Here is a 71370-nt window from a genome sequence, read left to right as displayed (position 1 = left end):
ACAATCATCATGTACAAGACAGCAAGCGTAATATTTAGCGACAGCCTGTGGCGCGGTGAGCATTCTCAAAAATATATTCCGGAGCCTATTTGCAGACTATGCTGCTGATGTTAACACAGAATACTGCAGGTACAATACATGTGTTTCTACTGTAAATAGGCCTGTAGATTTCCTTGGCATTGATCGTGACCGTCTTTCTACGATGTTTGTATTCGGAGCAGCCACTGGATCAATCGTCATTTTAGTCGCAAAGCTCGGGATTGAAGGCAGAAATGCTTGGGAAAACGGTATTTTTGAAAGCATATTTTTTATCCAATAACATGCAGCTCGATTAAAAAACTCTGTGACTAAAATTGTCGCAAATTGTTTTAACTAAAGCAGCGCCATTCTAGATAGATACCTCCTCCTGGTATAAATTTGGTAATTATTAAATCAGAGATTTAATAAGACTGTTTTAATTATTCATTTAGCATTTCTTACCGTTGGGATTGCGATTGAATGTGCTTTTATTTATTATCCCTATTTTGCCTGTTTGACCACGCATCACAAAATTATCGGAGCACTGATGGGGCTTCCGTATGCAGCAATCTTGTAAGTATGTGTATAATAGGAACATTTAAGCCTTGTTTCCATTTGGTCGTAATTGTTGTAAACAAGTCATTTTCACCGATGAAAAATAGTCCAAATTGTCTTTACTTCTGTCAAATTGGTCATTGACTGCACACATGCACATAGAAATATTCTATCACATCAGCCACCTTGACATGTTCACGACATGCACTCAAGCCTCTTTTACATTACACAGTTACACTCAATTTCGGCGCGCGCGGCACGGCACGGCATGGCTAAAATTGGTATCCGTACCCAGTTTTATTAGCATGCGATGCCGAAAGTTTAATTTTGCGCAAATCGGTTGTAAAACTCGTGCATGATATAAGCATATAATTTAAATAGTTTTAAAACCTCGTTCCATCGCATCATATCCTATCATTTATTGACAATATCAAAATTAAATAAATTAATTTTATACTTTGATTTCAGTTTAGACTCAAGCATAAATATTTTTTCTAATTGCAGTTTCGGTGTGTCCCTGACGGCTTATTATCAAAGATGTAATGTAAGTTTGTTGATGTTAGGTGATTTGAACACCGCGGTCAAAATAAATGAGATCTTTTTACTATTGCTTTACGAACAGAGATCGCTACTTCAGTCTTTTGTACTATCTTCAGTCTTTTGTTTTCATTGTTGACGCGGAGTCAGTGCGCAAACTACGGTGAGGTTACGCATGCCGCAAAAGCGTTTGAACGCGGTATTTAGCTGATGAGTTCTCGTAAAATCTTTGAAGCTTTCTCTTTGACTCTTTAAACTCGCAATGATTCGATGAATTACAAATATGTTGGAACGATGAACTCTAAACGTATTGGACAGGATGTACTGAAAACAAAGAGGGCTTCTGAAAATCTTTTAACACTATTTGACTCTTTACATTCTGTCATACTGTGCAATGATTTTTCCGCTAAGGCAAAGGTGGTGAAAAGGCTCATTTCAAATAAATGCAACCCTATCACCCTTTTTCAATTAGCCCAATAAAAATTGGAGAGGAGCTAATATGACTCTATCAAATCAAAACTAGTCAGAAAGCAGAACACACGATCAAGTTTCAGTTGATATCTTCCAGTGTTGTCAAGAAGATTCCAAAAACCCATCCAAAACGTGTCATGTTGACCTATAGTTCTTGGTCACGAACCATGCAATTCATGGAATTCCAACATCATGGAACGCTGTCTTTTATGCGCAAAATGAATTTCTAGAACTATCTTGTACATTCCCATTCGTTTTGCTATTTCGTTGATTGAGAATTCATAGCGGTCGATTAATCTCTATTTTAATATTCATGATTCATGTAACCCTGCATGGTGATATCACAATTTAACCACGCAAGTATGTATTATGAAGTATTAATTAACCTTTTTTTATCGATGGCTAGAAAGCGACGTGGCAAGTTAACATAGGCAAAACATTGTCTTCAATACCAGTAATATTATGTCAGTTATTCATTCTGGGGAAATTCATATTTGTTCTTCGTAACGAGATTCAAGAGTGTGGACTCTTCAGTGTGGTGTCATTTTCCCGGAACGTTAGTATGCAATCCCACCTTGTTTACGTTTCTATGACAACAATTCCTACTTAAGCGGTTTCTTTTTTAGCTGATCACAATTAAAATTAAAATCAAGTGTAAAATTTGTCCCATTGCAATGTTCCCTTGCTCTAGAGAAACACATTTGATATGATAAATGTTTAGGAAACAGATACTTCGTCGGCGCCTGTGAAATTAGTTAGGCCTTGGTACAGAAATTACGTAAAGGACCTTATCAAGCGAAGGTAAAAAGTATTAAAACGATTTTAAATTGATTTCGTGGTCATGCATGCACCGCCGAACAACAGTTTGAGAAATAAGTTGGGAATTAATACAGTCAGCGGCCAAGCCAGCTCGACAATACTTCCTTCATGCTAATATTTTAGTGTTTATTGATCAATGAAATCGATTTCTAAAGAAAATAGGAAATATTATAATGGCATGAAATTTGAATGGCTGGAACTAAATCGTCAGGCTGGTTATGCTACTAAATCTAGAGAAATGTATTTAAAGAGTTCTATACAACCGGCTCCTGGAGGCTGGAGGGGTTTATTGCAGTTAAATTTTTGTAGACCACACTTTTTAAAAAAAGGCATGTGAGTATGCTATCACGGTATTGGTGATATTTTAGCGCACTATGCAATATGGAGGGTACTTTCATTATACGACTTTTTGTTGTTTATCGACGAAAAGCGCCAAAATTCGATGTTTCTTTTGTTTATTAACCTAGTCAAACAACTTAATCACAGCATTCTATGATTATATCAGTTTTTACTGATTTTTCATCACTTGCAGACGTCCTCATCAGTATCCATGTGCAGAACTAGAATTCTACCTGAGAAAAATATACAACCCACAAAAAGGTAAGCGCCAGAAGCATTTCTATAGACCAGGAGGGGGGGTTTGAGTACTTCAGGCAAAGCTCTTATCTTCAAGCTCTTGGGCAGAGAGTCCGATCTCCTCCTCCACCTGAGAAAATTAACAATTTTCGAAAACGAACTCTGAAGGCTTGTTATTAGTAAACAATTTATTTTGAATTTTTATCCGGAAAAACACTGCGTATAGCTGGGTTTTCGTGTGACTTGCAACAGGCCTGTCGAAATCATGTCTACTCCTACCAACAGTATCAACGCCTATTTGCAATGAAACTGAGCTTATACGAACTTTGTAAATGATTTGTACTTTCTTTCGATTCGTAACGGTGGAATTGGTTAGGTATCATGTCAAGTAAAACGAAACAAATTTACGGTTCCATTTCTTCTAAAAATTTTGTTAGATTTCAAGTTTTCTACTCAAATTCTCTCCGTGGTCATGATCTGTTGCATTCTACTTTACGAAGTAAGTATTCCTAGTCTATCAGAAAGAAAGTATCTTGCCTTAGACAAGGCCCTAGCTCGGGGAACTGGAGACAAAGAGTCAAAGAAAGTCAAGAAGTAGTTGAAATCCTTCGACAATCCTTCCACAATGTAGAGCCTATATTGACACATATTCTCTTTATTTATAGTTATCCGTTGTAATTTTGTTTGTATTTGGTTACGAACTGGGAAAACTTATGAAAGCACCAGATTCTGAAAACTCGAGCTACGAGAATATGAATAAAATAATGCTTGCTGCTTGCGGTAAGTTTATTTAATGCCCGTAAATCTTCTGTACCATCGCAATTCCTTTGCATGGAAGATGTACTCTCAACTCAAGGAACCAAGACAAAATGATTGAAGTAAAAATTAAACCCAAGGACGTGTAACTATAAATGCTAACATAAAACACCAATTCTCACTGTTATTATTATGCTTGAATTATGGGTTGTTTCACGAGTTTTGCGTCAGATATTTGGTCTTCCTACTTGGACCTTAATTGCACTGTGTTTTGGGATGCTGAGATTATCCATGCACAACTTTTGCAAATCATATGTATTTCTTCTTTTTGTTTTCATTTCACTTCAGGTTCATCATTAGCTGGCTCAGTCCTCGCCACCACAGTGTCCATCATCTCTCTCATCCGTTTTCTGGAAAATCATAAGTATGTTGAGAATTACCTAACTAATTATTGGAAACTATTCTCTAACAATAGTTGATTGGAAAATTTTGGGGAAATTCATGGGAATTTGGGGAATTTCCATAAATGAGGGCGATTTTTCGATTTCCCTGCAGATACTTGAAAACACTTTTTCTTTTGAAAATTGGGGAATGCATGCTCCAACGCCCGTTATATAGTGTATTTAGTTGATATTCGCGTCAAAGATACATATATTAATTGGTAAAGAGCTTATAACAAAAGTTCCTCTTTTTCCCAGAAATAACATGTTAAGAATGTTCAAAGGGGACAAATCGTTCTTTCCAAGCAATATATTCAAATCTCAGTTCATGCTGGTGAGTCGAAAGGGGTACACTTTATATTGCTTATTAACGTGACACACGATTAACAGGGCGTCGCTAGAAGCTTTATTGAAGGGTGGAATATTCGTATATTTATGTTAGTAAATTATGAACGTAAAAAATCGAGATCAAAACTAATCGATCGAGGATTAGACAAGTGTAAGAACATGCAGCTTTCCTTCCATTTCAGCTTCTAGTCATCACCTTGATGATGAAAATAATCTCAATTTTCTTGAACGTGTTTGAACAAACAAGTTATGAGAATACGAAATAAATAAACAATATAAAATATTCCCCTGTGATAAGAGCCATGTTTTTTAGAACAACTTGACTTCCTATAGGGAAAGGGACTTCGATACCACAGTTTTCAGATTGGATATTTTTTGTGGGGTGAGTATCCTTCTGTCGTTAGTAGATTTAATACTAAATTTAGCACAATGTGTAATAATCAGTAAATGATTGGATGAGGTATAGATGCTTTTACATCCGTGGCCTGAATTTGCCCCCGAATATCGTTTTCATCGATGACCTCTCTAGTGCAATTCATAAAGTCCATGTAAAACTATTATATGTTTTTAAATATAGGCTATGTGCTTCTGTGGATTATATCGTCTGTTATCTGTTTTTTTCTGCTCGCCTTGTCACACCCTTTCGTTCGAGGTTGGGTTTTGGGGTGGATTAGTGGTACAGGGTAGGTGAAAAAGTATTTACGTTAAAATTAGCGCAATATTGCCTTTTTACTGAACGAATATGTTCCCTACGTGCACATACAGAGGTAGGTTGGGGGGTGCTCGCCGGAACCCTCACAGGTGCTGAAGACAAGGAAATCTTACTCGCCTGTTGGTAAGGCTTCGTTCTTTTTCCTTTTCTCGTTCGTTGGTCAACAATCAGTGAAGTGTTTTGATTAGCTTATTCAATCACACAGGAAACTGATCCATTGTTTAACCATAGGTTTAACGCATCAATAGTTATAGCTAATGTCCGGTAACAGTTGATGCAAGACTTGCTCCTTTCTACATACAAGACTACTCCTTTCCATTAACTACTTTTGTGTCATTTTATTTAGCGTTCTGTTGTGCGTGGCTTTTCTGCTTAGAGTATTTTTACTCATTGCTTCCGTGACAGTGTTCCGTGACCGTGACTTCCCCAGGAATGTAATATCAATAAACAATAGGTATGCAGTCGAGAAACTATGCTCTTCATGCACCCTTCCTTAATTCATGGTGCAGGAGAAACAATTCGTCAACGATAGGTCTTTCGGCAGGATATCGCAAAGGCGTATGAAGTCACGATCCCTATAGTTGACGAGTTCTCTCATATGTCCGGCGGCGAGCTTAAATTTCAATTTTGAAATATTTGCCATTTTCACTCGAAATTTTAATCTTAAAAGATCATTACTCCTTTAACTTCGCTCCCAGGGCCTTTTGCCTTTATTATTACTCTTTTAGAAATTAATCTGCATCAAGGGCATTAAAACAGGAAAAGGAAAAACTCCAAACACTGTTCGCCCGTGACCACGATATACAGTCATAAACACGATTCATTGCATGGGTGAAAAACTGTGGAGGAAAATTGCTGGAATCACCAACAAATTTGGAATATATCAAAATACGTTATTAGCTACATGAACCCCATACAGAAATACACCGAAACCCAAATAACTTTACAAGGTTTTACCAAGACTACCTTGAGTAATAAATGCAGAAAAAAACTTAATCATAACGCGGTAAAAACAGATTGTTGACATGACTATTGAGTAATATCAATGAAATTGGTTGTCTCTGATGCATTTATTTCCATCAAGCTCATTGAGATCCAATAAATTACAACAGCTCTAACTTGCAATCTTGGCAGAATTTTATGCAAAAGTATTTTTTAGAAATAAGTACCTAATAGTGTGTTATTAAGGTATTTTGAATTGTAAATTAGGCTGTGTAATTTATTCTGACCTACCCTGCATCCGTCACTGGTAGAAAGATACACAGTATACACTATAGACAATGCTATAGAAAGAGAGAAATATCTGTATGTCTTTGGAAATAATCAGTAATGGATCAGTAGCTATTTACCTATATTCATGGCAAAATTTGTCGCGAACCACTTTTAGAAAGTAGACATAAACTACACCATCTTCCCCCTTCTGCAGGAACGTTTTCTTAGTGTTTTCGTATTTCTGGTTTTTTGTGGGACTTCCTATGGGTTTCTTCTCCGCCATATTTCGTATCCTGAAGGCAATGGCAATCGGAGCTCTCATGCTGCCCAGAATTGACCAAAGCATTATGCCTGATGGTTTCCAAAAATGGGATCCAGGTAAGAACTGAACATGCCTTGAAATATTTCAGAGGTTAAGGCAGTTCGTATAAAAATAAGCACTTCAGTTCAAGTCAATATTTTAATAAATGGGATACGTTAACCGGGTATTTCTTGTGGCGGCCATTTTCCTGAAACTCTTCAAGTTGTGTTTCATTATTTTTTCAAGGTTTCATTTCGTATATTTGTTATCTCCACGTCCAAGCGGCGTTTAGGAACCCCGTTCTTCGTGTTTTCTGTCAAACACTGATCGATGAAAAAGACACACGTAAGTTCAGTGAACCGCATTAATTTTCAATAATATTATCGTCAAGTCCTGTTTCGGACATCGAACTGTTCATGTGCTGTATCGAATGCAAATGAACTTCAACAGAGGCTTTAGCTCATTGACATTAGGTTCGCCACATGAAACGTTCGACGTCTGGAACGGGCCCGGCTAAGTTTTAATGCAGAGAGTACGCATCAAAATAATAGCATAACCTTGAACTGAAAATGAAGAATAAGATGTGATTATTGTATTGTAACAGAGAAGGCAGGGCTGCCTTCGCTCGCCCCGTAAACAAAAGGATGCCCCGTTTGTCCCGTGGTTCCAACTCACTAGGGCTTGCAGTTATTGCTTGTTTGAAGAACTACGTTAACTTTTAATATATTACTTATTACTATATCTCATATTCCAGAGAACAAAAACGGACCAAAATGGAGGCGCTCGGCCCAGGCCCGCGCCAAATGGTTCATTGCGTTAACCCTCGCACATAACCCTCAACTAGCCTCAGAACGTAAATGTCTTAAATCAGTCGCACCGCCGCAAGTGTCGTACGTCAAAAATGGCGACGTCAAAATCGAAATTGATCAATATGGACCAGATAATGCTGGTTTAATACTAGAAAATTAAACAACTGCAAGTCTGCAACTGTCTTTGAACTATCACATTTTATGAATCTCTTGATAAAAAACAATGTCATTAACAAAAAGACACAGTGTGCTATCAGTGTTCGTTGTAAGATGTAACAAAATTGATTACAGTTGAAACAATGAACCTCAAATGGACTATCGGGGATGGAAACATGTTAAAGATGACAGAGTTGGTACGGTTTGACCAGTCTGGATTACAAGGACTCGAAACAAATTGGTTGATTGGCAATAGCTAATAAAACCATTTTAGACCATGTGATTGAAATGGGTTAATTTGAATACATGCATGCTAGCTGAATTGGTCTATTACTTAAAAAATGCTTTTCTAGCCTTTGCTTCGGAAAAAGCATCAATGACCCTCTCATAATCTAACTTTTCAATGATTTATTAAACAGTATAATTAAATTTTAAGTTAATAGAAATTCAAATTTCTGAAAAACTTTAAAATTTGAAACTTTGAAGCTGACGCCAAAATGGAAGTATGTTCGTGATTGATTATAGAGGGCGTATCGATGGGGCAGAGAGGCCTGTGCAAACTTTTGACCATGGGCCATAAATTTTTCACGGCCCTGCTGCAGGATGTTGCGACAAAATGTTGCAATGCTTTAAAGCCTAGTTCTGGCACTGATGAGCACAAAAACAAAAAATTACGCGTGAACCAGAGCGATTTTTTTCATACACGTTTATGTTTGTTCACTTTGCTTAACTTATTACATGCACCTAAGCACCTTACACCCGCGCAACGTAATGTCTACGTTTTCCAAAAAAGCGAGTTGTTACCAGTGAACTGTAATAAATAACGTTATAATAATGTTATTTTTATTTGGTTAGCTGGAAAACACAGACACTGATACTGACACTGACACACTGACACACTGACATGGAAAACACTGACATGGAAAACACTGACATGGAAAACACTGACATGGAAAACACTGACACGGAAAACACTGACATGGAATGGTTACTCGCCGTAGATTAACACATTTAAATGTGAACGCATTAATCATCTGAACAAATCTGTCCCCAACCATGCGTACGTCTAGCAATAATTGTTCAATGATATTGGATAAAATTTATCTGAAAAGATTTCCACAAGAAAACGAAAATCCTCTGTTACAAACTTACAACGTTTTGCTCAAGCTGGAGTAGATTGGATTGCGCGCGATATATTTCTTCATATTGTGAATAAAGCTGCTGATTGGGAGGAAAAAATAACTCAACTTAGCTGGCAATGAATTAGAGACAAGACTGTCCGGGCTACAGTTCCTTATCAATATGCTCCCATACAATAGCAGTAAGCCTAAAATTGCCGCGCTTGGAAACTTACTTAAGTTAAAATGGCTCGTAACAAATCAGCGCAAAGGAGGAGGAGTTAATTACAGTAGGGCTATTACTTATGGTATGCCCAAAGGGCGTGGAAGAAAACCAAACCAAGCACCCCGGAAGCGAGGTAGACGGAAACATCCTACTACAGATAATGTTTTATCTTATCCAAGGACAGGATACATAGATCTAGAAGATGGGTCATTTTGTCAACAAGCCATTGCTGAGCCTACGTCGTTTCCTGCCTCAGCAAATCAATCCAACACTGTTGGTAACAATGAAGAAGATAATCATACAAACAACTACTCAATTCGGCAGGAGCTATAGTAAGTCAGCCAATTTTGACCGCACCGAACAGCCTACAGATGCGGATTAACCAGCAGCTGATGCCAAAAAGCCAACTGATGCCCATCAGCCAGCCAATGCCGATCAGCCAGCCAGTGCCGATCGGCCAACCGATGTCAAAGAACCAACCAGTTCCAATTCCGATCAGCCTACAGCCTACAGATACGTGTTTTCCATGTCAGTGTTTTCCATGTCAGTGTTTTCCATGTCAGTGTGTCAGTGTCAGTGTGTCAGTGTTTTCCATGTCAGTGTTTTCCATGTCAGTGTTTTCCATGTCAGTGTTTTCCATGTCAGTGTTTTCCATGTCAGTGTTTTCCATGTCAGTGTTTTCCATGTCAGTGTTTTCCATGTCAGTGTGTCAGTGTCAGTGTGTCAGTGTTTTCCATGTCAGTGTTTTCCATGTCAGTGTGTCAGTGTCAGTGTGTCAGTGTTTTCCATGTCAGTGTTTTCCATGTCAGTGTTTTCCATGTCAGTGTGTCAGTGTCAGTGTCAGTGTGTCAGTGTTTTCCAGCTAACCTTTTTATTTCATTGGCTGTAATTGGCTGTGACCACTGAGCTATATAATAATTCCTGGAGGACCGGCTCCTGATCAGAAAGTGAAGCAACAAACATGGCGGATTTTGAGCTTTGTGACGTCACCTGGTCCCCTTTGCCCATGGTAATTACCACTGACATACCGCGATACAAAGTGAAAAACTATGTGTCTCCCTCCTGGTCTTTACGAAAATATTTTTGATTTTCGGTATAGATTTTTTTCGTATTTCCTCTAAAAAAATGAAATTGTTTATCTTTTTCCCTGTTCAACAAAGTAAATGGGGAAGCGGCTTCTTGCTCTACATATGACGTTGTGAATGGCTTAATTTACTTATCGGGAAAGCTATTTTTGCCTCAGGTGAGCCAGTTTTCAATTTTTTTTTTTGAACTTTTTTGCCTTCGGACTACTATAGTATAAACAACTGCAAAAGCGTCAACGATAAAAAGTTATATGCTTTTATTAGCCTTTTTGACCTTTGGTACGTGTCTACGTGACTTAATTACGATAGGATTCATAGGAAAACTTTTTTGTGTCAGGCGAAATTTATCAATAGTTAATATTTTTAATTTTGAGGTGCTGACTGCTGATACAAAATATTTCACTCTAAGATTCAACCTCTGGTAGACTTGTAGTGGCTGTTAAAGGTCTAATATGTTATCTTGTTTGCCTTGTCAAAAGTCAATTCATCATGGTTTAATGGACTTCTTGCACCTTGTTTATAATCAATCTACATTTAATTTGCTCTTAATGTTGATTAGTATTATTGTTATTCTCTCTGGGTGCAGAGTGCTGTATATATTGAGTACAGTTAATCTTAAAAAGATCTCCATTTTTCAGGATGAAGATGCTATAGAATTTAACAAGAGATGGCTTGTTATGCAAATTAGTGGAACATTGTACTGATAATTTTACTACATAGACTTGTTGGCTGTTGTTGGCTGACATTTTTTTACAATGGTTTTTCAGATTAAAAATAATAAATAAATGCATAAAAACATGCATTAATTGAGCAATGCGTCTTCAATCTGCAACAACTTTTATAATTTCCTGGACAATGCATTTCCCCCACACACCATTAAAGGGCTAAAATTATTGGGCTAATCAGGGTTTTTGGATAATAGACTGACTAATAGAGGGGTGAACAAGCACAGTTGCATTTTTGTGAATTCATTAGGCTATTATATTTGTACTACTCCTGCCATGTAAATATATGCCATGTAAATATCACTTCTGGTTATAACTATTGTATCCCCCACTCAGTACAATTGCTAATCTGCTGACCAATATCTTGCATGAGCTTAGGCCTTGTTTCTTTGGATTTAATGCACAGACATGGACACAGGACAACAGAACTGGATACTTTCTATGATATTTTAGTTCAAGGTTTAAAAAAAGTCGGATCGGTATCCATAAAAGACACTAAAAAATTATGACAATGCCAAAAAAACTCAAGCATTTTTTAAAATTTACACAGTAATGTATATTGAAATTGAAAACAAAGAAAAGAGAAAAAACCTGTTAGCTTCATATCATTGTAAAATTTTCGACTTTCGTCCACGTATTAAATATTTTTTATGTTCGCCCAATATTTGTTTGTTTCGGCATTTGCAAAAACAGTACCTATGACTTGTACATAACCGAAATAAACGCTTTATTACGGGTTAGGTAAAAAATATATCGAAAAAAACAGAACAACAAGGTTTCACGGCAGTCAGAAGAAACAAAATATTCATAAAAACCAGGGGGGAATCTACTGTAGCGGGCTCAGAATTGAGCCTGGTCAGTGGTAATTGGTAATTACCATGGGCAAAGGGGACCAGGTGACGTCAAAATGACGTCACAGAGGCCAAAATCCGCCATGTTTTTTGCTTCACTTTTTGAGCAAAAAAGGAGCCGGTCCTCCAGGAATTATTATATAGCTCAGTGGCTGTTACTCAGCAATGTCAAATTCATGAAGGATTTTCCCTAAACTGAGGAAGTTTGGCCATTGCAGAGAACTTACAAGCACACAACTTCATTTAATGCCACTGCTCGCCAGTGAACTCAAATAATTGAGTTCACCGCCCTCGCAAGTCTCTACAGATGTTCTATTACGTGAGTTACTCTGTGCTTGTTTCAAGCCGTCTTATGTAGGCTCCATACAGCCGTTTGGGTCATTTTTGGAGGGTGCACTCTTATCATACCTGCCTGACTGGGTTTAGCTATCAAAAATTTTGATCAACTTATTTAAACAGTCTTACAGTAAATAATTTACCTGTTTGAAGCAATTGAGCTAACCAAACGCTTTTATTTCAACTTAAACTCTTTTCTCAGGTAATAATTTTACTTTCTAACGTTTCCATTTAAGAAAATCGCTCTAAGTCTAAGGAAATTTAGACATACATTTCAGGGAATTCCAACTCGCTTCCGGCAACCGGAAATTGCAGAAAGAAGGGTGTTTTAATGTAATTGCCCCGGCTCAGCCGTGCCATGTCGACATTGAAAAATTATCGTTTTACTTTTGGCGTTCTGGAAAAAGTTTGTTCTCGATTTAGTTAGAATTGCTGCAAGAAACTATTGTTCATTCTTGATACTAAAAAGTTTGGCTTTTAAAAGAAAGGTAGGTTATTTTAGGCCATTCAGCTTGACGTTCTAACATGACTTATTTCATTTTGTTGTGACGTTTCGATCTATATTGTATATCATGTTACAATATCGAAAATACTTGAGCAATGATAGGCTTTTGATAGCTTCTAAGTCCTTTCGCCTATGCCACTGGATAACACCGTGTGATTTGCGCACTTTTTACACCATTTTACTGTCTCTATCACTTAAAATTTTATAGAATCTATAGAACAATCTCAGAGGGAGCGAATTCGCCATACGTAGTTAGTACACTGCACACACATCAAAATGCTGTATTAGTATTACAGCAATCTTTAATCTATATAAATGAAGTTAATATTTAATCCAGTAATTTTTAAAATGCTTCATACGGCATGATAATGTGGACTCACAATTGGTAAAATCTCAAGGATTTAAAAACTGAGTGATCTGACATTATGTTTTAGTATTATTAACATAAACTATAAAATAGTGAATGCAATCTAATGCATCACTCTTAAAAACCCAATAACATTATTAAGTCATGGTAATCTGATGCTGCATATGAGTATATAAGTAGATATATTGGCAGAGAATGTTCGGTATATACATTTATTTACCCCCATGTCAAAAGTCTTGTTAATAGAGTTATCAAATAGGGCTAATAGGACACAATATTACGGCTTATTTTGCCTAATATATAGCTTGATATATAGAAGTATTGCTTACGTACAAAAAATCGTCCACTACAGTCTGTTTCACATGCATGTATAGGAATCTTCCGAAGAACACATTTGTGTTAGTTTGTCAGGCAGATTTCAACCATTATGTAGACTATATATATAATATATATTATTAATTTAACTAATTAATAATATTTGTTTATAATGGCAATTAATTTAATTAAGAGTAAACTGAAGCTACATTCTCTACCTAATGTTTCACAGTTGGTCTAGTTTAAAATTAAAAGACAAATTATTAAAAACAGAAAACTTTTATCCACAGTAAAACCTGATGCAATATTTTAATTGCTTTTGTGTTAATTACACAAAGTGTTGTCAACAATGCAAGTTAGAATCAATTAAACACAGGCCCAAGGTAAGATTTGCCATATACTTGCACGAATATCTAATAATTATGCCTCTTTGAACACTCGATCTGGGCTTTGGGTATTTTGCCCAACCACCCCCTCTTTCCCTCTGCATTTATATTGTATATATATGACCCCCCTATATTTAGCTTAATTAATATGTAGTGTTTGGTTTAATTGAGTGGACATATTGGTAGGGTGGGGAAGGGGAGCATGAGCTAGGGGTTGAAAAACTACAGGTGTCCCAACAAAATCAATTCAGCCAGATTATGCGGTAATCGGCAAAGCTTCAACTTCTAGATGTGAAGATCTAAGCTAGACAGCTATGTTCCAAAAAATTATTACCGATGAACAATTTTAACTTCAGTTAAAAAACACCATTATTTGGCCAGACTCAGTTTGGTGTAAAGGTGGAAATATTTTAAGTTGGCATACCATATATATACTATATATCCCAGAACCATATACATGGATGTTAGGATGTATTTTGGAATTTGGAGCTGTTTGTCATTTTGAATTGCTTTGATCCTCAGGGCAATGTATTTCCTTTAACCTGACGAAGATAAAGTTTTTTTCAGAAACTGTAATACATTTGGTTATGATGCAAACTGCCCTAAAACTCTTGTTGAACTTCAAATATGTCTGTTTAAGCTGCTCTATACTGCTTTCCCCTCATTGTTCAGGTTTCATTTAGTACTTCGATCTCTAAACAACAAAACACAGAATTTACTCAATTTAGTACTTAAGTGCCTAAAACAACAAATCAGTTTAGTACTTGTCTAAAACAAGAAACATTTATAAGGACCTGTTTACATGTAGTGAGTTATCACGGCTAGGTGAGGTGAAAAGCGCATCACATCAAAGCCTTATAACCTAATAACCCTTTCATTATATGCAGTTTTCACCTAACCTAGCCAGGATAACTTGCTCTATGTAAACAGGCCCTAAGAGATTTATAGTACCTATAATCAGTGACAAACCATTCCGGAAACTCTAACTGAAATTTTTGATGCAATTCTTAAAGCTAGGCTTCAAAGCCCACTCACAAAAATATAAGTGATATATGGAATGATGTTAACATGTGATACGCACTGCATAATTTATGAATAAGTAAATAATTGGCAGAGAGAATGTTGGGTACATGTATTTAGGACTGTCCTATGAGCCCTATTTGATCATTTGGTAAGTTATAAATTAATTTTGTCAAATGGGTGTTGGACATTTTTTAATAATTATAAGAGCAAAACTACAAGCTAGGAAAAGATGCTTACAATATATCACCATAAAGGTGTTTTTAAAACAATTTGTAAATGTGAGAAACTAAATCTTAAGTAAATCTTACTTAATTTAGCAAACTTCTAAATTTTGATATATGATGAAAAAAAAATGATGGGTGGGTGTCCCATCCAGGATGGGTGGGTACCACAGACACCCAATACCATTTCTTAAAATTGATATTAATTATGAACATTATTAGGGTTGGAGTTTTTAACTCCCATTTATAACTGTATCGATATTTTTATTTATGTTGAAGAAAATGGATTTGAAAACGTCGAGCGTGCTGAAGAACTACCATCGCGTACGCGGAAATGGCAAACCCGACCTCCACAAATTAATGGATTTGATGCGCATTATTTTTGCGTTAAAAGGTCTTTTACCATATGGTCAGCTGTTTGAAGACCACCCTAAGAAACTTGCCGTGGAAGAGTCCGTAACTGGTTACACCTACGACATTTCGTGTGAAAATGACGGTTACATCGTGTTCACAACTCAAGACGATAATACAGTATCAATGTCAGTAACTGATATATACAATGCTTTTATGCACTTTGAAAAAACGTTCATGAGTGAAATAAAGGGCTGTGATTGTGCAGATAAGAAAGAATGCAAGAGATGTTTAGTCGAAAAGGAATGGCAAAGGATAATTAAAAGTCAGTCCATTTCTATGCAAGAAAGCAGTGGGAAAGATGTCTTACCGCCGTACTTGCCGCAATCGCTCGGTCTTTCAAGCACCCATGTTCCAGAAGCATCCACCAATAAATCGAAAGGTATAATGAATGTAGCTGCATTGATAAATGTGTGTTTTTACAAAAAGAACTAAAAAACCAATAACGATCGTGAAAAAATTCAAGCTATATCAATAACGGTCAATTACACATAAAAATAATTATAATCTTTTAAAGTTTATTTCTATGTGCATATCCCATGTCAACTCACATTGATTTTTATCAAATAGGGAAATCAGGCTCAGAAAGGAAAACCAAAAAAGAAACCCAGGTTTGTCGATTTTAATATCCTTTTTAAGGTGCTGCTGCACTATACTATACAATTTTCCTTGCAACCTTCCTGAGGGTGTTAATTTGTAAAGAGTGTTCGAAATGCTAAGAAAACGTTAGCAAATCGTAAGAAATGTTCGTATATTTGACAACTGGCTCAGGAGTAGACTTGCATTGCAAGTTGCAAGGGAAGTTGCATACACCGCCTTCGTACTAGTATTTGTTAGAAGTGCTGTAATGTTTGCATATACTCTAATATTATCACACAGGGTACGGCATGAATGTTCATATATAATTAGAGTAAGCTATTCTTTGCTGAAGGAAAACCATTCATACCCAGTTAAATAACTAAAGATTGCCCATAGTACACATTTAATGATTTTAATCATAATAGCTACCCTGTATTTGTACCCTTTCTTTAAAACATAATTGGGCAAAGCATATTTTATTAGTATTTAGAACACTAGCAAGTATTATTCAAAAGGATATTCGTTTGTATTGTTAATTAAAATGATATTCCTTGAGTCACTTAGCAATAAAATCAAGGCTAAATCAACACACATGCAAAAATTTTCGATCGACAGATATTGATGTCGAATTACAACAACGGCAAATGTACGTATATTATAATCAAGCTGCATTCAATACACACTTATCGTTGCACCAAACTTTAGATCGCGATTCTCAAATATGAAAGTAACGCATCTCAAACTAAATCTCAGTACACTTTCATCGGGCTTAAAATTTACCTATACCCGCCTCTTTATTTCCCGTTATTTCCTACTTTCTCTTCCACGCAATTCACTCACTGTTTGGGTATACCGTATTTATTCGATTAAGCGCCGCCCCCGAATGAGCGCCGCATTTGCGATAAATTTTTCTTAATTATCGCCGCCCCCGAATGAGCGCCGCACTAATTATTTTCAAATTCGGCGCTTAATCGACGCACCGTCAGAATTGTTGAATACGCTATTGTTAAATCGGTGTTTAGAATTTTCGTAAGGCGCAGGTCAGTCGTGAAGGCAGATTCCAGTGATTTGTGCGAAGCGGTTTTTTCTGTAAAATGTCTATTATTATTATTATTATTAAAAATTTTATTTACAGACACTAGCCCCGTCAGTTACGACTGATTTCCACGGAGGGCGTCTACTTAATTACATTATGAGCGTCTACTTAATTACACTATACAAATATAAACTATATATAATATGCAGAATTAACTACTTGAATTTATGAGCCTCTTGAAACAATGAATCGATTGAGCAGACTTAGCTTTACGCGAAAGACTATTCCATAATACAACTCCTCTATATTTAAAACTTCTTTTGAGAAACTCTTTCTTAGGTCTCGGGATTGATAGATCAGTATCGTAATGTCTCAGGTTATAACCATTTTCAATTACACTACGCTCAGAAAAGGATTCGCGAAGGCACGGAGCAGTACCGTTATTTAGGATATTATAAACGAGAACTGCTTTGTTAGTTTTATATTTACTTTCGAGATTTTTCCATCTAAGCTGCTCCAGGAGTTCAGAGGAGCTTGTATTGTAGTCTGCCCCCGTTAACACCCGAGCAGCCCTATTTTGAAATTTTTGCAACTTTTCTTTCAATAATAGACCGCAATTGTCCCAAAGAGGGGAACAATAGTCAAAGTATGGTTGAATTAAAGCTTTGTAAATGGTGTGCATGGTTTCTTCAGGAACAAAGGGTTTAACTCGTCTCATTACACCTATTCCCGCGCCTACCTTTCTGCTTATTGCATTTATATGGGCTTCCCAATTAAGTTGTTCATCAATCTCGACGCCCAAACATTTAAAAGATCTATAACGGGTTACTGGTACATTTCCAAAGATCACTGGCTTATTTCCTAGTTTATTTTGAATGTTATACGAAGAGCCTACAAACAAAAGTTTAGTTTTGGTAGTATGATGTTGCAATTTTTGTAGTATGAAGTTGCGGGTTCTTTTATTGCCATCCACAGGTCATTTTTGTCAACAGGATTTAAGTCAGGGGAGTCTAAATGCTCGCTGTCAAAATGGGGACATTTGGCTACATCTAACTTTCAATTCTTTTTGTTTAAAGTTCTTGTTACACTTCACAAATAATATTTTTTAAAGAGCGCCGTCCCCAATTGAGCGCCGCCCTCGATTGAGCGCCGCCCCCAATTGAGCGCCGCCCTCGATTGAGCGCCGCCCTTGATTAAGCGCCGCCTTTGATTAAGCGCCGCATCTGAAGTTCTAAAAATTTAAACAGCGCGCTCAAATGAGTAAAACAGTAGGTTGATTCAACATCTTACCCCAAAATGAATTCAGCTTCATACTCCTCAACTCAACGTTCGCCGACTAATAATGCGTGGGCGAATGGACGACTTGCGCTTTAGACTAATTTTTTATCGAAGTAACTAGAAGAAATTAAATTATCGCAGTCAGAAAGATCTTTCTTAAATTGGTGCAAATGCAAAGTTTGGCTGCGAAATTTTGTAAAAAACAAAAAATTTAGCAATGCGAAGATGGTAAATTTTGTATACTTTTGTATTACGTGCGGAAATGTTTAACTAAATTACTAAAATCGCCGAGGTAAGAAATTACAGTGCGAACCACGATATTAGTTCAAAAGAAATTTTCATACAATGGTATTAAATTTGCACAATTCTGGCGTGAAACTATTCAAGGTTGTATAACTTCTGAAATATCCCTTCTAAAAAATTTAATTGAGATTTAAAAAGTTCTATTGATGAAAATGTGCACCTTTATTTCGGTTTGGCAATTTTTCTACTGACACACGATATTAGTTTCATGTCGGAAAAACGGCGTTACTTCCCTCAGAAAGATATGAAAAATCGTTTATTGCCTAATATTTTATTGATATTGGTCTATTTTCACACACAAATTTTGACACACAAAATTTTAAAAATTCACAAAGTGATAGAAATGGAACACGGAGTGATTCCATTCATTGAATTGAATTATTTGTTGACAAGTCGGTTGTTCTGAATGTGTGAGTTTCTTAATGGTAGACTTAGGGATGGAAGTTGCGGGTTCTTTTATTGCCATCCACAGGTCATTTTTGTCAACAGGATTTAAGTCAGGGGAGTCAGGATACTCCTCCTCAATCGGTTCATATCTCGCTTTAATACTGATTTTAAAACCCCGCGATCTGATCGAGATTTCCTCTTAGGAGGATTTTGCAAAAAATCTTTTTACTGTCACAACATGGCGAGTTATTTTTTCAGCTATAGCTTTGGGTGTTTTACCCTTAGATATTTCTTTGGTAATAACACTTTCCTCGCTTTTTCGCCTTCTGTTAGGTCTTTACCTCGTCCCATCGTGATCACAGATTTTTGAAACTAATAGCGTGGATCACCTCTTATAAATGATGACCTGAATTTTTATACGCGTGATTAACATAAAATGTGAACATTGGGACAATGTTTCTACAATTTTCCCAAAATGATCACAAATTTTCGTGAATTATGCAGCTTATGTAAATGACTATTGCTTAAATCTATTATAAAACTAATATCGTGCTTTGCACTGTATAGTCTAAAGCGAAAATCGTCCGTTGAAAAATGTTTGAATTGAATGAAGCATTGTATTTCGTAATTCTTCGTCAAGGTATTCTATCCCTCGCGAAGAAAGCTATCAGCCGAATTCACATTAGAGACGGAAAACTCATCTTAGACGGGAACGTTGATTGTTAAAACCCGTCTAAATATGAATATAGGAATGGGTAAATTTATAAGTGTGATGGGTCGGCTAACGCTAAAAAGTGTATCGTAATTATTATAATAATCATTTTGTTTATTTTCTCTTAGCTTTGTTCCGTCCTTGACCGTGTTGATAGTCCCGAAGAATTTTCCAAGTCTCTTAAGGCAGTTTTAGCATGTTATACATGGTGGGTTTCCCCGGGAGGTGGAATTTTGATATCGAATTTTTCTTCCCAGTTTTCTTTTGAAATGTGATAACTCAATTTTAAACCAATTGAAAATTCCGACCCATCAAAACTATATTTAAATTTATACTTCAGCAACACGGTACCTGTCACAACACCATGCGTAGGAAAGACCAAGCCAAGCACCACAAGAAAGAGTGTAGGAGAGAATACGAGGAACACAATGATTTTATGCGCGATAATAAATATGAAATTTTGTTAAACTTAAGCGAAGAAAGCAAAGAAGTACACATCCTGACCTACCGTGAATCAGATCAAGGTGAAATCACCTGCCAAATATTTGATCAGAAGCAAGAGGCGCTCGAGTGGGCATATATGAACAAACATCTTATAAAAAATCATTTTGTTAAGGTGCATGACTATTACGCCGAAACACAACCGATCGCGGTGAAAGACCTTAAGCGTATTAAAATGAAGTTGATACTCCCTGGTACAGATGAGTTTAGTAGTAAAAAAATGAGCTTTTTCGACACAGGCGCAGATATCGCTAGCTTTCCGTGCAAGTCTGAATCGATGGAGCCATTTATCCACTCAGCCGCAAACGTTAATGGTAAGGTGACGCCGACCATTTATGCAGAATTAAGTATTGATGGCATACGTCTTCCAAGCATACATGAGGTTGAAATGGAACTAGATGGAGAATATGCTGCCTTTGGCCTACCTCAACTGGTTGATATGCCTGAGGGTGTAGCAAACGGCATCATTAGCAAACAACGTAATATAATAATCCCGAGTACCACGAAGCGGGAGCGCGATTTGTAATCACAAGGGACAAGTTTGATTTTGTACCAAAATTGCACGACACCTAGCGTATAATATAGCCACTCCTGTGTATGAGCTATTCTGCAATCTGATTAGTCCAGATATCACCGTATATAAGCTCGTATATGGTGAGGAGCAAAAACAAAATGGCCAACAGTTTTGCTCAAAATGGCCAACAAATTTAATGCTCGTTAAATTGTAATTACTCGTTGTAACGCATGCACTACAGATTTATCAAGGCTTAAATTAACTAGTGAAAACAGTAACAGGCGAAAACAACATACTGTAATACTAGTTAAGAATTGTCTTTTGGGTTTCGTCCCAACATATTTGCTTACTTATTTTCAACTTAAATGCAACACGTACTTATTATAGGACTAAAACTTTTTTCAAAATATCTTTGCCGAAAATACGATTAGAGGTATCCAAACGATCATTCTATTATACAGGTGCAACCGAGTACAATAGATTGCCACAGAACATAAAACTACTATATATAAGCTCATTAAAATGGGGCCTTATGGAATTATTACTCTAATGAAGTTTGCTCCTCCTTTATATGTTATAGTTACTATAGGTAAATTATTATGTACGTATTTTTAAGCTTATATTTTGTTACAGGGCCTCTATTGATAACAATGTCTTTACACTGAAGTAATTTAACCCCTGTGTTACGCAAGCCTTTATTGTGTTCAGTTATATGCATATTGAAATAGTTGTAAAATAGGAAATATCACCTGGCATGACGTAATAAATAAATAATTGTTAGCCACAAAAACGCATGAGTAAATATAATTTTCGGCCATTCACAATCATTAATCATTTCCTTTCATGCATGACATTTCGTGGGATCGAATAATGTAGTAAGGCGAAAATATCAATCACCCTGTCAGAACGTGCGCATCTGGATCAACAGTCGTATGTTTAACCGTGGCATTTAAACTGAAATACTGCATACTGTGGGCAGATGCAAGCTCTTGTGTCAATCATTCGCATGTATATTTTCCGTGCGGTGAAGCATTTTAAGGATTACGTCACAGAAAAGCTTAATTCAATGAAAATTGTAGTGTATTTAGTTGTATAATAGTAACACTATAATTATACAATGCTGTTTAGAAATAGAGAAATATCTGTATGTTTTTGAACATAATCAGTAATGGATTAGTAGCAATTTACCTATTTTCATCGCAAAATTTGTCGCAACTGCTTTTAAAAAGTAGACATAAACAATACCCTCTTCCCCCTTCTGCAGGAACGTTTTCTTAGTGTTTTCGTATTTCCGGTTTTTTGTGGGACTTCCAATGGGTTTCTTCTCCGCTATATTTCGTATCCTGAAGTCAATAGCAATCGGAGCTCTCATGCTGCCCAGAATTGACCAAAGCATTATGCCTGATTGTTTCTAAAAGTGGGATCCAGGTAAGAACTGAGCATACCTTGAAATATTTCAGAGGTTAAGGGGGCTCCGTTTAAAAATAAGCACTTCAGTTCAAGTCAATATTTTAATAAATGAGATACGTTAACCGGGTATTTTTTGTGGCGGCCATTTTTCTGAAACTCTTCAAGTTTTGTTTCATTGTTTTTTCAAGGTTTCATTTAGTGTATTTGTTATCTCCACGTCCAAGCGGCGTTTAGGAACCCCGTTCTTCGTGTTTTCTGTCACTGATCGATGAAAAAGACACGCGTAAGTTGAGCCACCATTATAATTACAAAGATTTTCGATTCTCTTTGCTAATTTAAGGTTGTAATATAAAATCTGGTTAAGCATTTGCCTGAGATACACAAGTGAAGTTCTCCACGTTGCGACCTTTATAGCCATTTTTTTAAAGGCAGTTAGTAAGAGCAAAAAAAAGATGTCCAAATTGCTGAAAATCGTACTGATCGTGCGTGAAGTGTCAGGTGAATTTGTACACAAGCAACTAGCACACGCCATATCAGACGGATTGCCACGAAAAGAGATATTCATTTAATATCTTGACAACCACACGGAAAGGAAGCCTTAATGTAAACACGGGTTCATCCGACAGAAGAACGCATTAATTTTCAATAATATTATCGTCAAGTCCTGTTTCGGACATCGAACTGTTCATGTGCTGTATCGAATGCAAATGAACTTCAACAGAGGCTTTAGCTCATTGACATTAGGTTCGCCACATGAAAAGTTCGACGTCTGGAACGGGCCCGGCTAAGTTTTAATGCAGAGAGTACGCATCAAAATAATAGCATAACCTTGAACCGAAAATGGAGAATAACATGTGATTATTGTATTGTAACAGAGAAGGCAGGGCTGCCTTCGCTCGCCCCGTAAACAAAAGGATGCCCCGTTTGTCCCGTGGTTCCAACTCACTGGGGCTTACAGTTATTGCTTGTTTGAAGAACTACGTTTTAATATATTACTTATTACTATATCTCATATTCCAGAGAACAAAAACGGACCAAAATGGAGGCGCTCGGCCCAGGCCCGCGCCAAATGGTTCATTGCGTTAACCCTCGCACATAACCCTCAACTAGCCTCGGAACGCAAACGTCTTAAATCAGTCGCACCGCTGCGAATGTCGTATGTCAAAAATGGCGACGTCAAACTCGAAATTGATCAATATGGACCAGATAATGCTGGTTTAATACTAGAAAATTAAACAACTGCAACTGTCTTTGAACTATCATATTTTATGAATCTCTTGATAAAAAACAATGTCATTACTGTATACTGTCAATAACAAAAAGACGCAGTGTGCTATCAGTGTTCGTTGTAAAATGTAACATAATTGATTACAGTTGAAACAAAACTGGATCCACCACCGATCCTTGAGGTACTCCAGTATATTTATCGGACTGGAATGAGCACCGTTAAAGCAAAGGGGCTGCCAATGAACCTCAAAGGGATGATCGGGGTTGGAAACATATGTTAAAGATGACAGAGTTGGTACGGTTTGACCAGTCTGGATTACAAGGACTCGAAACAAATTGGTTGGTTGGCAATAGCTAATAAAACCATTTCAGACCATGTGATTGATACGGTTAATTTGCATACAAGCTGAATAGGTCTGGCTATCACTTGAAAAATGCTTTTCTAGTCTTTGCTTCGGAAAAAGCATCATTATGACCTTCTCATAATATAACTTTTCAATGATTTATTGAACAGTATAATTAAATTTAAGATAATAGAAATTCAAATTTCTGAAAAACTTTAAAATTTGAAACTTTGGAGCTGACGCCAAAATGGAAGTCTGTTCGTGATTGATTATAGAGGGCGTTCGATGGGGCAGAGAGGCCTGTGGAAACGTTTGACCAGGGGCCAGAAATTCCTCCCGGCCCTGCTGCATGATGTTGCGACAAAATGTTGCAAGGCTTTAAAGCCTAGTTCTGGCAATGATGAGCACAAACAAAAAATTACTCGTGAACCAGAGCGATTTTCTTCCTACACGCTTATGTTTGTTCACTTTGCTTCGCTTATTACATGCACCTAAGCACCTTACACCCGCGCAACGTAATGTTTACGTTTTCCAAAAAAGCGAGCTGTGACTCAGCAATGTAAAATTCATCAACGTTCCCTAAACTGAGGAAGTTTGACCATTGCAGAGAACACACAAGCACACAAGTGAACTCAAATAATTGAGTTAAAACTCAAATAATTGAGGTCACCGCTGCTCGCAAGTCTCTATTAATGTTTTATTATATGAGTTACTCTGTGCTTGGTTCAAGCCGTCTTTTGTAGCTCCATAAACCCGTTTGGATCAGTTTTGGACGGTGCACCCTTATGATCTTATCATATCTGCCCTTATCTGGGGTTGGCTATAACAAATCGTGATCAACTAATTCAATTTGTCTTAAATAATTTACCTGTTTGAAGCAATTGAGCTAACCAAACGCATTTTTTTCGGTTTAAACTCTTTGTTCTGGTAATATCGCTCGAGAAAATCGCTCTTAATATAGGGAAATTTAAACACTACATTTCAGGGAATTCCAACTGTACGCTTCCAGCAACCGGAAATTGAAGAAAGGAGGGCGTGCCACCTGCTAAAGGCTGCTATGTCGACGTTGAATAATTATCGTTTTATTTTTGGATTTGGCGATCTGGAAATTGGAAAAAGTTTGTTATCGTTTAGTTCGAATTGCTGCAAGAAACTATTCTTCATTCTTGATACTGAAAAGTTTGGCTTTTCAAAGAAAGGTAGGGTACTCTAGGCCATTCAGCTTGTTCTAACGGGACTTACTTCATCTTGAAATCTATTAATTGTGACGTTCCGATAATTTATATTATGTTACAATATCGAAAATACTTGAGCAATGATAGCTTCTAAGTCCTTTCGCCTGCTTCTAGTGGATAAAACCACGTGATTTGGGCACTTTTTACACCATTTTACTGTCTCTATCACTTAAATTCTATAGAATCTATTATCTATAGAACAATCTCAGAGGGAGCGAATTCGCCATAGTACACACACGTCAAAATGCTGTATTATAGCAATTTTTAATTAATCTATAAGTTAATATTTAATCCAGTAATTTTTAAAATGCTTTATATGGCATGATAATGTGGACTTAATTATAATTGGTAAATCTCAAGGATTTAAAAACTGAGTGATCTGACATTATGTTTTTAAAACACAAACTAAATAGTGAATGGAATCTAATGCATCACTCTTAGAGGCTAGAGCTATAATTAAGGTCTTCAAAACCCAATAACATATATTACTAAGTCATGGTAATGTGATGCTGCATATGAATATAAGTAGATTGGCAGAGAATGTTCAGTATATATATTTATTTACCCTCATATGTCAAAATTATTGTTAATAGAGTTATCAAACAGGGCTCATAGGACACAATATTACAGCTCATTTTGCCAAAGTGATGTTGTGCATTTTCGGAAGCTAAAATATTCTGATTCAGTGAGAAATTTATGTACTTAACTAAGAAGTCTATGTATGTATATATATATATATATATATATATATATGTATATATATAGTTTCCATGGACACTACATACTATCCTCTTCTGAGAGTTACTTAATTAACAAGTACCCTTTGTCAATCAGTACTAGCAATTATTACTTATCATTATATTAAATTTGGCAGGCATTGCGGTGTATTTTGCGGACTAGAATGATAAATTTGCCAGACTGAAATATATTTTAGCCTGCTGATGTAAGCCAATGTTTACCTGTTGCATAATTTTTATTTTATACAAAAAATGCCCTTTAAAGTTAATATAACAGTAATATACAGTTGATGTTAACGTTCTTGGGCATAAATTTATGTGTTTTTGTCCGGCTTACTACATTTATGAGTTCAGAGTCGGGCCAAAAACACATTTATGCCCGCACGAACATCAAACAAATCAACTCTATTGTTATATTAATGAGAATAAATTATAAACTACATATTATATAGGTAAAATATTTCAACCTGACTATGATATATACCAAATATCAATCACTTGAATACAAATTAGCCTTTCTCATGATGACAAATATGCTACCATTTTTTGGGGTACTTTTTTTCAAAACTTTCAAAGACTTCGTAATGGCGACTGCTTTAATTTTAGGCTAAATTTATTCTTCGATCAAATGGTCTTTTGATTCTCAAAAAATTGCCTTTCATGTTGTTATATTTTTTTAAACCCATTTGCATGAGAAAATTGAAAGTACCCCATATACAACACATTTGTGTGAGTTTGCATGTCAGTTTGGCTATTATATATATAAGCAAATATTATAAATTTAAAGACTGAACTGAAGCTACACTCTTAACACAATGTTTGATCGTTAGTCTAGCAAAAAATTAAATGACAAATTAAAACACATAGCATTTTGCAAATTAAGTAAAACCTGGCATAATATTTAATTGCTTTTGTGCTGATTTAACACAGTATTCTGTCTTTAAGCTTCTCTGCATGTCTCTGCCCCTATCCTGTATAATATATTTTATATATTGCATATTCGATCCCCACCTATATCAATGATCAGTGGTTGTATTCTCACTTTTGCTTTATGTAGTATCTGGTTTGAGAAGACATTGAGTGGGGGTGGGGAGGGGTGGGGAAGGGGGTGGGGAAGGGGATGAGGATGAAAAACTACAGGTGTAACATCACAGCTGACTTCCAGATCATCTCATATTAGCAAGCTTCAGTAATTTTTACTACCACTTCCCCATGCATACTATCCAGGGAACATGAACCAATCAAATGTGACAATTAAGACTTTCTGATTAACTAATAATATGCGCGCAATTGGTCAGCAAAATCTACTGGGTAGTGCCTAGTGCATGGAAGTCAAATTTGAACCTTGCTTTTCATTAACAGCAGTTGCATTTTGTATGTCTAAATGTAGAATATCAGAATAAGAAATTTCCTAATAATTTTTATATGTAGTAATAAATTGCTAACTGGCCAGTTAAAATGCATGACATATTACATAATGACTGGCTTATTCTTTTTTAGACCTAAAATTAAACTATCATTTGAGCAAGACATCAAAAGTCTTCCCCGAAATAACACATTTTTACTTGTCATTTGCCAATCTCGCAACTACCAATCAAATATATTGAAAGATGTACACATGTAACATGTACCTTATTTTAATGGCTTAATTATATGCCACTTATGATAGGCCAGGATTCTTTCTGCCCTATTTTGGATAAATTATTTACTGAAATTTAGCAAACTCTTGAATCTTGATAAATAATGGAGAAATTATTATCTTATTACGAAAATATTTGCATAATATTAGGTATACTAGCATTTAAATTCAAACCGATTTAAAATTTAAAAAAACAACAGGGTCCAGGGACACCCATGCAATAACGGTAATGTCATTTTTTCAAATTGATATCATCAACATTATTTAATTAATATATGGAGTCAAACAACTTTGTCAATATCCTTATTTATGTCAAAGAAAATGGCTTTCAGACCTCGTTTAAGACAGTCAAACGTGCTCAAACACTACCGTCGCGTACGTGAAAAGGGGAAAAGCGGGACAGCCGGGACTGACGTATTAATGGAGTGGTTGCGCATTAGTTTTGCGTTGGAAGACCATTTAGAATATGAACAACTGTTTAAAGACTGTCCTGAGAAACCCGCCATTAAACAGTGCGTGAACAGTTACACCTACGAGGTTTCACAAGATGGTCAAGTTTTGTTCCCGCCAACTCGAGAAGATAATACACAATCAATATCAGTATCTGATATATACAAGGCTCTTGAGAAATTTGACAACACACTCATAACTGATTGTAAAGATAAGTCCAAAGACATACTAATTCAAGAAATAAATCGAGAAAGTCTCTACCAGGACTTGCCGGATTCACTGAGTCATTCCGGCAATGTTCAAGAATCATCAAGCAAGAAATTCGAAGGTATTATTACATTGATAGCTGCAGTAGTTGGTAGTTTAACCTCGCATCAAATGTGGTAAAAAGCCTGTAAAACAACCGACGAAAATAGATAAATTTACTTCTCAGGGTTAAATTTAGACGTACAGTTATATAATATTCTTCCTTAACTCTCGAAAGACCAAATACATTTCTGGTTGTCATGTGCCAAGCTGATACCAGAGCTATATTATCCGGCCAACATCTTACCGTTGAAGGCAAGCCTCACTGGTTTGACATATTTCTATGTCAGCTTATATGCATTTCTATTAAATAGGGGAATCAGGTTCAGAAGAAAAAATAAAGAAAAAGTGCGAGGTTTGTTGATTTTTTTATTTTTTTGTTCTTTTTACTATTTTTGTAACAGTATTGATCAAGAACAAGAAATGATTTTTTTGTATACGTATTAAAGTGCGAATATTCTTAGTTATATAATATATAATATATAATAACGTTAAGAATTCGAGCAATTTCATTGGTCGAGAGCCGTGATCTATAGCCCTGATTCCACGGGCGGAATTTTCAAGCGAAATGCGAAATATTTCGCCTGCTCCTTTTGAATCGTGAGCAATCAAGTAGAATTACAGTAGGAGGCAAAAGTTTGAGTCCAGTGACTGTATTTCATTGTTTTAGCAGCATATATTAATATCCTACAGAAAACCTTACCGATAAGTGAACTAGAAAAAAGTAAATAAGTAAACAGAAAAATACATGCTGTACAACAACTATGAGATGTTATGATATTCATTTTTACGTATTTTAATGTGCAAACATGCATTTACAAGTCATTGCTTAGTTCCCTCTTTTTTGCTCTTGAAATGACCTTTATTCTTGCTCGCATAGATTCCATAGGTTTTTTAATGTCACACGTTCAATACCTTGCCAGCATTCGTTGACCACTTGCCTCAAGTCAGCCTGGCTGGCGGGTCTGTGCCTCGCCCTCTTCCGGTTAAAACGGTTCTACAAGTGCTCCATAGGTTTTAGATCTGGAATATGAGGTGGAAAGCCATGACAACGAGATCACCAGAATGAGTTTGCTTCTAAAAGATTTCTGGCACATAGAAGATGTGCATGTGCTTAGGGTGATTATCATGTATAGTTAGACGTGCGATCATCTTTGTACCAGATAAAATTCCATGTCCTTGAAGAATTGGATGATACTTTTCTTTAATTAGGATCCTATTATATCTTTCAATATTGCCAAACCGAGCATGACCAAAGCAGCTAAAAGTTTGCTTGAGTAGGATTTAGTTTCTTCGAACCTCTCCAAGGTTAGTTGCATACCACCTTTTTAAATTCTCACTTTTTCTGCTACCTTACGAGGAAAGAATCCTTCAATACTTAATGCAACTATTTGTCCTTGTGCACCATCACTTTGCCCTTTTTCCCACCCATCTTGGGCAGTGTAAAGGAATGAGAACTTTATTTTGTTATAATTTAGATCATTAGGACCAAAACAGTGTGCAATTAATATAGTTTACAGTACTGAAACACTAGCACGCATGTCTTAACTCGAATACGCTGCCAGGATTTAATACTGGAATTCTACAACGACTGGACTCAAACTTTTGCCTCCTACTGTAGTTTACTCATCAGTCCTGTTTTCACAATTCAAAAGAAACGAGAAAAAGTGCCTGTGAAATCGGGCCCTATAATAGGACACAATTTTTTGTTTTTTAAATTTTAAGCGAATGGCGGAAATGCCACAACAATTGATAAAGCCGCTAAACATAGGCGTACGAGGCAGGGGGGCAGGGGGGGCAGGTTTATCACAGTGAATTATATCACCAGAATATGAATTCGCCGTTGGAAAATAATCCCGTTCTGTTCGAAAAGTTGAAGAAAGATGAACATTAAGACACCTTTAACATAATAGATTTTTTTTTTTGCAAATTCGGAATGTACCACACGATCATTAACACGATCAGTATCGTAATGTCTCAGGTTATAACCATTTTCAATTACACTACGCTCAGAAAAGGATTCGCGAAGGCACGGAGCAGTACCGTTATTTAGGATATTATAAACGAGAACTGCTTTGTTAGTTTTATATTTAGTTTCGAGATTTTTCCATCTAAGCTGCTCCAGGAGTTCAGAGGAGCTTGTATTGTAGTCTGCCCCCGTTAACACCCGAGCAGCCCTATTTTGAAATTTTTGCAACTTTTCTTTCAATAATAGACCGCAACTGTCCCAAAGAGGGGAACAATAGTCAAAGTATGGTTGAATTAAAGCTTTGTAAATGGTGTGCATGGTTTCTTCAGGAACAAAGGGTTTAACTCGTCTCATTACACCTATTCCCGTGCCTACCTTTCTGCTTATTGCATTTATATGGGCTTCCCAATTAAGTTGTTCATCAATCTCGACGCCCAAACATTTAAAAGATCTATAACGGGTTACTGGTACATTTCCAAAGATCACTGACTTATTTCCTAGTTTATTTTGAATGTTATACGAAGAGCCTACAAACAAAAGTTTAGTTTTGGTAGTATGATGTTGCAATTTATTATCACTAAGCCATTTACTGATATTTTTTAAATCAGAATTCAACATATCTACTAATTCATCAAAGTTATCCGACGACGCAAAGATTTGAGTGTCGTCTGCATATATTCCAGGGGTAGTAGATTTTAAGTACTCTGGTAAGTCATTGATATACAGCAGAAACAACAGGGGACCCAGAATGGAACCTTGGGGAACTCCACTTATTATTTCTTTGCGAGTCGATATATAGCCATTCACATAACACACCTGCTCTCGATTAGTCAAATAGGAAGCAAACCAAGCAAGTTCGGAGTGTTTTATTCCAAACTGGTTTTTAGTGCAAAGTTTGAGAAACTTTGCAGTATTGTGATGAGTGGCGAAAATTCAAACGAGTCAGTCAGACAGTCAGTCAGTCAGTCATAGTGTAAACTTTACGGGGGGGGTAGATTGATTTATGCGTATAGTAACTTTTTGTGTATGATCAGTAATTTAAGGTTTTTAAATCAGTTTAACTTGCTTTATTTATTAATGCACTATACCCCTTTTGCAAAGTTCACCAAAATATTGAGGGATTTTGGCGGTTACTGTAAATTTTGAAGCATTGCTTTTCCGCGGTTTGGGTTTTGTTTTAAAGGGATTTGCACAGAATTACCCCCCGGAACACCCGATTCTTTCTTACACGTCGCAACTGCGCATGTGCCGTCTAGACTTGAACATTATTCACGATGTAAAGAAACGAGGAGTGACGAGCATTGCTTCAAAACATTCCGGGCGTAAAAATCGAGCAATTCTTTGAGAATCTACGCACTTTATCAACTTATGTTATGAATTACGAGCATTCAATTCAACACAAATATAATTTGGAAGGTTTATTCCATAAATAGAGCTAAGATGTTAGGAAGAAACGACGCTGTGTTGTTTATGTATTGATAGACTTTTACACGAATGTATATTATGTCGATAGCAAGTCGATACCTGATATTCTGCATACAGTACATAAATGATACTATACAAGACGGACATTTTGTGCAGTAATCAAATCATTTTGGCGGTATACAGTATTGATTATAAGTATATTGTTTTGTATCGATTTACGCGTCGAAGTATATCCACATCATAGACATAATAAGCACCGCGGTTTATTTACATTATTTCCAACGCAACTATTTTGGCTATTCTTATGAAGTGACGGATAAATTGTAGCCATCATATAAATGTAGTGAATGTAGTCACAGTTGTTTGACGAAGAAAAGAAACTACACTGAGAAAATTGCGCCCGGTGTAGCAGTCTCAGTACTCCCCCAGTCTCAGTGTTCCTCTATTACTATGCGCATGCGCGCGTCAGCGGTTTTGCATAACAACATTTTCGCGTGGTCTGAGTTATCCCCCTTATCTCGCTGTCGCCAGTGCCTGTCAGAACACAAAATCATTGAGAAATCTGGAGTAAATTTGTTGCCAAAGGCTTTAAAATGGTATTAAAAGAAGGACCTGTAGTTGAGGCAGATTTGACGGATGAAGTTGTACCGAAAAGTAGAAAAGATCGCTTGGCTCAACATAAAGAAAAAGTCGAGCGAATTGCCCACTACCTGCGCCATGGGAAACATCGAGATGGTTTAACGAAAAACCAACAACGAGTGGTTCGTGGCCAAGCAAAAAACTACATTTTTGATGAAACAAGTAATGTATTTTAAGATTATTCTTTAGTCTGCCTTATCCAGCGCTCAGGATCATTTTACTCACCTTGCCAGCGTGTGATGATCATGCATGTTTGTTTGTTTGCATGACAAATATTTTATTTCAATTTCAGTGCATGTAAATCACTCGATGGTGATTCTCATTCAAGACAAACAAAAAAAAACACTGACATTACAACTACAATTCCTAGATGTTGCTCAGAGAATCATGCAGAGCAATACCAAGTTGATACAACTATGCAGTATAGAAGTGCTGTTACACTTTGTGACTTAATTGTCAAGCAACGTTGTTGCACATTGCACAATATGTTGCCATTAAGTGTTAATCAATTGCAATTAAGTGTTAGAATACTTTTAATGCAGCAACTGTTACAAAATGTAGAATCATATAGAATCAATGCCCTACAACTTTTCATCATTCTTTTGGAAGTAAGCATTTTCGGTATTTTTCAGATAAGGAGCTGTATTACACTGGTGGAAAGAAAGGAATACGTAAAAAGGTTGTCCTTACCATAGATGAAATTGGGGAGATTCTTCATCATCACCATAGTGAAGCTATGGGAGGTCATAGTGGTGTGAATGCCACCCTTAATAAGATTTCCAACTATTATTGTTGGAATGGCATGAAAGAAGATGTCCAAGAATATGTGAGTATGGGCTGACAAAATGTAACTTGTTAAAAAATTAAGCTGCAATGCATTGCACTAGCTTTTTGTTAATGTGTTAAAGCCAGACAATATTGCTTGTCAGGGGATAATCATTCTACAAAATTACTGGGTGTTTTTACTTAACAGTGGATTTTTTAATATAGATCGCATCATGTCACCAATGCCAGATTTATAGCAAGATAAAGACACAAGCACCAGAGCTAATCCCAATAAAAGTTAATGAGGCATTGGAGTTAGTTGGAATTGATTTGATTGGTGAGTACCAGCTAGTTTACTTTTTCATTATTGATACAGTAATACCTCATCAAAATATTTCATTTTGCCTTCTAGGGCCGCTGCCAACAACTGAAGAAGGTTACAAGTATGTCTGTACATTCACAGACTATTACACAAAATTTGTTGATTTTTTCCCCATCAAAAGCAAAGCTGCAGATGGTGTTGCAAAATGCATAAAGAAATTTACATGCAGGTAACATTAGGAACATTTTACTATTGGGTTGCAGACAACACAACATAAGCAAGTCAATGCCAACTGTGTTGCCAACATGCTACTTAAGGTGGTCCAAGACATATTTGTAACAGATTTGTCATTATATTTAGATGGGGTGCACCTGCACGGCTTCTTTCAGACCAAGGGAGAGAATTTGTAGCAAAAGTGAATGATGAAGTCTGCAGAGAATTTGGCATCAAACGATCAGTGACCAGCGCATATCACCCTCAAACAAATGGATTGGATGAAAGAACAAACCAAACTTTGAAACAACGTTTATCCAAACTTGTGAATGAACATCAGAATAATTGGTGTGATTTTCTGGATGAAGTTGCTTATTCCATTAGAACACAGAAGCAAGCTTCAACAAAATACACACCATTTTATTTGATGTTTGGGCGAAATCCAAATTCAGCTCAAATGGTATTTACTAAAATATTTACCTTATAGCTATATATATGTAGCATAACTCATATGGCCACAAAATACTCATGGAAAATTTTAATTGGCTATATAGATTACTGTTGTGGAGGATAATTCATCTGCTCCTGAAAGAACAGAAGACCAGCTAGACCAAGAAACTGGTGAAAGGATAACAAAATCTGAGGCCACTCGCCAGCAAGTATGTACAATTTAGCCAGCAGAGGGGTTTTTTGGGAGGACTTGTGGGTGGAAAAAATCAATTTTTTTGTTAACTCATAAACTGCCCTAGTCTATATTTGAGATTGAATTTATTATTATTACATATATGTAAAGCTGACAAACATTTATTTACAATTGTTGTACTTTTTTGTAGGTTCTGAGCAATCTTGAGCTTGCACAAGAGAAACAGAAAAAACAATATGAAAAGAGAAAAGGAAAGGGAGTCAGAACATTTGAAATTAAAGTTGGTGACACAGTTTATAAACGACAGATGAAAAATGTGTCCAGGAAAGGTGGAAAGATGGAACCTGGTTGGATGGGCCCATATCGGTACTAGAATAATTTAACAATTAGGATGCAATCTTGACCCGTCAATTGATGGTATAATTTCATTCAGGAAATTAACCACTTTTTAATTTTTTTTCAGGGTTATTGAAATGGACAATATGCAAAGGGCAACCCTTGTTTCCTTTAAGGATGATGCAGCACCTCTCAAACAAAAAGTACCATATGATCAACTGAGACCATATAAGACAAGTGAGCTTCATGATATACAAAAGACTGAACAAAGCATGTACTTTTCATCATCACCTGACAACATCCATTCACTAGTCAATGCTACTTCACCACCTTGCAGCAACACCACATCATCCTGTAAAGATAACAATCCAATATTGATTCATGACAGTCCACCGCTCATTTGTAACAGTCCACCACAATCTCACAACAGCAACAAGATTGATTGATATGAATGATTATGATAATATAAATGTGATGTACGCTTGTAGCCCATCCGATTCCGATCATCACCACAGTGACATTCAAATCTATATTTTAGCGACATTTTGTGCTGATTCCATCATACAATACAGACTATTGTCCAACAGTTACATGAAATCACTTACAGAGATCACATTTTAACAGGACTACCTTGTCAAAAGCATTTTTTCTTTGCTTTTCGTCCCATGTACCCAAAGTTTAATATTTTACGTAAATGTCCTCGGAGGATCGTTGAGACTGGGGGAGAACTGAGCCCGCTCTGCTACGTGCTCAGTTGTCCCCCTACACTGCACATGCGCACTTGTTACAAGGGGAGCACTCAGACTGGGGGAGCTCTGAGACCGTGACACCGGTTTGGCCGGTTTACATGGGCAACTAAAATTAGCTATAATTTAATAGTGACTGTATCCGCAGCTAACGTAATTTGAGTACTTTGAGTAATTTCCTTTTGGTTAATGTTTAACCTAGTTCGTTATATTTTTACTGGCATAAGTCAAAATGTCTATGTTGGGACAAACGTCTGGTTGCTTAGGTATTACAGGGCATGAAAACTTTGCACTATCCTTGGATCCCTAGTTCATTTTTATCAGTAGAATTTCATGATCAATTGAGTCAAAAGCTTTTCGAATATCTAAGGAAACTATACCAGTAATTTTACCCTCGTCCATATTTTCCAACCATTTATCACACATTTGAAGAAGTAGAGTTAATGTTGAGTGTTTTGGTCTAAAGCCAGATTGAAATTTTGAAATCAGTAAGTTCTCTGACAGATAGTCATATAGTTGTCGAAAAATTTCTTTCTCAAATATTTTGCTAACAATTGGCAGAATGGAGATCGGACGGTAATTTTCACACTTTCTCCTATCTTCGGATTTATAGATTGGTTGGACTCGTGCTATTTTCCAATCATTGACAAATTTCCCAGTATATAATGATAGATTAAAAATGGCAGTCAGTGATGGAGCAATTATATCCGCAGATAGTTTAAGTACTTTTGCTGGAATTTTATCGAGTCCCGTAGCTTTAGAAACCTTTAGAGATTTTAGATTATTCTATAATTATAATTCGGGCACATTGTATAATTCAAAAATTCGGGCGATTTTTTGTTGCCCCCCCAAACGAAGTTGCGCCCGTACGCCTATGCCGCTAAACTAAAAGAAGGCAAATAAATTTTAGCGTTTTATGGTAAGCGTGACTCGCGAGGAGTTTCTATTAACTTACTAACGTTTCGAAGTATTTAATTTGCATGAAATCTTTCGACCCTCCTAATATACGAGGAGAGGTTTTTCACGCTAAAATGTGACAATTTTAAACTCTTAAAAAAACATACTACTCTTTTCATCGGGTAAAGAAGTGGCGAGTGATTGCAACGGAACATATAAAAATTAAGTAAAAATCAAGGAACATTTAATTCAAAATATTTCACATGGTACTCCCGAGGGAGGGAGGGATCTATTTTAATAGAATATTTCATGTGTTCTTTTCAAACGTTCTTTGATTTCACTCTTTTGTGATCCCCCTATGAGGACAGCCATATGCAAATAAGTTGTAGAAACCTTGATGGTACTTGCCAGGTACGGTGACGTCAAAGACCTTTAACCTTTGCGAGGTAAATGCATGATTAGAAGTTGACCTAGGTTGTGTCATAGTAATTTTAGGGTAAAATGTGATACCTGTACAGATTTCACTCTCCAGTGACCATCCTAGCTAAAGAGCAAGTATTCAACACCCGAACTATTATGGCGCAGATAAATCTTGCTGTATACGAACGACTTCATCTTATCGGCACATGAAATAGAGTTTAAAAAAATTAGAAAAGTTGAATTTTATTATATTGCAGGAAGTCGATTCTTCGGACGAGAATCCATACCGTAAATACAAAAGGCAATGTATAAGACAATACAACGAACACCACGATTTTCTGCGTGAAAATTTTGAAGAAATAAATTCCGAGTTTAAAAAGAAGGCCAAACAACCTAATTGTATCCTTACCTTCCGGAAAACGGGTCAAGATGAAATCAGACGTAAATTTTTCTCTAACAAGAAAGCAGCATTGGAGTGGGCATATAACAGAATTAGTCGTATAGAGAAACATTTTGTCTGTATACAAACATGTGACAAAACAGACAGTCCGGTCCTCAGAGTCAATGAATTGACTGTTATTCCAACAAAAATTACCAAACCAAAAAGCAGTAAAGCTGTAGTTGAAGAAAGCAGTGAAGTTGTAGTTGAAGAAAGCAGCTTTTTTGACTCCGGTGCAGATGTCGCTAGCACTCAGTACGACTCTGAAAAATTGGAACAAATGATCCACTCGGCCACAGATATAAACGGTGAGATGGAGCCAATCGTTTATGGGGGACTAATAATTAGAGGTCATCAACTTCCAAAGCTATATGAAATTAGTGTGCAGGATGGTGGATCAAGTGCCATTGGACTTCCTCAAATGATTGATATAAGTGTGCCTAGGACAAACGAAATAATTCATCAAATGCGTGATATAATCAACCGCGAAAAAGACGCGGACGACAGGTTGTAAATATAATTATATGTATTATATAATATGCAGTGTTTTATTGGCGAATCCGCCATTGTGAAAAGCGATAATAGCACTAAGCCTATGCGATTATTCATGATAATAACACATGTGCGATTATCGTGTTTGATCCACCAATCAGGAAGCGGGAATATGCGCCTTGCGGAGTAAAAAAACCCTTATTATATAATAAAAATAAAAATACATGGATGTTGCTTGGAAGTATGGAACTCCAAAAAATAAATTTCATATTTCCGCGCATCTATGTATTGGGTAATAAGATAATAATTTTTAGATTATGCATGTATATTATTTATTCTCTATATAAATTTTATTCATTATTGGAAACATAGAGGTCTGTAAATAGTATTGAGTTAAGTCACTGTCACTAATCAAGTATCAGAGAAATATAAAAACGTCACTCAAGGCAACTGGCTAAACAGTGGCAGATCTAGGGGTAGTCAGAATAAATTACACATCTAAATTTTAAAGTAAACACCTTAATAACAACAGTATTGGTTATGGATGTGCAAAGATTAGATAAAACCTGCCTTCAGCTTCGGCCAATCAGCTTCCAGTATTTCCATGCTCTATGTCTCATAGTGTCTGAAATTCATCAAATTGTATTGAATTATGAGTGATTTTATTGAATTCATTTACAACTTTATATAGAGTCACTAATGAATTCAATTCCTTTTGAAGGTAGCTATTCTCTCCTATCTAATTCTCGAGACTCTACATCCCATTGAGCACACGTGATCATGCTCTAACCGTTACAAAAAGAGCACTAGTTAACAAAACATGAACTGCCGCAGACGACATGCATCCAAAATCCAAATGCATCCTTGTTCCCAGGATTTTCACGCACTACACACTTTCGGTGCACACAGTCCGCGAAAAACCTGGGAACGTGGTTGAGATGGCATGTCTCAAATTTTTAAGTTAACAATAACGTGGTATCATATTCCACCCAAATTAAACACGTGCGAATCTCACGGGATTTCATGCCAAAGTTTATTATATAACAAATTACGTAATGTAAACAGCTGACATCAAGCGTTGTGAAGAGAAGTGTGTGTGAGATTCAGTTTGCGCGTGAGAGTGACAGACAAGATGGTGGACATGTTGTTAACAATCTTGCTTACTGTATTGGCGACCTCAGATGCACACAGCATCAGTCGTGTGCAGCAAATACCACTACAAATGAGCAGACGTGTCAAAGATACTCCACCGTACCCGCAGTGGCCTCCGATGTTTCAACAAAGCTTCAACGAAACATTCACCTACCCCATCTTGGGCTCTCACAGCACCAGCGGGACCTATTACTACGATTTCGAAAACCGAAGGTACAAAATTGTCCGTGAAAATGGCCGCTACGACAGGTATTGCGGGTTCAACGGCGAACACACGCTTAGCGATACTCCGTGTACGCAGCTTGTTGTCAAAGGACAGAGATGGCTGATTTATCCGGACAAGAAAGAATGCTGTAAGTGTTGTACTAGTGAGCAAGGTTGCGGGGTTCTCTTCCCAACCTGGATGGTAAACGCAACGTTTCTTGGCAAGGTAAGTCAACATAGTTATCTTGCGTAGCACTTTGTATAGTAAAAGTTTTTTTTAACGTATTTGCGACAGTGATGCTAGACTATACAAAAGTATTTAGTTCATGTTGGTGCCTGTTCATTGAATTGTTGATTTAGGCTTTCCGCTCCCTGTAGGGAGCCAAGCGCTGTTGTGCTGACGCATTCGGCCATCTGTCAAGAATTAATTGCGTAAACCATCAGATGTAAATCTACACCTATAGTTTCACACAACAGCGAACAAACAAATCCTGATTTTACAACTTATTCGCAGTGGACGTGAATTCGTTGAATCCTATTGCTGTATGAAGTGAATTTGAGTAAACCGAGGAGAGAGAATCAAACGACGGTTTACATTCTTCAAAAATATATATTAACTCCGGTTTGCTTCGCCGCTGACGATGTAAACTTGATTAATCGGCTTTATATCACGTGCAGTTGTTTTATTACGCAATTAGAAACCCATGCAGTGTTAGCCACGATACTTGTGGGGCAGTTTGCCTTTAAAAACAGTCAATTTCGAAAGAAATTGATAATGATCATATATTGGCCTATCTTTAAATATCGTGACAATTGGCCAAAACTATCAGGGAAAAGTTGTATGAAGCTTGAACCACATTTTGCGTAGCTCAAACGAACGAGTAACTCGAACGATTCCGATTGTTAGTCAGTTAAGTTTTATTGGCAATTCCATGGTCACAACATCTGAAATGGGCTAGTAAATTTACATGCAGGCTGAAACGGTCTATTCTTTTATAGTTAACACTTAACTTTTTATTCCACCCTGCGGCCCAGGCTGACTAGACCAGTCTTATTTTCAAGTGGTTTTCGCCCGCTTGGATTGTTTAAAACTGAAAATACTGTCCTTCAAGTTTTTTCTCAATAGACCATTTCAACATCGAAACTCGTCCTCGAAATACTTCGAGTTTTGCATATTCAAACCGTTCTGACCTACTAGCTGATGTAGCTCAGTTGGAAGAGCATTATTACTCATATGCCATTAGACTAGCAAAACAAACTTACCTCAAATTTTGCAGGTTGACGATAGAAAGACTCATTAATGCAGCTGGAAAAGGCATCCTAAAATAGTAAATTAGAAAACTTGGTTTCGTAAACGTTTAAAACGGTGAAAAATACAGCCACGCCAACTTGGCAAGTTTTGTATAAAGCAAAATTGCGCACAAAAGAAGCGTTGTAATATTTCGAAAAACTTTCCAATTGATCAAACATGCCAAACTTTCCAATTTTTTTTCCATTTCGGATAATGATCTTTCAGGTCACAACACAGTACCGATGAACTATTCTATAGAGGCGTAGTCTATATCAGGGGGACGAGCTTTCTCCGATTATCAAAGTTCCCTCACTTTTTTACCTATTTGTAACATATACCCCCCTGATAACAATATTATTAGCTAAGTATACCGGGGGGAGGAATGGAAGTTTGAAGTATTGTTAACTCTTTGTTAAGGTGAAGTGGCATGACGGTACGATGGTGTACAAGTGGGACAAGCAGGGACTTCAACATAACTATTATTACGAGACGATAGCTGATGACCCTGAGGACAGAATCTTGCTTCAGATCGACCAGCAGCCCAACGATGATCAGATATACAATCGGGAATCTCGTAAACTGGTGATTGAGAATCCGGACGAGGTATTTCAACTACCGTCATACTGTGAATCAGCTGGAGGATGTTCATTTTTCTCTACTTGCCATGCAGTTGGATAAAACTCTCTGGAACTTACATCCGGTCAACCTCAAAGTCTAATCAGTTTACGAATGATATCACCAATTACTGTTTTTTACAATTTCTAACTGGGTTTTTGTTGATTTTTTGAATGATAAGGCAATTTTATCCGTTGGTTGGTTGGATAACCAATTGAAGGTTAATAAATTTTTTTGAAAATGTTTCCACTTAAAATGTTTCCACTTGTGCTCGTTTTGCTGTACGAAGCCAATGTGATTTTTCGCATAATATACAGTACGTAGCTAGTAGCTACGCTCTTTCATATTCGTAGTTCTTATAAGCATGCTCATGCAGATTAGTTTTTTACCACAAAGAACTGGAATGTTAACCTCCCCGGGGGGGTACATATTTCACACACTAAAGGACATAGCCCTAATGAAGTCGTGACGTTTATGGCTTTGTGCCCCATTTATATCGCGTTATCCAACATTAACCTTCTCTTTAACTGGATCTTCAATTTATAAGGTAAATTTTAAAAATGAACCACTAATATTACACTGTGCGTCAAAAAATACATATTACAAAACGACTACCTCTAAAATGAGGTCAAAAGAGTAACTGGAATTTTTGTTTTAATCCCAAGCCTGCTGCAAACTTTGGCTATTTTCTACATGTAACGTTCGTATTTATTTATGTTTTTTACCAGCAAGCTGTCGTTTTCGTACGTGTATAACAATAGCGGTTAAAAAGACCAGCAACACTTGAGTTAGCACAACAACGGTTAAATAACCAGTTTCAACGTAGTTCAAACCAAAAGCTGCTGCTAATGGATGGTGGGACAGGTCACCAAGTCTCTCCTTAAGGTATTCACACTCATCCGTCTCACCTATAGTCAAAAAAATTTCAAAACATGTAAAAAAAACACGACCAGCGATATACTTGAATCCAGAGTTCAGAAACAAATGCAAGTTGCAAGAAAAATTGCACTGTGTGACTGGACCTTTTGTAATGACTTTGTAATAAAGTCGAATATTTACAGTTTCATCCTGTTGTGTCTTGTTTGATTCAAATATTGATTCTCAAGATGTCTTTTTGAAATTTGTTATTACTTTACTTTAGAGCATATCATTGCGTTATAGGCCTATATTTATTACAAAATTACTTGCCATCCACTTACCGTCGTAAAGTTGAAAAGTAGCGTTCGCAACACGTGTTATTTGGGTGTGACAAAGATTGAAGACATCCAGTCGACACGATCCAACATAGTTTTGACGTAATGCCCCGGAACTAAAATGATATGATTTCAAAACCATAGTGACTTTTATGTGAAAATCAAATTCCCAATATATTTTAGATTTGCCTTGACTATATCGAGCATTTTACCTACTAACCAGTTCGCTGGAAGCTCTATCTTCCAAGATTTGCCTTTGCGCAGTTTACTGATGGCTTCTAATCGTTCAAGAAGCAGCAACCGCGGAGAGCAGGTCAAATTTAACATATACACAGAGAAGAGGCCAACCTGTGGGTTTAAAACTGTTAATAATTATTATCAATGCGATTAGGAATGTTATGAACTTCCAGAAATTGAAAGGAATATGTTCACATCTAACACATGCAAGTTTACTTGCCTACGCGCGTATAATGTGATTCAGCCGATATATGCAAGAGTTTACTTTGATTTCAGCTTGTGGCTAAATCGCCTGCAGCTGCGAAGTTATACTAGTTATGGATATCAAGATATTATGCACCTAATGTATGCTCCCGAGGGAAATAGTGAGTTTTGTTTTCCCAAGGGTCTGAATGTTTCCCGAGACGAAGTCGAGGTAAACATTGAGACTCGAGGAAAAACAAAACTCACTATTTCCCGAGGTGTGGCGAACATCAAGTGCTTTGTTATATATGAACAAAAGCATACATGTTACACGACAAATTAATTTCAAAAAACTTTGTTTTGACAATATGCGGGAACCATTTTTTCTGGCGAAAACATTGCATTTATTTAAAGTCATGTGACTACGAATGAACCAATCACATTTAAAATACACAGCACCTATATAACAACACATATCAAATATAGCTACAACTTCATGCATGCAAGTACACTGACCTTCGTCGTCGTATCGTGTATATTTATCAGAACAACATCTTTCCCTGCCGTTTTTCTTTCATAACTAAACTGTCCTTGTTCGTCTATCAAAGGAGAAGGAATAACCAGTGATAACAAATGCGAGTGAAGAATTTAAACCTAACTAATTTCTAGTTAACTGAGCGTGAGATCTTCATCGAGGTACATCAGAGAGGTACCTTTCAACATTTTTTTTTGCGTTTGTATAGAATGAAAGCGTTCTATAGTGTATGCCGATGTAAGCATGTTAACGTTTTGTAACGGTACACCGAACAATCTGAGTGTCCGAACATATGGTTTGGTCAGGTTTATTCGATTGTGCATGAAAACTTCAAAATCAAGGGGGGCATCCCTTGGCCTCCCTATTTTCTAGAATGATCAGTTCTAATTGTAAAATGAGTAGGCCAACATATTCCTTAGATTTAGATTCTCGGGGGAAATTGATCGCGATTGAAAATGTCCACAATACAATTTTCTTCGATGAATATCCTCCAGACCATAAACCTTCCCAAGGGTTGTTGCTCTCAACTTACACCGGATCTAGTCGTGGCAGCGAGAAATCGGGAGTTCTAGTTTTTTTCTTAAGATGATTTATGGTCAAAAACTGAGTTCACCGCCAGGATCCGTCAACACTATAATGTATACATCATAACTTTTGGTTGTGTTATACTTACAGTCATCACAAGGATAATCAAACAAGCCATAGGGCCACACAGGAACATCAAAATTGCACATATCTAAAGCATTCGTCTTTTCCGACCATTTCGTGATCACACATTTATGTCGTACTAGCTCCGGGGTCTTGTGTATCTCCATCTTTTTTACTTCAATTTTAAATATAATCATCTCTTTTTGACCCTGTTGTTAAAACAAACGAGATTTGTTTCGACAGATATATGGTTCTAGAACAGTAAGATGTCTTCAAGAGAAAACTGGTTGAATTAATATCTCTTATCATGCCTGTAAGCCAAATGCATTAAAAACAATTGATAATCAGTTAAGTGAGGTTTACCCAGGCTTAGATCAGAGTAAATATAATTGCAGTGAGTTACATACAGGCCTTAAAGTATAGGACATCCTTGGCTCATCAATGAGTTTTAATGCAGGGCAATTCAATGCAATCTTGTACGTCTCATTTTTCTATGAAAAAAAACAGCGAGAGCATATATAGCAACAAGTTATAACCATCCATATAGTTTAACCTAACTTCACGACGGGACTGAATATTAATAGCCTATTCTGTGGCTGGGATAGGAACCTCTTTCTCGTTCACTATATTGTGTATACTGTATACTAAGTAAACTGCGTGACATTATTTGTATAGGAGAGCTGTATAAATTGCTATTGCTCTTGAATCAAGGATGGAAAATTTACACGATTTTCGATTAATTTCAGCCAGTAAACATGCATGTCATATACTTAAATGTTGAATTTTTCTCTGGAAAACAAAGGCAGAACCATGCATACACCTATAACCGAGAACGCTAAGAATCGATCGGTCCTAAAAACTGAAAAAACCTCTAGCAAAATTTAGGTAATAATACACAACCTTTTTCTTGTTTACAATTTCTGCTTCCAAAGCTGCGAACGTAAGCGAGGGTAATGGTAAGAACCGATAAAACCCACAATTTGGACGCTTTTTCCGTTTTCGATTTTTATCTTCCTAGAAAAAGACCAAGTCCACCAGTTAATTTGGCTTGTTTGGTTTACTAGGCTATATAGAGCAGTACATAGAATCGGTTTAATAACATGCACTCTGTGACTGTAGCTTCGCATAGTCATATATTTTAAAAACAATGTAGCTTTAATTTTGCATTCACCCCTTTAACTCATAAATGAATCTATGATTTGATCTTTATGACATTGCTAAAAACTAGGAGAGACTGAAAATAAAATACTATCAGTACTAAAAATCAAGACAGTTAGAATATTCTTACCTTTTCGTTTGGTTTGCTGTTCGTTGCAAACGTAAAACATATTTGAAGAAAAAATAACACACACAAAAGTATTGTAAAAGGTTTTCTTTTATTCATTTTTTGGTAAATTGCTTTCCTTTCATCCCTTTTTTATAGTTGTTTTGCGAAAAGAAGCTTGTTTCGTAAATAAATTTATCGAAACCTCATATTTTCTGTTTTTGTCTTTTTGAGATCTTGATTTGTTTTGCCGCCACATCCATGCGCGTCCGCCTGTACCTTATGTCAGTGGTTATTCTCGCTCCGGTACTTTATGTACTAAAGTGAACTAAAGTGTACTAGTCTACAAGTGTACTACTACCAGTAGCCTAGCAGCCCAGAGTGACGGCTTCGCAAAGGAAATATTGTAACGGGAAAATGACGCGTATTGCCCGTGAATCGTTGTGCTCTAAAGGCTAGTTTCCACTCAGGAAAATTCTCCTTTGGATCGAACAGGACAGGAAAGTTTCCTTTGTATAAACGCCGCCTGAGAACTCACCGACGAAGGAAATTTTCCTGTCCGTTCCGATCCAAAGGAGGTTTTTCCTGAGTGTAAACTAGCCTTAATACAGTTTTTAGGCTTGGATTTTATTCTGATTTATGGAGCTGGTATTTTCAGCAAGAATATCCCGATTAATTACCGAATTATCACCACTGATTTTGACAGTTTGCTTTTCTTGAACTAACCTTTGAACTTTGAAGTAGCAAGTACACCTCAAATACTTTGCGCTGCAAAGGTTCAGAGAATTACAAGTGATACATGTAGTTTTGTAGCGTAGAGTTGTCAAAATTCAGGTGTGGCGAGACCCCAGACAATTGACCCACAAGGGACATAGTCATAGAGATATAGACAGCTACCTGTTGGTAAGTTGTTTCTTTCAATGTTATTATGATATGATTGAGCAACAGATGATCAACTTACCCAACAGCTGTTGCGTTACGCCATTGGATATGTCAAAACCACTAGTGTACAAAGCATTTCTAATATTGAATATTTTGCTAGCGTAAATATAGCTACTCCTCTTTTTTCGGAGGACAAGGTTTAAAAACTTAATCTAATTTCTACAAACTTTTATATGTACAAGCAACTAGGTTGATCACGGCAAATTTCAGTTTGATCAATAGTCAATGCCCGAACCTCACTTGAATTTGGGCATGCATGTTATATTTGTCTAGCCAGTAAGCAGAACAAACATTAAGATCATTGTTAAAATACACTGTCATTAATGTATGAAACATGACATATGTGATATAATGTATCACAACTCAACTCTTTTATCATTGAACTAAGTAGAATAGCGACGTGTTTATCAGATATAATCTTCTATATGTACACATGTTTTCTCTTGTCCGAAACATTCTCTGAACTTCACCTCTTCGAGTTGCAAATATGCAAATATGCGAAATTGTTCATTGCAAATATGTGAAATTTACGAAAATACAAACACTTTTTGGTTGAATTTTTTTAAAAGCCGTCGGGATCCCATCACCCTGCCCTACGTCACAGCAAACACGCAATATGATTGGCTTAGTTTTGAATTTTGAAATTTGTTTACGTTAACGGACTCAACAAGCCAATCATATTGCGTGTTTGAATTACAAGTGATACTGATACATGCAGTTTTGTAGCGAAGAGTTGTCAAAGTTCAGGTGTCACGAGACCCCAGAGAACTGAGTAAGAAAGTAGTACATTTCTAGACAGTTGAACCGCACGGGTCATAGAGATAGGAGCTACCTGTTGCTGAGTTGTTTATCAATGTAAAAATAATTATGATTGTGCAAAAAACAAGGCAGGCAGGTAAAAATATTGCAAGTCGTAAATTCAGCCTAAAGTAATGAAGTGAAGAAGGCTCACATATTATCAACTTACGGCGGTTATGTCACGCTATTGGATATGTCAAAACCATGAGTGAACAAAACATTTATTATTATGAATATTTTACTGGCGTGAATGTACTTTTTTTTCTTCTGGAGGACAAGGTTTCAAAACTTCAGTAATCTAACAGTCTACCAACTTTTTTGTGTACAAGCAACGACGTTAGAAGAACCTGGACAGTTCGATCAATAGTCAGCAAATTGCAATTAAAAAACGGTTCAAAAATAATGTAGCCCGAACCTCAGTTGAATCCGAGCCTGCATGTTATATTTGTCAAAGCAGAACGAATATACAGTGCAGTCGTTGAGTTGATTAGAAAATCTTCGTAACTCTAGGAGGTTCAGGGCTTTTCGATTTGGGACGCACCATGATCTGACGTGGAACTTCTATTGCATGTAAAGAAAGAAATAAGCATGAAATAAGGTTAAAGAGAGAGACGTACCTCGCGCAGGTTAAATCGTGAAAAAATGCCTAGCTCGAAAGAGAAAATTTTTCAGGTAGTCAGACCACCATTTGTGAGGCGTGAGCTTTATGGCAGGGGGTCTAAACATACATTTTACACGTGGAAATTTTAAAACCCGAAATTTTGTAAATGCTATTTCAGATATTTTGGATATTTTGGAAGGCTATTCCACACAATTCTATTGACTTTAGTAGTTATCTAGAGTAATAGCTGAAGTTCTTTGCTATTACTCTAGAGAGCCTAGGAAGTAAGGGACCAAATTGATTGTGGAGCCAATCGTACTTTTACAACACAGAATGCGTCGCGTCGTACAGTTCACGAATTGATTAACTGATAATGCATGAATATCTATGTTACAGCGTTGGCGGGTAGCTCGACCAGATTTTTCGATCAGTCAATAAATATAACAATATGTAACAAAAAATATAAAAATATAAAAAAAATACACACCTTCCTTCTTAATTTTTTTAAGTTCACCAAGAAAAATATTATCCAGTTCTTCATTGCTGTGTTTAGGCAATTCAATATCTATCGTACCAACCTTGTCTTTCTCCACACCATTTTTGACACTCTCTTGAACTAACTTGAATGATAACATTATTTCTTCTTCGCTTCCATTGTCAACCAGCGCCTTTGCCATATCATAGGTCTTTTTTTGCCCGGCTCTCTCGTCCGAAACTCGTTTTATTTCTTTCTCGATTGCCTGCTTTTTTACGCGAGCCACTTTTTGTTTTTCTTCAATAAGAGTTTGAACTTTTTTATTCAAGGCATCCTCAACAGATTTCAAAATTCTATCTTTTCTCTTACGTGCGTTATCTTTCTCCCTTTCTAATCTTAACTCTATTCCATTTGAGTCAAGGTTCAGTTTCTCATAGTACTTGTTTTTGCTATTCTTTTTACTCTCTAGAGCCGTGCATATCGCCTTTAGTTCCTCTCGTTTCCTCGCTGCGATATCTTCAAGTGGACTGCAAACGTGTTTAGGTTGAAAATGTTCGAAAACGACACAATATGTGCAGACTAATTGGTCGCAAGTTTCACAATAAAGCTTCAATTTTTTTCTTGGATGTTTCTTGCAGCACGACTTCCCCTTTATCTTTAATCTATTTTCAGGCTTGGATAACTCTTCCGTCGTAAGAACAGCATGATCTCTAAAACCAAGGTATTCACTGTGAGCTTTGACGCATTTCTCACACAAGAAATGCTCACATGTTATGCAACGACCAACAGACGATTCTTCACAATGTGAGCAAGGTACGCATTTATCTGAATGTCGAATAGAGATCATTTCGACCATGTTACAAATGAAATGGTTTCTTGTCATTCCTGCCACCCCATCTATGAATTGAAAACGATTTCGATTAGTAAAAATAACATAATCATAAAACAGTGAGACTATACAGTTAATTGTCAACTCGATATCCAGAGCCATAGATTCCGATTTTCTGTGTGAACAATTTGCATCATCATAGTTTTCTTTCTTATATCAATCTTTTTATACCTTATTGGAAATTTGAGAAAGTGGTCTTATTTAATTTTAATTTTTAATTTTTTTTTATTTTTTTTTCAACGCCTTACATTTTGCATCTCAGCTAATACTAGGACTTAAAAACAAGTTCGGAAAAAGCCATCTTTTTGTGAGGATTGAGAAATTGGAAGAGAATAAATGATACAAGATAGCAGTTGATGTATCGTGTTGTTGAAGTTGCCTATACCTTAGCCGTAGGATATATTATACTATATTATGACTGCATTGCTTGAGATTGTCAGAGACGCCCCTTGCTTATTGTAGACAACAAGATTTTAGCAGCCTGGTTATAAAGGTTGCACTCAGTTACCATATAGAGATCGGTGGTCAAGGAAAGCGTGAGCACGCGGGGGTGCCTGGGAAGGACGCTTCCTTCATCAAAACAAGACGCCTGTTCTGGCGTTAACTCCGGCGTGGCGCGCACGTGCCAGTCTTCAATATAAAGCTTCTTCTGCACATAAACAATACAGTTTATATTCATTTAGATCCCTTGCGAACCTAAATGTTGTTCGATCGCGAAATTCAGAAACACATCGTACTTTAAAAAGTATAGAAGTTCAATTGTTCAAAAATGTAAATAAACCGCATGATGCATTCACTTTGTCTTATACTTTGCCTTTAGAATTCGTGCTTATATAGTTATATTAAGTTTTCAATCTTGCGCAAACTGCGACGTGTCAACGCGCCCATACACGACCACATCTTGTTAAACGGCGAAATAACAGCGATATTATTAAAATAGGACCAGAATCTACATGTATTAAATATATTCTTACTCCAATTCAATTTAATATTCAATCTAAACTTAATCGAACAGCATCAAAAGAACAGTTTATTTGTTCCTCAGTATGAGGCTGAGATTCATACTTTCATAGTATATTGCTGAGTAAATCAATGACGTATATGTATCAACTTCATCAAATAAACGATGGTTTTGTTCATATTTTCAATGTTTTAGTGCATTTTTATTTCAAGTAAACCATTCCCCATTGGGCTGCCAGCATATAGGAGAGTTCACTGGTACTGAATGGCTAAAATATGAGCGAGAGATCCCTACATGGCCTATATAAACGAATTTCCACAAACACTGACACAAATATGCCATGTTTATTGTTTAAAAATATATTCTTTATCCACAATTTATACATATCAAAACTTCAAGTTTTGTCTTAATATTTCTTGATATATAGCCAAGTATGTTTCTTACCTTTGTTCAACGTGAACTTGGTACGACACACAGGACAATTTAATTCATCTCTGGGTTTTCCATTGACAAAGTTTTCCAGGCATTTCTTACAAAACGAATGCAGACAAGACAACGTCCGTGGGTCGTCAAATGTCTCCAAGCAAATTGAACACTCGAGTAATCTTTTTAGATTTTGTTTCTTGTCTTGCAAAGGCGGGCAGCTAGCTGAAGCCATTCCAGAATATCGTTGTTATAGTTAAGTCTTTGGATACTTTCGAGAGATTAGTGTTTTCTTAGGTGCAGTAATCAGTTGGGTGTTGCTACGGTTGCAGAAAAGGCGGAAGTATTTTGATCCCTTTATGTATGCATGGATCCTTATGTATGCATGGAGCCCTTTACGTAGTATGCATAGACGAGGTTAACTTTTCTTCAATTTCTTAATTGAAAATGCATGCATGGGTATATGGATTTCACCCACCTTCTTGCACAAAGGCAATGCTAATTTCCAAGCATGAAAGCCTGAAGTATAAATTACGATTGGCACAAGCAAGATTTGTTGGCTCACGACCTTTGTCTGCACACAATACTTACGGTTGTACAACCCTGAGCCAGTGAACTCTATCACGTGAACTCTATCATTTGAACTCTATCATGTGAATTCGACCTCCATCTTTGAATCAAACTGGAAGCCGAAATCGAATTTAAGGACCAGTGCCAGTCCATTTCTATTTCCTATGTCGGCACTGCGTTATCGTATCACCCACAGTTATCGTTTTAATAAATTCTATTGCATACACGCCTAAAAACGATCAGGTTAAATGGTTGATGCGATATTGATTTGAACAGGATGGAGCAATGTTGTGCTGCCCACATTGTTCAGAGTTGTTATCAACATTGAAAAATATTGTCACACCCGATTCATTTTCAACAATAATGTTCAATGTTGTTGACAATTGTGAACAATAATGGCATCACAATATTGCTCCATGCTGATAAACCGCAGGCTCAGAGTTTAATTTTTATCCGTGTTATTATCTAGATAAATACCACTGCCTTGCGTGCATGGTGGCTCAGTCGGTAGCTTGTTTTCCCCCCGGAAATTTGTGGTCCAGGCCATAGGAATGCCCGATAAAAGATCTCCGCAAACGAGCGAAACTTGCTTCGCGACAAGGCGGCGTAGTTCGAGTTATTATGTCCGTAGAAATTTATTGTTTTCACAGTTAATGAACTGAAAATATTAGCATAGCGGGACGAATCGTCGGCTAGCTACACCATCAAATATAGAAAGTAACATGAATAAGTTTCAGGCATTTCATTCCAAAGTGACGGGTGGTAGATGTATTCATATTCCTCATCAAAAACGGCCAACGACATAATAGCCCTAGTTATTTTCACTCAGGACAGTGCAGGTTGAAAAAGTTGTTGCTTTTTTCTTTGTTCGGGTAGTAAAGCAAAAAAAAACCCAAAACTGGATTTAGAGTATAACCTTCCTAGCAGCGTGCAGAATTTCTGAGTTGTCATATAGGTTGTGATGTATCAAAAAATTATTTTCGATTACCTTAAGGCTCTGTTACACGGTGCAATTTTTCTTGCAACTTGCAAGGCAATTATTCTTTTGAGAGATGTAAATTTGGCAACTGCTGAACTTTTTTCTTTATTACGCTCCATGGCGCTCATTACACTTACATTTTAAAGACTCTTCACTAATTTACATCCCTTTAAAGTAGAATTACATTGCAAGTTGCAAGAAAAATCACACCGTGTAACAGGGACTTTATTTACCTATGAATTTGCATAGCTGCATGCTCAGGCTTTAAAAAAGCTTTTATGAGTTTTTTAAAGCACGCTAATATCATTATAGCTAACTGCCAGGTTCTTGTTAGATACAGTGGCGTGGTCAGCCCAACAATTTAGTCATGCTATGCTAATATTTTGGTGTTCATTGACTATGAAAACAATGAATTTCTAAAGAAATTAATAATGATAATAACATAAAATATCATGACTAAATCGTCAGGCTGGCTACGCCACTGGTTTAATAGATACTAAATTCACCGATTACCTCAGCGCATTTCGTGTTGTTTAACTGCTCTCGGCTAAGTGGGATCATGTAAATATATGACATTTCCGTGGTTCTGGCAGACATACCGCGGGGCAATATATTTATATTGCCTCGACCGCGGAACAATTCATATTCTTAAAGAATATAAATATTGCTTCGCGGTCAGAGAAGAAGTTTCATGAATCGAACTATCGAAGCATGTTTTCGACTTCTTGTTGTATTTTTTGGTCGAACGGAACGCCCGAGTGACCGCGGGCTAAAAATAGCGCAGTAAATGGCCTGGCAACAAGTCGATCGAGTTAATGAGTTTTATCGTGGTTAGTGATTGTTGCGGTATTCGCTAAACAGAAAAACAGTGGCGTCAAGAGCATCGTTAGGTGGGTGGACATGCATATTTATATTCATGTTCACAGACCGTAAAAACAATCCATTTAAAATGATGAAATGAATAATGTTAAGCACGAACCTCTGAACACGAACTATCAAAATATCCACCCCCTTCCCCCACTTATCCAGCTGGCGTACACCGTGTACCTATACTCGATTTTCTCATAGACACTTGCGAAGAGATGCAGTAAATGGCCGGTGTTGTGTGTAGGGCCTGGGGCGCATATTACGTGGTTTGAGGGTTGTAGTATGGTTTTATAGCATAGTCAAACAAGACGGATGGGCAAGATTTTCAAGATTTTGTGAATAGTAGGCAATTAAACACGAATAATTATTATACAAGGTGTACCTACTAAATTGTGCTGTATATGAAAGTTTAGAAATCATTAACTCTTTAAACAACCTGTAAATAGATATTTAGGGTTTAGTTTGGTGGATAATTCAGTGAGTAATATATTAACTAACGTCTATTTGATTAATATTATACATATAAAAGTTTAGAAATTATCATAAAAATAGGTTTTCGTGCGCGCACGCAGATGAAAAAACGCGGCAGATTCTAGCACGCACGCAATAGCAAGCTGCTCGTGTCGTCTTCGGAATTCTCCGACTGCCATATTTGGGAATGTAGCAATTTGACCCCGACGAAGGAGGACGACGCATAAGCAATATTTTTTTGTTGAATTTCGCGAGTAAACATCTATATTTTGGGCGATTTTAGCATGGAAGCTGTTGCTAAATTTCAATTCAAGGCCACGGCAGATGATGAATTGTCCTTTGAGAAGGGATCGATCGTAAAAGTAAGTGTTCCAGCCCTGTATACTTGCTGTTCTTTGTAAAATATTCCGAAACGACAACATAGTCTTCGACTACAAACCTTCCTTGCAACTTAACGTTCAATATTTAGGTTTTGAATACCGAAAATGACGAGAATTGGTATAAAGCAGAGTTGAATGGTCGGGATGGATTTATTCCCGCTACATATATCGAGATGAGACCTCACGAGTAAGTGTAAGAGCGGAGTTAGATGGGAGGAATATCTTATGTCTGTGATCATTAGGCTTTTAGCTTTTAAGCTAATACGCGATAACATAGATATTGTCTTTATTATACAGCCGGCATAGGGCTAAAAGTATGAATAGTATGGCATATATTCAACTCTATCTATCCAAGTTTCTCGTCGAGTTGTAGTTTTCTAATTTTAATGCTAAATGTCATTTCTTTCGGGAAGTCTGACTTCAATGACTGAATAATAATATTAAGACGCTGTCTTTCCATATCAATATACATGGTAAATATTGCTCAATGCGCACATTTCCTGAGTAAAATTATCCCACTTGTATGTATTATTTGTATGTTTATGTTAATTTATAAAAGTATAAAACCTCTCTTTTGACCCTGGTTCCATAGGAATGATTGCCTAATTTTACAGTATTTATAAACCTCTCAACCGAAAATGGCTTGCTATATTTTGGTTCTAAGACATCCTGCCAATTGAGAAGAAATATTTGTGTGGGTTCATATGGAGATTTTGTGAATGTAATTGCTATAATTAACAGTCGCATTTTATGGCTCTTGAACTCTTACAGCAGCCATTTTGTTCTTTATGTAGGGATTGTTGAGGACAATCCTTCTTAGAATGACACATGAAGTATCGAATTTATACTAATCTGATACTGATAAGCCAAAAATATGTCAATGCAAGTATTGTGATTATAAATACACCCAATAGATGCTGTTTTAACATATATAACACATATAGTTGTCCCTGATTTACCCCTCTCCCATCTGATATGAACCTCTCCCTCTCTGTATAAGCCCTCACAAACTTGAATAAACACATGATTTCTGGTTGGAGGTGTGTGACAACTCCTTTAATTGAATTCAATTGGTCGATCAGCAATCTACAAATCAAAAGATGCATGTTTGATATCTTTTCAAAACCTGAAACCTTCTTCTTTTGCATTGTCAAATTAATATAAATTTGGTTTATTAAGATTAATTATTTGGCAAATTTGATACACAGTAATTATGTGAAAAGAAATCAATTAGGTTGGCCTATCCTTAAAGCCTAAAAATAAAAACATTCCTAAGAATGCAACTCTTATGTGAAGTTGTAATAATTAATTGCAGGAAAAGTGCAATGACCTCTCGACCAATTCCTGTTTTATTTTCATTTTTTTTATTTGAAAATATCATAATGAATACAACTAAATGTCTGTATTGTGGAATAAAAAGTACCATTCATAGGCATCTTTGGGATGCATTATCAATTTTTTGGAAACTTTTCTGGGTTTGCTATGTAAAGAAAGAAGGATTTTCAAATTGTGTAATTTTAAGAAAGTTTGATCCTTAAAATTTAGTTGTTTGCAATATTTGTGAACCTGATTGAAAGATTTTAAATATTTCTTGTGTTTCAAGGAATTTGGGGGGAAATTCCGAAAATGCCATCAAAGATTGACATTCCTTGTTGTAAAAAAATTCAAGTGTTTTCACTACTTTTCTTTGTTTTTGTATTTTGGTTTTTTTCATTTTATTTTGGTATTAAAAAGGATTTTTGTATGTTGAAAAAGCATCTCAATATCAGATCTTATATTTGATTGAGATTGTATAGTTAATAATGGATGAACTTCGTGTTAAGAATTTTAAAACATTTTAAATTGTGAAAGCTCTTTAATGCTTTATTATTAGTGAAAGAAATGTCTTTCATGTTGTTTCCACACTATTTTGAGATATTTGTAAGCCCCAGTGGAACATGTATTTGATTTTCTGGAGCCTACAATGGGTCTTCAAAACAAGTCTACAATCAGTCTAAACAGAGTCTGCAGATTTAATAGATTAGATGGATAGTCACTGGCTGGAGAACTAATGTCCATAATGCACAACCAATATAAATTATTCTCATATAGATTATTCACAATTGCTGTATATTTTTCTAGTTGGTATCATGGCAAGATTTCGAGAAATAACGCTGAAGAGCTTTTAAAACAGCAAACACATGATGGAGCATTCTTGATTAGAGATTCTGAACGAAGTCCAGGTTTGTGTTACATGAAGTACTTCTGTAGGCTAAACATTTTTCTCGGATTGGGTTCCACAGATCCAATTAAAGATTGGATATTCAGTGGCAAAAAAACCTTTAAATATTATTGTAAATAGTATATATATGGCTGACATGTTACACTTTATAATAACCTCAGTATTGTATTAACTAAGTTCCCTCCACTTGTTTCCTTCTATAATTATAACATTGCTATGTCCAGTGTGTTATCAGATCAGTGTTTTTTTCTCCTAATCTGCCATCTTCATTTTATCTACGCTAAACTTATGTTCTTGTTTTTATTTTATAGGTGACTTTTCGTTATCAGTAAGGTGAGTTTGCCTTCTTTTACATAAATTCCTTGATTGTCATTAGTACACCCTGTTTGTGCTCATACATAGATATGCGGACCTAAAATTCAGGGTCATGGAAATGATCTCAGGAAAAAGTACCCAATCCACAGGCACAAGTACAAGTTTTCCGACTAGAATTTGATAAAAATTTTCGACTTCTAGTTTCAAATTTTTTCAGGGAGACAGCTGCCACCATTCCTCCATCCCCATCTATCTTCGCACTTGACAAGCTTTTTTGAGTGAATACTAATTGTGTTTACACGCTGTTTTTCGAGTACTAAAAAACCTAACCGCGTGGCTTTTAGTTTTAAGTCAACATACACGCGTAAAAACGTTCAGGTTGATGCAAGTTGATATAAACAGGATGCAGCAATGTTGTGCTGCCCACATTGTTCAGAGTTGTTATCAATATTGAACAATATTGTTACACCCGATTCAGTTTCAACAATATTGTTCAATGTTGATAACAAATCTGAACAATGTGGGCAGCACAACATTGCTCCATCCTGTTTATATCAACTTGCATCAACCTGAGCGTTTTTAGGCGTGTACACGGCCAAAAATTGGTCAGGTTGTCGCATCAGGAATGAACAATGTTGTGCTGCACCCTGGGAACAGTATTGTTAACAATGTTGTCGAAGGCTTGTTGAATCATCAGTGTTGATGCAATGTTGTTGTAACAAGTTGCAACAGCATTGATAGTTCAACAAGCTTCAACAACATTGTTAACAATACTGTTCACAGGGTGCAGCACAACATTGCTCCATCCTGTTTGTAACAACTTGCATCAACATGATGATTTTTACGCGTGTAGGTACAATCGTGCATGCTTTCGCGAGGTAAATACTTTATGTAGCATGCTGCAAACTGTGTTTTTTTTAACCTGCCGGCGATGCGAAGCACGTACATTAAAGCTTTTTTTAGCCATTAAATTTATTAAGGATAAATTTTGAGTTCCTATATAAGAGCGGCGAATCAGTATATGGCTTCATGGACCAAATTAAAATAGGTACTAAGGTCTGTTCACAGGATCCAATTTTGTTGGATCCAATTCACTGCTGAAATATAGTCGGCTATTGATGAACTGAGCCATAGTGCATTGGCTTCAGTGGATTTGCGGCTGATATACATCACAAGACAACAGACTATAAAACATCCATCAGAAGTGAATTGGATCAAAAAAAAATTGGATCGTGTGAGCAGACCTTCACCAAGATAGCTATATTTTGCTTCTAGAAGTAAGATTCGTCATTTCTCATTTTCGGCGCTTCAAGTCAGTCCAGTCCTCGAGCAGCTTCATCGAGACACGATCCGGTATTTTTTCAAATCCACTTGATATTTGTGTTTAGCCGTTATTAACAAGCACGTGATTCGAAATGGGTCTGGTTTACACGATAGAAATATCGCACGATGATCAATATAGTTTCACATGCAAGCTGAGACCATATGTTCACACGCTATACACCGCAAAGTGCACTTTTTTTCTCAACATCAAGTAAAACACGCAAGAATAATAGACACCTTTTTTAGAAGATAAGAAAGTTTACGATTCTTGGCAACGACAGGTAGTCAAGCCGATCTTTACTGCTAGAATCTTCGCTCGACTTACCCACTCAAAAATCTCCTGGTTTCGAAGTATTGTGTTGTGTTTTGAGTTCTGGAAAATTTCTTTACTTAATCTCGAAAAATTGCATGAAAAATTGCATGAAACATCGCTCATCAGAATTTTTGACAGATCGCATAGTTTGCAAACATTTTTATTTCTATCTCTTGCATGTTGAATGTATATATCCTGAATTTCCTCGTTGATATAGGTGTAAACAGCGCTTAAGTATTTGTTCCTTTTGTTCAAAGCCTCATCTTCACTTCTTGCCCCCGTGAAGTATTATATAGGATGGCGCCGTTATATGCGGCATTTGCGTGATTCAATGAAATAATTAAAGTGTGTACTCCACATTTTTTCAAGTTGTTTTGACGATGAAATTGACCTGCTTCTACGGACGGAGAGATATGAAAGAATGTACAATTTTCAGAATCTTTCCTAGAAATCTCAAAAAAATCGTGCATGATAAAGTTAAGTGTTGAAATATCAAGCCATCGATGGATATATTCTGCTTTTCATAGACGTGTGATTTAAGTATTTCTTTACCAATATCATGTGTTTCACTGCATATATATACATGTACGTCATCGCCATCGGACTTGAAGCCAGAATTCTCGAAAACTTCTTAGACTCCTTGACGCGACCAACCGCCAACCGTAAAATCAGCTTGAACTCTCAAATCCACAGTTAATCATTCATGAAAAGCTAAAGCATTATGATAAGATTATCGCATAAACTATTCATGGGGATATTTAGTACAGCCTTTAAGGTTAAACGGCTAACAGCTAACTCTAAATTTGCAATTTGTGGTTTGTTTTCCTGTTCACCGCAGCTACGGTATATAGTCGCCTCATTCATTTATCGGAGTAAGAGTAAAGTTAGCTTCTCACAAACACGCTTGGCGTGTTCACCGCTTGCCCTGTTCACCGAAAGCAAAAGTTAATCATCGATTTGAAAACGCTGTTGAAAATAAACACCGAAGTAAACGCGTATAATATCGCATTAGTTTTGACACTTCATCTTTTTGAAACGATGACGTAAGCCGCATCGATATTCACCCGTTTGGCGTTACCTCGTATCGTCATTCAAGTCTTGAATTAGGTTCAGACCAGGTCTTGAATTATAGTTAGAGCGGCGGTATATATAATTGCAAGCAAAAATGAGGACGCAAATTTATGTTTAACACTAAGAAAAGTTCCTCTTCGCGAGCAAAATTCCGCTAAGTGTAAAACCGCTTCATTATTAATGCAGAGTTACCTACGCTTCTAGAGAAAATTTATATTGTTTGTTTACGCCTGAAATTCCGTCCAAAGACTCTTTCACCTTAGCCGTTTTTTCGTACGAGCGTGTCCGCACAAACTTGAAATCGTTATATAAATGTTACATATTGAATAAGTATAAAAATGAAATGGCAGAATCTAGTGTTCTGTAAAATCCAGTGTGTAATCGTTGAGGATTGCGCTTCTCTTAAAAGATGCAAACGAGTGAATAGTTACGAATGTTTTGTGTACGAGTGTGCCTGTTTGAATTTTTGTAACTTATTCATCGGGCGCATCTATCGAAAATCGCGGAAAAAATCGCCGATGTGATCTGGGGCCGGTTGTATAAAACAACTTAACTACATTTTGCATAGTCAAATCCTTGTTAACTGAGAAATTGACGACTCTGATTGGCCAATTCTTTCCTTAACTACAGTTAAAAGTTAACTAGTCTTTTATACAACTTGTCCCAGGCCTTACGCCAATATCCAATTCTTCTTTCAGGTATAATAATGCTGTACAACATTTCAAAGTTCTTCGAGACGGTGCTGGGAAATATTTCTTGTGGGTTGTAAAGTTTAATTCATTGAACGAACTCGTGGACTATCATCGCACCTCGTCCGTTAGCCGAACTCAGCAGATATTCTTACGCGATATGACTAAGGTACCGTCTAAAATATAATCATAGACATCTTATTGTAGGGCGTTTTATAGAAGTATAACTACCATGCTCGAGTTTTGTGTTTGGCTTTTTGTTGTCCGTTGTTCGGTGTAACTTTGCTTAAACTTGAATACTTGATATTCGTATAAATTCAGGATTCTTTTTACAAATTGTTAGCTCATGATCTGTATGTATTTATATAATAACGTAAAGAATTCAAGCAATTTCATTGGTCGAGAGCCATGATCTATAAGAGGACAGACGCACGGAATGACGTCACAGCAATTTTCTTTTTACCGGTTTAATTTTGGATTTTTTTCAGTTTTATTATATAAAACAAATAGATTACAATGAACTGTTGTCTGTTCAGTTATAGATATACACGGTATGACGCCATATGTGATAAGAACAAAAGAGTGACCACTCGCCCCGGCGGCTCGTGGCCACTTTTTTTGTTCTTATCACATATGACGTCATACCGTGTATCTATAACTGAACAGACAACGGTTCATTGTAATCTATTTGTTAAATAGTTTATTTATTTCGAGTTCTCCCAATTACCCAAACTCCCAGAAGTGTTTCTATAACTGTTATGAAACACGACAAAACATTTCTTTTATAATATAAATCAATAAAAATACCTTGTACAAATTATTTCATTAGATTCAATCACAAAGTCTCATTAGCTACATCACTTCGCTTGTCAATTTCGGCGGGAAAATTTCCGTGTTTCTATATATAGAAACACGCTTCTAGGCCAATCAGCACACGCGTATTGTAAATGTTATTTTATAGAATTACTTAAATAGCTTCATTTGTTAATTTTTAGTAACTTGCTTCATTCTCAAGAATATTTCACTCCAGTTCGTAAGCAAATATCACCGGTCTGACATCACAGCGCATGCATGACGAGTTTTCAGAAAAATCGATTACGGTTTAGTTACGAATTCGTACCGAATACGCATCTTGAGTACTTAAAAATTGCTATTTTATACATGTTTTCATTTCATAAGCGGTAATCAATTCCGTATTTTGTCTAATGTTTATGAAAATAAACTATCATGGTATAAAATATTGCGTTTTCAAACAGTAATTATGCGATATGATGTCCACCGGTAATATTTCCAGGCAAAACAAAGTTAAAAAATCACGCAATGAAAACAAGTAGCCAAACTCCAAAAGCGAAGTTTATGATCATTATCTTTGCAATACAACCACAAATATTTGGGCGGGCAATTCTTGTCATATATTGACACATTGAAATCTTGCTGAAAATCGACACGCAGTTTGCTAAACAAAAGCAAAAGCCATTAGTCGCGTTATAATGTGGAAATGTCATAGCGGCACATTTTTCAGTACACTTCTGGCGTAATGTTGCACATTTCGTTCGAAAAATTAAATGTTCGTTCTCATGTTTAAGTGCATGGATAATTTTATCCAATCAAATTGCGCTCCTCGGTTCGAAGCGCATTTTGATTGGACAATTTATGCCCTTGGGACCTTAATGCCTGTTACTTAACACAGGAAAGAACATTTGAACTTTCGGACGAACTTCGCATCATTGTTTGGAAGAGTTTGACTGCGACAAATGCTATAACATTTCCACGTTATGAGAATTCGTGACTTGAGAGCGTCATCTTCTGTCTATTATATAGCTGTTGACAATTCTCACCAAGATTTACGAACACTAGCGCCGAGGTTGGATTACATTTTATAAACCCCCTTTTGACTCCCGGATACTCCGTAGGAGTATCAGGAAGTCATTGCTAACGGTCTCGCATTCTTTAGTGCTATTAACTCGACCAACCTACCTTTAAAAAATCGAAGGTGTGTTTAAAATAAGCTTTCTCGTTCAGGCCGGTTCCGGTAAGACAATGGTTAAAGCGTTATTCGACTTCACTCCTCAAGAGGAAGGCGAACTCGCATTTAAAAGAGGTGATACAATCGAGGTGGTTGAAAAAGACGACCCTAACTGGTGGAAAGGAAAACTTGGCGGTCATGAAGGACTATTTCCCTCAAACTATGTGGAAGAGCAGAAATGATTACCCCCTGATGTGTATATATATTGCAACGTATGTATAGGACAAGAGTTAAAGATTGTTAATTTTTATATATGCACACAACACAGAATATAGGATTTCATGACCTGGCTTTACTATACCATTCCAATTAGAACCGAATATTTTAAGGGTAGTGCTCGTGTGAGAACCCTGCAATGAGTTTGATCATCCAGCTTTCTCGTGGCCAGCTTTGCAGGTCACAGAAAAAGTGCTGAGAAAACGTTTCATTGAAAATTAGAAGTCGCGTTTCCCAATTTGCGCAAACACAACGCACGAGTTGACCCGGATCAAACTTTTGTATATGATTATGAAATTGATTGTAAATTATGTTTGTAACTCGCGTATGTTTTCCTGAAAGTGTTTATCGAAAAGATTGTGTATTTAGTAGGTCTTTCAAACACTATTACCTCATATAATATCATTTTATAATGCCGTCAATATAATCTGAATTGGTGCTTCTATTCTATTCACGAAAAAATTTTATGCCATTTTTTTTTCCAATGACTTGGTATGTTGGCAAAAATTCACATATTAGAAAATATAAATATGACTCTATTCAACTATCGGAACTATCGACGACCCATTTTCTTAGGGGTGTGGCCGGAGCGCGTTTCTTGAGGCTCATTTTTCTTGGGTTTTTTGAGCAGTACCACATGTAGGCTATGCATGTTTGAGTGACTGGTGGCTTGTTAGGTATATGTAAGCCAAGGTTCGTAGAAAACATGAAAGTTCTTGGAATTGACAATGTGAAGTCATGACCTTGGAACTCTTTGATTTTATTATGACCTGTCTGCTAGTCCGTAAATTCTTTTTGCTCTAGCTTTTGTGAATAATTTATTATTTAGTTATAAATTTTATTATTTCTGACCTGTATGAATCCTGATGAACGTTGTAAAACTAATTAGGAATGTAATAAACCAGGCTAGCATGCATTAGAAGATTGATTTCCTTCCCCTTTAATATGTCTTACTGTTTATTCATCTTTGATATTGAATTTCATAGATTTGCCAGGAATCACGAAGCTCCCTCTGCGGGGTTTACGGAGAGAGCATGTTTTAAAACAGACTAGCAAAGAATAAATAAATTAAAAAGTCAAATTGGGACATGTTTACATATATAGTTATAAGTAGTTTACTTCAAGAGGTCGTGGCAGAAATGTCCTCTCGTTGCTTCGGATTTGCAAAATACTTTTATATTTGTTCTCTCCTATGTTAAGAAATGTTTTAGAGACCTTTAGCTTGGCGTTTAGCCACACTTTACACCACAAATTTTTAAGTCTATAGAAAATTGGTGCATTGTTGAAACAAACCATAACTTATTCTGAGAAAAATTACGACTGGGAAAGTGCCAAATATCTACTTTCAAATGTGACTTGAAATTTGTATAGGCTAGAGGTCTCTAATGAAAAGTTTATTTTAAGATAAATTTTGTGTACATCAAAGGGAATCAAAAGTATTGACATAAAGGAAGGACAGAATATCGAGAAAACTAGTTATATATTATAGTTTTATTATTATTATCTTTTGCATAGGAACTTTAAATTTGTTTCCACACAGTGTTTGTCCCTGAGCAAACATTCGTTGTAATTTCTAGAAATGAATGCGTCAGACCCAAAAGGTCATGTAGGCGACCAGATATTTACCACAAATTATTGAGATATGCTCGATTTTTCGTTAAACGTATTCATCCACTTTTGGGTACAAATGCTGGGTTGAAACGATTTCGTTATGTGTGATTTTTACCGCTATTCATTCTCTGCTCTATCAACAACGGTGCATGTTTTAAACTATAATTCCTTTATTTAACGATTAGCAATGATGAACTGTGAAATAGCAAATAAAATATATTACCCAGTCAGCAATGCCATTGGATTTTACTTCTTAAGAGAGGGTTGTATGCGCTTTGCTATGGTAGACAGTAGATATAGGATATTACACGGTTGCGAGTCAGTATGGATTTCATGTTCGTGTGGCAAAATCAATATCTCGCGAGTGAGTGCCACTGAGCTATAATATATACAAACAGTTTTATATCGTTTTTCGTTATTCGTTTTATATTTGTAAACCAAAGACCATTTGTATTTTCACAACAACAGCAATAAAAATGGCGGGAAAATTTTGGAAACTCATGTCACTCCTAAACGTGACGGAAAATACGCGCACCTGGTCCCGGATGAAGTGGGTTGAGTTCTACAAGACTAGTGTTTCAGTTCTCAGTAAAATACCCACATCCATATAATAAATTAATATACATTAATATTATTATATGGATGGGGGTATTTTACTGAGAACTAAATCACTCGTAGAACCACAGTTAATAGTCTATTAACTGTGTTACCTCGGTGTGTGGTACTCATACGCCACTACATCCAGGGTACGGTGTGCGTATTTTCCGTATGTCCCGTTTGGGGGTGACATAATGCGAGTTTCGAAAATTTTCCCGTCATTTTTATTGCTGTTGTTGCGAAAATACAAATGGTCTTTGGTTCATATATAAAACGAAATGAGCATTGGAAATACAAGCGAAAACACTTAAAAGACATCTTTGGATAAGTGAAATTTGTTCCATTTTAATATTTACGCCATAATCCATATCTACTCGCAACGTGTAATATATGATATACGTCATTGGTATATAAATCAGTAAAAATCAGTCGTGCAGAGGTTTTGTGACTTTTCTTTCGGGACACAAGCTGTACAGGTGTACCGTGTGCCCCTCAAAAAGTACCCCCCTTTGAAATCAGAGCTTTTGTTTTGCTTGTGACAGGGTATTTTTGAAAACTACATAGTGATTTCAATAGAGGGGGTTTTTTGGGATACATTGTAAAAAGTAGCAACGTGCTATTGAAATGAAGCTTTTGTTAAAATTTCTATAGTAATTAGGTTGAGGCTTCAAATGAAATCTTGCTTTTAATTTTTGCACCCATGGGTTTAGCATAATAATAAGGCATTCAAATTCTACAGGGTGTATCAAAAAAAAGGAGACCTTTAGAAATCAAGCTATAGTTAAAATTTGAATGCCTTTTCAATTGCATTTGCACATATGCTGAACCGTAGTGCGTGAAATATTGATGGCATGCATGCATACATTAGAAAAAGGAGACCTTTAGAAAATGAATTGACGTTTGTACAAAAGATTGTCTGCTCCTGGGAATTTGAAAATAACTTTAATAGCATAAGGAAAAATAACGACCCAAAAATACCGTAATTACTCGAATAAACGCCTCCCTCGAATAAACGCCGCCCTCGAATTAACGCCGCAGGGACAAGCAAAAATATCATTAAACGCCGCCCTCAAATAAACGCCGCAACCTTTTCGTCATTGCGGCGTTTATTCGAAGCATTTATTTATTACCACAGTTCAATTTTCCTATATAATTATATAAATAGAAAAGACACATAACTTTTATTCTTAGTCACTTTTTGGGGATTGATTGTATTGGTTAAATTGGCGTTTAAATTACACACTGAAATTCAGAGTTGTTACGAGTTTGCAATAAACGCCTCCCTTGAATAAACGCCGCCCTCGAATAAACGCCGCATCCTAATTGCTAAAAATTTAATAAACGCCGCGGCGTTTATTCGAATAATTACGGTATTCAAATGACTAAGCGCAAATGACTAAGCACAAAAGCAATAACAGTATGCATGGTGGATTGTTTTAGCTGTTCCTTCAAAACATGAACAAATATTTGTTCATTAGTTTTTAACACTGCGCGCGAGTATTAGGGCTGTTCACATGAGTTAGATTGACTTTGAATCCGGAATGGCTCAGTATCCCATTTCACAAACCCTGGCTATTAGTAAAATGTTTACATGAGTCAGGAATGAATTACAACTTGATCTGACATGCACAGATTCACTTAACATTTCGATCCGAATTGAAAATTACTGATAAATTGAACATCAAAAGAACTGAATGTCATGGACCATGACCTCAAACGTGGCCTCCATTTATCTCAACACAAACTTCCGTACGCTTGTGCATATCGCGAACTGCTTTTCTGATGACGGCATGCTGGGTAGAAGTTAAGACTACAAAAACTCTTTGCTCTGAAATAAGTTGAACCATTTTTGTACTGGTAGTTTGCTTAGTCATTTGAATATTTTTGGGTCGTTATTTTTCCTTATGCTATTAAAGTTATTTTCAAATTCCCAGGAGCAGACAATCTTGTGTACAAACGTCAATTCATTTTCTAATGTATGCATGCATGCCATCAATATTTAACGCACTACGGTTTCAAATGTGCAAATGCAATTGAAAGGGCATTCAAATTTTAACAATAGTTTGATTTCTAAAGGTCTCCTTTTTTTTGATACACCCTGTACAAAAGCTTGATTTCGATAGGGGGGACTTTTTTATGTACCCTGAATATAAAACGCCTCCACTTTGAAATTTCCCAAGAAATCTTTTTCTAATTAACAATTAGTCGCCGAAGGCGAGGTGATTACAAGCCTATATTTACTGAGCCGAAGGCGAAGTGAATATAGACTTGTAATCACCGAGCCTGAGATACAACTGATACACGTGTTTATTTTATGAATATAATTTTGATTTTGAGTATTTTCAGCCATGTTTTTTTGGGGAAAAGCAATAGTTACTGCTCAGACTGCTCTGAGCAGTAACTATTGCCTCAGAGTTACTGCTGAGGGAGCCAATCAGAATGCTCAAAGGCCATTTTTCAATACTGAAATTATACTAAAGCACAATAAAGGGCAATGAAGTTAGGTCATTGGGAGGGAAAACATTGGTAGAAATCGCAGAGCTTCAGGGTAGCATGATTGTGGGCTTGCTTTAAAAATTAATTCTGCATTCGGGTGAATGCTCCGAGGGTTATAGGCCTGTATCTGTGGTTCGAGCTGGTTGAGATGGACTAGTTCGTCCCCCCCCCCTCCTCGTTCAGTCGACGACGTGAAAATGGCGTGGCATTTCCATATTTGGGCGCATCACGCCATTTACTCGCCATTTTCACGTCGTCTTTGACGTTCACGTCCTCATGTTAAATCGCCCTAATTGCGAAGAGGCTAGGAACGAGCCAAGTTTCCATATAAGGAAGTGAAGGCTTGCTTGTTTAACATTCCAATATTATATTGATAAAATTGTAAATGTTGACTGTGAGGTTTTGTCGATTAAAAGTGACCATCCAGCATGGAAGCGGCCGCCAAATTCACCTTCAGGGCTACTGCAGATGATGAACTTTCCTTTGAGAAAGGTTCTATCGTCAAGGTGAGGCAGCATAACGTTTTACGCGAGAGATTTAGTGTGTTATTTTATGGGGTGCCCTGTCCAGTTCAGTTTGTTGACAATCGATTTTAATCACCAACTTTAGGTTTTAAACATGGACACTGATCAACATTGGTACAAAGCCGAACAGAATGGTAATGTCGGTTATATTCCAGCCAACTACATTGAAATGAAACCCCACGAGTAAGTAAAAAAAATTATATTATGTAACGACATATTCTTAGCTTCGTAGATCGTGAGATGATGAGATCAGCAAGTTTGATAAATGGTCAATAATGTCTTTTGTATTTGTTTATATTTATTTTTAACAGTCCGCACAATACTAAAGGATATAAAATGAATGATGGGTGTTATTATACATATATTTCGCTTTGATCTTCTTTACACTCATTAAAATGGAAGCAAAAGAGCAAGCAGGAAATTAGATCTAGTTTTCTTGGAAGGTCGCATCGTCTAACTGTGTAAGAAGTCATATTGTGCACACATACACCGGATCGTTGATAGTATATTACGTTTATATGAGCATTTTTGGTTTTCAAAATTGAGTTAGTTGTAAAAAAATTTGACCATGTATTTGAGCCTAGTCTATAGAGAGATTCGCTAGAAATTTGGCAATTTAAGTTTGTTGCATCCGTTTTGCTGCATGAGGAAGACAATAGATTTATAAAGCATACAACAGATGGCATAATCTTGCTAAATAATCTAGCCATACTGTTGAACTGTAATTTTTACAAAACATTTTAAAACATTTGTTAATGGTGGAGCAATTTCTACATGAAATTTTCGGCTGTGAATGCCTAATTCATTCAATTTCCAGTCCATATGTCTATTGATATAAGCCAGCACAAATTTATGGCCTCTTTTTACAAAATATTGGGCTTGTGTTGGTGATCTATTTGCCTGATTAAAAGCTATTTTCAATGCTAATAATTTAATGGAAAGGCTAAATTTCTCCCCTCTAAATGTCTGAATATTACTGTTACATTAAGATGCAAGTAATATCAGTTGTTATTCCACTAGCAAAGTTGAATTGTCTGCTGTTTGTCAATCTAAGTTGTCATGCTTATAAGATAAAATCTTATTAATAAAAAACCTTAGATAGACTTCCAATATCTGCAGACAAAGCATCTTGAAAGCTGCTAACATAACGGAAAATGTTGTCACGTTTGTTACAAAGCTTATGTCTTGTTGTAGGACCCTGTAGGTTTAAAAACTTAATTTAGTTTGGGTTATTCCTATACTTCTTTGGGTAAACATTGCACAGGTGCTTGTCCATTTGCTTGATTGCAATGAATATATTGCTATGTGAAGTCTACATCTTGGGAAAAAATTTAACTTCTGAAGGTTGTAACATAAAGTAGGTGCAAGTTTGCCAATTAATAGACACTAATGAAACTGAAAGCTTTGTGATGAAAGCATGGTTGTAAAAATGGCAAACAAATATCAATGCTGAAATAGATATGCTTGTTCATAGGCATTATACAAGCAGCTATCAAACTGTAACCTAAATATACCTGTATTGATCACATCCTTCACCGATTCCTTAAATTGCTATGGCTGTTAAGCATAGCTGTACACAATCTCATTCAATTTAAAATGAAAGGGTTGACTGCTTTGCATCTGATCAAGATATTAGGCTGGCAAGTGAAGAAATACGTTGTAATAACATTGTGAAATTCATTTTTCTCTGTGTAATGAAAATCCTCAATTTAACACTACATAGCCTTTAAATGTCGTCTAAATTAGTTTTTGTGTATCTCAGCAGCTGGCTTGCAAACAGAGTTTAAACCATTCTACTTTAAACAATGTATTTATAGTGGACATTTTTTAGTCTTGATATTATTACATGATATAGTGTGATTGTATAAATACTTTGTTGCTTGAGGTATATATAGAATTAGACCACTGAATATTAACTAGCTTTATGTGATGAATACACTGATAGAGACTGGGTTAATGGGCCACAAGTCTTAATCATATATTGTTATTCACAATCCAAAATTTCAGGGATATTTAATCCACAATATTTATATCCACAATCTGTTTTGTAAACACTTGAGCTTCTGATTCGATCCTAGCAGTCGTAAAATCAAATGCAGGAGCTGATACAATTCAGGTACTTTTGTACTTTGGTACAATTTTGTCAACTTTGAATACATAATTTCTGACGTTTTTGTGAAATAATACTTAATATGAATCACAGATATCACAGAAGCAATATTGAAAACATTGTATGTAAAATTACAATAATCTATAGGTAATTTTATATACTATATGTACGTACTGGTTTTTACTCATGTCCATCCAGTCATTCATGATTTTCATGATTGCCAAGTCATGATTCAATTTTATTTAACTTTAATTAATAGAATATACTTTCAAAAATCTTCCAATATTCACCACAATATTCAATATTGGAATTTGCCAGTATGGGAAATTGCCCTGAGTAATTTCCACATACCTTGCTAGTAAAGAAATTGCTTTTTCTATCGAGAATGTTAAGTAAATTAATAATTATCATCAATAATTACCATTAATAATAATACCATTAATATTGGCTCTTGATTACTCCAGGCAATGTGACAATTAGGGGATAAGTGCTTTTTTAGTTAAATAGTTAAAGGAATTGAAACATTTCTAATGATTTTACCATTTGTTGAAGGAGGTGTGTAGTATACATTGTAGAAATTTCCCAACAAATTTGAGGCAATTAGTATTAATATATAGATTAAAATCAAATCAAAAACTTACTGTAAACTCTGTAAAATCTATGGTATTAAATATATACACATTCATCAAACATTTAAAGACCAAATCACTGACACTCGAGTACAAATATACATCTACTCTTCTCATGGAACAATTCAGAGTGATCTGGAATAGTGGTAAAGGACTGGGACTAGTTGTCAAATAAAAATCTATTTCTCAGTTGTGAAAACTTGTGTCTTACTGTCTCTTGAAATATACTTTATTTCGATTTCAAATTTATGTCAGGCCTATTGTTCCTATACCTTAACGTAATTACAACATTTCGACTAGTTTTATAAAGAATAACAAAAAATAATTGATTAAATACTGCAGAATGGATTTCTATTTCGACAACCTTTCTATGCGCTGACAAGCTAAAATTTGGTACTCTAAAAATGCACGTGTGTTACAGATTTATAAATATATAATAATATAAAAAAGTATTAGCTATTTACAGACAGTAGACCTTTTAAAATTTATTTTAAATTGACTTTTTACCGATGCCCATATTTTGTTTAGGGTTGGTAAATTTGTATGTAGACGTAATCATGCGATGGCGAGTGCAATTCTAGATTTAATATGATAATAATACGAGTACTATTATAAATTATTAATACAATTGTAAAATTTTAGTAGCGCCTTACCGCAAGCTTTTGGGACATAATTTTCAATGCAAGCATTATAATAATTATTTCTTGTTAAAACACAGTCCTGTCAGACTTTTATCCAATATTTCGTACTTTTGGCAGTAATTTTGTTTTCCTTTCCGGCCTTTTTAGCTCCTCCAGAAATGTTTAGTTTGTATGCAAATATCTTTCCGCCATTTTGTTTATTTCGGGAAAAAAATTGTGCTCTAGCGCAATTAATAAAATAGTTGTACTCGTCTCGACCAATCAGCGTACAGTAATTTTATCATAGTAAGGCCTGTTATTTCGACACAGTATTCTTCCTGCCGCGGTTTAAATGTAATCGCTTGCTTTCAACGGCCAGGCCTGGTAATAATCGTAACTATGTAGCTGGAACTGTGTGAATACTTTTTGTTGTTATTAATCGACTTTTATACTCAACCGTAGTTGGTTCCACGGCAAAATAACAAGAACAAAAAGCGAGGAACTGTTAAAACAGCAAACACTTGATGGAGCATTCCTAGTCAGAGAATCTGAAAGTTCCCAAGCACAAGGTACGGTGCAAGACGATCTTCCGAGCAAAAAACGCGAACCTCATTTTCCCATATTTGGCGTAACGCAACGGTTGTGCCCGCCCCCTTCCGTAAATCAGTCACTTGTGAGTCCCATTTTATTTCACTAAATGTTTACGACTTTTGACTACACAATCGCTATCTTCATATATAGCTATATTTGTCACAGAATAAACTCCATTACATTGCTAAGATTATGCGTCTAAAGAATCGCTGTGAAAACGCTATACAAATTTATTGTAGAAACGTACTAAAAGTTCATAAGCAATCCAGCAACAGGTAGCTGCCCACCTGTTTCTGGTCGTAGCTCTATTCCCCGATGTGCTATCAATACTTTATAGTCACATTTTCTGTTAAGGGCTCTCCCCCCAAACACATTACAGCCATACCCATATTTTATACTCACCCATATTTCACACCCATGCATATTGACGCCCATGACCCTCTCCAGTTAACCAGAGTCTGGTTGTGTGGAATTGACATTGTCAGCATAAAGGACATCTTTTGTCCTTAAAAAACTGAGGTAATAACATATGCTACACATGGGGGAAATCCTCACATTACCTTGTTACTTATCCCACAAAATATACGCATTAGTACCCTACTGAGAGAATTGAGAGAGACTCGCTCAGCTTCACCGAGTCTCGATTTCGAGTTGACCAACCAATGCAATTTTGCCGCCATTATTTCATTATGTTGTGAATCTGTCTAATGCGTTTTTCATTTCGCAGGCGATTTCTCCCTGTCAGTAAGGTAAGTTATAGAATCAACTGGATGGATATGTTTATGCTGATTCTATCACAATCTTGAGGTTTGAAGTTGAAAAAACGTGTTTTTTACGCAGGTTTAACGGAGCGGTGCAGCATTTCAAAGTGCTTCGGGATGGCGAAGGAAAATATTTTCTTTGGGTCGTCAAATTTCTTTCACTCAACGAGCTAGTCGAGTATCACCGAACATCGTCCGTGAGCAGGACACAACAAATATTTTTACGCGACCTTCAGACGCAAACGAATGACCAGGCTAAGGTAAAGCGATTGAGTAACGTGATCTTTTTATTTTTACAAGGATGCGATTATACCTGAGATAAATTCAATTGGCGGC

General features: G+C 36.3%; 7 protein-coding genes and 1 long non-coding RNA gene across 8 annotated transcripts in view; 5 read left to right on the top strand and 3 right to left on the bottom strand.

The window, feature by feature from the left end:
• LOC114536225 (stimulated by retinoic acid gene 6 protein-like) overlaps positions 1-7714 on the top strand; it is a 9808-nt gene extending 2094 nt beyond the window's left edge. The window contains exons 5-20 of the mRNA XM_028557553.1: positions 160-287; positions 471-591; positions 1078-1117; positions 1988-2137; positions 2303-2382; positions 2933-3000; positions 3414-3475; positions 3642-3756; positions 4081-4156; positions 4431-4506; positions 4854-4902; positions 5098-5203; positions 5579-5686; positions 6659-6822; positions 6992-7090; positions 7500-7714. Coding sequence (XP_028413354.1) covers positions 160-287; positions 471-591; positions 1078-1117; positions 1988-2137; positions 2303-2382; positions 2933-3000; positions 3414-3475; positions 3642-3756; positions 4081-4156; positions 4431-4506; positions 4854-4902; positions 5098-5203; positions 5579-5686; positions 6659-6822; positions 6992-7090; positions 7500-7714 — 1657 coding nt within the window. The remainder of the gene's footprint in view (positions 1-159; positions 288-470; positions 592-1077; positions 1118-1987; positions 2138-2302; positions 2383-2932; positions 3001-3413; positions 3476-3641; positions 3757-4080; positions 4157-4430; positions 4507-4853; positions 4903-5097; positions 5204-5578; positions 5687-6658; positions 6823-6991; positions 7091-7499) is intronic.
• Positions 7715-12400: 4686 nt separating this feature from the next.
• Positions 12401-20737, top strand: LOC114536214. Its single transcript, XM_028557543.1, has 4 exons — positions 12401-12539; positions 15148-15661; positions 15850-15890; positions 19915-20737. Exons 2-4 carry the CDS (start codon positions 15151-15153, stop codon positions 20599-20601), a joined length of 1239 nt encoding a protein of 412 aa, XP_028413344.1. The 5' UTR covers positions 12401-12539; positions 15148-15150; the 3' UTR covers positions 20602-20737.
• Positions 20738-38334: 17597 nt separating this feature from the next.
• On the top strand, positions 38335-40761 carry LOC114536209. Its single transcript, XM_028557537.1, has 2 exons — positions 38335-38825; positions 40308-40761. The coding sequence occupies exons 1-2, from the start codon at positions 38376-38378 to the stop codon at positions 40566-40568; spliced, it is 711 nt and encodes a 236-aa protein (XP_028413338.1). The 5' UTR covers positions 38335-38375; the 3' UTR covers positions 40569-40761.
• Positions 40762-40957: 196 nt separating this feature from the next.
• LOC114536210 lies at positions 40958-42711 on the bottom strand. Its single transcript, XM_028557538.1, has 4 exons — positions 42635-42711; positions 41919-42046; positions 41705-41814; positions 40958-41413 (listed from the first exon to the last, which is right to left on the bottom strand). The coding sequence occupies exons 2-4, from the start codon at positions 42023-42025 to the stop codon at positions 41214-41216; spliced, it is 417 nt and encodes a 138-aa protein (XP_028413339.1). The 5' UTR covers positions 42026-42046; positions 42635-42711; the 3' UTR covers positions 40958-41213.
• Positions 42712-43332: 621 nt separating this feature from the next.
• LOC114536199 lies at positions 43333-44361 on the bottom strand. The gene is made up of 3 exons (XR_003688412.1): positions 44202-44361; positions 43709-43792; positions 43333-43510 (listed from the first exon to the last, which is right to left on the bottom strand). It is a non-coding gene; the product is annotated as an uncharacterized LOC114536199 (long non-coding RNA).
• A 1334-nt stretch (positions 44362-45695) lies between these two features.
• LOC114536240 (tripartite motif-containing protein 45-like) lies at positions 45696-49964 on the bottom strand. Its single transcript, XM_028557568.1, has 3 exons — positions 49676-49964; positions 47394-48278; positions 45696-46866 (listed from the first exon to the last, which is right to left on the bottom strand). Exons 1-3 carry the CDS (start codon positions 49887-49889, stop codon positions 46793-46795), a joined length of 1173 nt encoding a protein of 390 aa, XP_028413369.1. The 5' UTR covers positions 49890-49964; the 3' UTR covers positions 45696-46792.
• A 2760-nt stretch (positions 49965-52724) lies between these two features.
• On the top strand, positions 52725-63095 carry LOC114536201 (growth factor receptor-bound protein 2-like). Its single transcript, XM_028557522.1, has 7 exons — positions 52725-52903; positions 53011-53108; positions 55043-55143; positions 55454-55475; positions 58863-59022; positions 60876-61091; positions 62082-63095. The coding sequence occupies exons 1-6, from the start codon at positions 52826-52828 to the stop codon at positions 61059-61061; spliced, it is 645 nt and encodes a 214-aa protein (XP_028413323.1). The 5' UTR covers positions 52725-52825; the 3' UTR covers positions 61062-61091; positions 62082-63095.
• A 3032-nt stretch (positions 63096-66127) lies between these two features.
• LOC114536200 (growth factor receptor-bound protein 2-like) overlaps positions 66128-71370 on the top strand; it is a 7815-nt gene continuing 2572 nt past the window's right edge. Inside the window, exons 1-5 of the mRNA XM_028557521.1 lie at positions 66128-66305; positions 66409-66506; positions 70145-70251; positions 71001-71022; positions 71114-71294. Coding sequence (XP_028413322.1) covers positions 66228-66305; positions 66409-66506; positions 70145-70251; positions 71001-71022; positions 71114-71294 — 486 coding nt within the window. The 5' untranslated portion in view covers positions 66128-66227. The remainder of the gene's footprint in view (positions 66306-66408; positions 66507-70144; positions 70252-71000; positions 71023-71113; positions 71295-71370) is intronic.

This window comes from Dendronephthya gigantea, unplaced genomic scaffold (genome assembly GCF_004324835.1).
Source record: "Dendronephthya gigantea isolate DGI-Jeju-01 unplaced genomic scaffold, DenGig_1.0 000132F, whole genome shotgun sequence".
Classification (NCBI taxonomy): Eukaryota; Metazoa; Cnidaria; class Anthozoa; order Malacalcyonacea; family Nephtheidae; genus Dendronephthya; species Dendronephthya gigantea.
This window is presented reverse-complemented; position numbering and strand designations above follow the sequence as displayed.

Coding starts and splice junctions, on each gene's coding strand:
- LOC114536214 (XM_028557543.1), top strand. CDS start 15,151: ATGGATTTGAAAACGTCGAGCGTGCTGAAGAACTACCATCGCGTACGC. Junction 15,662..15,849: donor ATCCACCAATAAATCGAAAG/GTATAATGAATG, acceptor TTTATCAAATAG/GGAAATCAGGCTCAGAAAGG. Junction 15,891..19,914: donor AAACCAAAAAAGAAACCCAG/GTTTGTCGATTT, acceptor TTTATACTTCAG/CAACACGGTACCTGTCACAA.
- LOC114536209 (XM_028557537.1), top strand. CDS start 38,376: ATGGTGGACATGTTGTTAACAATCTTGCTTACTGTATTGGCGACCTCA. Junction 38,826..40,307: donor ACGCAACGTTTCTTGGCAAG/GTAAGTCAACAT, acceptor CTCTTTGTTAAG/GTGAAGTGGCATGACGGTAC.
- LOC114536210 (XM_028557538.1), bottom strand. CDS start 42,025: ATGTTAAATTTGACCTGCTCTCCGCGGTTGCTGCTTCTTGAACGATTA. Junction 41,815..41,918: donor ATAGAGCTTCCAGCGAACTG/GTTAGTAGGTAA, acceptor ATATCATTTTAG/TTCCGGGGCATTACGTCAAA. Junction 41,414..41,704: donor TACTTTTCAACTTTACGACG/GTAAGTGGATGG, acceptor TTTTGACTATAG/GTGAGACGGATGAGTGTGAA.
- LOC114536240 (XM_028557568.1), bottom strand. CDS start 49,889: ATGGCTTCAGCTAGCTGCCCGCCTTTGCAAGACAAGAAACAAAATCTA. Junction 48,279..49,675: donor CAAGTTCACGTTGAACAAAG/GTAAGAAACATA, acceptor TTCAATTCATAG/ATGGGGTGGCAGGAATGACA. Junction 46,867..47,393: donor TAAAAAAATTAAGAAGGAAG/GTGTGTATTTTT, acceptor TACATGCAATAG/AAGTTCCACGTCAGATCATG.
- LOC114536201 (XM_028557522.1), top strand. CDS start 52,826: ATGGAAGCTGTTGCTAAATTTCAATTCAAGGCCACGGCAGATGATGAA. Junction 52,904..53,010: donor AGAAGGGATCGATCGTAAAA/GTAAGTGTTCCA, acceptor TTCAATATTTAG/GTTTTGAATACCGAAAATGA. Junction 53,109..55,042: donor ATCGAGATGAGACCTCACGA/GTAAGTGTAAGA, acceptor ATATTTTTCTAG/TTGGTATCATGGCAAGATTT.